We start from the raw sequence: 72,089 nt of genomic DNA, 5'->3' as shown, positions 1-72,089 counted from the left end.
AATAACCATCGGAAACATTTCTATCGGTTTATTGGCCAACTCTCCTGCATTTTCTGGTTCTGTCATGGTTGGCAAACGAGCTACTGAAGCACTTTCGTAGTGCGCATGTTCCTGCAGTGAATAAGACCTATGTTCATAGAGTAATAAAGTGATACTAGCGTTAGTATCCCCTAGAGCAACGTACAGTGTTCCCTTAATGACCCTGGCGCAATAACAGCCTTTGGAATTAGTGTATGGTTAGGCCTCCATGGCTGTAACGTTTATTTCATCGCTTCTAAACCATCTTCGGACTATAATAGAGAAGATATTAGGAGCCGAGATATTTCGCAGGCTTGGATATACGAAGACCCAAAACACAGGATACAGAGTACATTACGCTACTGTAATAGGATGTACACGGCATAAGTGCGGATGTTGCATCATCTGGGCTAACCATACCACTAAGAGGAACATTGCCTTTTGTAAATGGCTAACTGTATTCCGCTCACACGCTATTATGTACGGAAGGAATTTCCCTGCTAACAAAGAGAAGGCAGTCATTAGTATAACTGTAAGGTTTACGATAATATATACGCTAAGGATGAGAGAGATGGAGGAGGATGGTGGTCTTGCGCATTGTGACTCTGAAAATTCTCTTTAAAATTGTTGCCGAGTGTATTTTGGCATTTTGTGCTCTGGGGCATTGTTCGATCCCCTAATGCAAAAGGTCCCATTTTACTGAGGTGTTATGGAACGAATAGAACTATCGATAAATTGTCGTATTTAATGGGTCTGATGTGATAAAAGTAGACCCGCTTAAGCAGAAGACGATTGTGGAAATAAATTATAAAGATCGCTTATTTACAGCTTCGGGTATGAAGCTATTTGGGTGGATTTACTTTATGGAAGAGCACATTCACGGACAAAATGCCTCTTTTATGGAAGAGAAGTGTTTTGTGTGTAAATGTGCTCTTCCCGAAAGTTACTACTTCTTAGTCCACGTTCCATTCAGCTGTGTTGGTCACCTTGCACCCATGATCCGTCCCATTAAGTGGAGAATATCTCCTTTGGCTAATTTTAGTGTGGCTGGTTAGTCACTCTTCTGTCACGCACTGGACACAGTGCACTGACGCCTCATGGTCTTAACTGTCTTTGCGAAAAATTAAGACAGCAAAAACGTTTTTAAGGATGAAGGAAATTCGACCATGGCATTACTAAAGCCCATAAAACACGACTATATACTATTTAAAAACAAATATTAATGGAATATTTCATTTCATATTCTTATAAAGTATTTTTTGTACAAATTCGGTGAATACATTGATAACAGCAGTAATAAAACAACATTCCTTTCTCTGAATCCTCTAAATGAAGGGAATAATGAGAAATATGGAGACTAGAGTAGCTGCTCTAAAGGAGAGAAAAGTCTTTTGTCTCATGATCTTCCGACAAACAGCTACGCGCAACCTAGATATTATACACTCATGCCTCAGTCTTCGGTGCTTCCTCCAGAGCTTTCCAGTAATTTTCCAATAATTTTATGCATTTAAACTGGATAAAGACACATTGGAAACTATTTGGTGTTTCACAGTTGTTTCCATTATATGAAATCTTCAAGAGAAGATAAAATTCAGCCCCAAAACTTTGTCTGTTATGCTTAACCTTACAGGGGAAATTCAACCCACATTGAGACTTAACATTTTGACTCCAGATAATGCAAGATTTTCGTTTCTTTCTTTCCAGAAATGGAAATTTTTCTCCGCATCAACGATGTAGGCCTCTTTGCTTATCTCAAATGTCTCTTCCACCGAAAGTCTGTCAGTAAAGATTTTGCATTCTCGTAATGGTGGATGTTGGAAAGACTACAGAGTACCTATTGGGACGTGATCAGAGAGTGCTGCATCAGGTTTACTTTCTCACAGAAGGCTAAGATTATTGGACCATTTCAAGTCACGTTGACCATCCATATCTGTTTCAAACTTATCAGCAATGGATCCAGTTACAAAATGCCTTTTTAAACGACGCTCTAAAGTTTTAGGGACTCTGATGTCGGAAATAATAAAAACAGAAGTGTTGCTAGGATCAACTTAATTCTACTCAAAACATTTTTTTTGTTTTTCAATACCGTTCTGTAAATTGTCAGTTAAGTACTTATTAGAAAAGGGAGAGCAGTTTAATATTAATTAAAGTTCTCAAACATTTATCAAATTCTCGCTACTCTGTTTGCCACTGGGAACCACTCTTCCCTCGTACATTTTTGCATAATTAACTAACATTAAGATTTCGCACCATACTCTTCACTCTTCCTAAGAGACACAGAACAATCGCCATCAAGAGTGACCTATCTCTCAATGTTCCCTTCATTAATGCCTGTGAAATGAGGTGCTTAATTATGAAATGAAGCAATTTTAGACAGATGAAACCAATTTAACAATCTCAAAACTGATAAGTATTTCTTGTCGGAATATTGTTAAAGCCAGCAGATCCTTCCCAACAACGGTGTTGACACCCTTATTGGGAAGTACTTGGCTATGACTTGCAGTTCTGTCAAAAGAGAAACACAAGTAACGATTTATGCCAAACGTTTTGCAAGAGTAACTGATTTAATATCTTTCTTCTCCAAAAATATTCCAAGCCGAGTTATTTAAAAGCCTTTTAGCCGATATCCTATTTCTCCTTTACGTTTGTTAGCAAGTCTTCGAGCACCATATATTGTACTTCGAGAAATAGCGTTAGTTGGTAAATAGGGTTAAGTTGCGCGAGTTCATTAATTGATATGTTTGGCGTGCAGAATTATTCAAGATATACACTGAAGTGGATGGAGCCAATGACACAACCTTTCAAACTGCAGTAGGGTTGGCGAGAATCTATTTGTGTGGACTCACCGACCTGTATTAGCTTTCCGAGAGCATGACTGCACCTGGTCACACAGATGACATCCTGAATCTCTATGCTAGATGGTAGACAGGCGTAATAGGAGACAGTTCCATCTGACAGGATAATAATGCCACACCATTTTACTAACCTGGGTGACCGCTGTCATTTTCCTTATTTGGCGATCTGCCGACTTCAATTCCACAGAAGGTACTTCAGATGCTCTCTGAGACGTAGTGCTACTATCAATCACACACAAGATCTCTCCTAGTGGCAAATGGAACTTAGAATTGCTCCCTTGGACACGTAGACATCAAAATCTTGAATCCTTGACACCTCCATCTACTGCAGGACTCATATCGAAGCTTGCATCGTCACTATTAATCTTATAGTCAAGGGAAGCTACCTTTATTAAAAAACTGGCATTCCACCATAACCTTGTTCAATGTTTTTCAGTGTCATTTTACCATTAAGGTTGAATATTTCTAGGGATGGGAACCCGTAGAAATATCCGATGTACACTGGTTTCCAGAACTTCCAGAAAAATGCAATATGCTGCATTTGTAAGTGTTGCTTAACTTTTGGAAAGCAGTGTATATTTAATCTAAAATGTATAAGAAATACCTGAATAATCTGATATTTATAATACGTCTTCTGCTGAATCAATTGAGTAGATAAATTAGAAAATAAATAATGCTCGTGTACAGTACAATCATAAAATCATTATTGTAGAATGTGGCAATCATGAATCTGCTAAGAGCGAATGCAGGAAGCAGTAAGAGTGCCTAAAATACGAAATTTCCCGGGGGAAATAGAAGAAAGTTGGAAAGAAACAAGTCTCGAAGTATTCGCATCTGTTAAATTTATCTACCCGTTCATTGTGATGTAAAGCTAATAATGTAAATTCAAATAAACAAAACTGCTACTTCATCTTTTTTACTGACAAAATCCAATTGCCAGCGAAATAAATACACTGCTTTGAAAAAAAAAAAATCAATTTCGATTAAAAACCTGGCACTCCGTGATAAAATTACACCACTTCTTTGATATAATTGTTAGTTTTGTCTCAGACGTTTCCATCATCTCTTGTAAAACTTTTGTGACAGAAATAAACTTCTCGATCTTCAAATATCTAAGAGGCCGGGGGGGTTTGTCTTATCAAGCTCCTGATAAAAACATTTTTTTAACATTTGTTCCATCCGAGATGTCCTACTTTAAGGAAAGAGAGAAGAATTTTTCTTTTATTTTCAGATGATGTGAGATGGCGTGAAAAAGTAGAAAATATGCCAGCATTTATTTTCTTTTCATATAAGGATATGTTAGGGTGTGAATAGTTCACTTCTAAAGTTTTAAACATTAGCCTAGAAAAAAGCATATCATAATTACATTCTAATATTTCAATATTTATAATAATAATAATTTAGTTTAAAACTTCAACCATAGCGTTCTGTGCGCGCGCGCACACACACACACAACCTATTTTATAAAAATTAAAACGTTATTATGTAAATAGGGTACACACCTACATCAAGGTGATAGAGGATATCTTGAAGTTTTAATTAGAAGCGTTCGATACGGACAGATGTCCCATATTCTTTATACCATATTCCTGACAACGGGACCAATTGCTTCATAAATGAGTCATTGAAATTTCGTAATGATTCCTGGCATAGGTGGAACAGACACCTGGTCCTTCACGAACTCCTAGATATTAAAACAAACGAGTCGGGGGGGGCAGCAGAGTCGGGGGGTGGAAGCAAAGTCGTCCTCCTTGCAATCTATTTCCTAGGAAACACTGTGTTCTAATGTGGTGATGTGTGGGAGCTCCATCTTGTTGGAACGTCCCGTTATCATTGTTGTCTTTAAGTTGAGGTATAAAGAAATTTTGTAACATGTCGAGATACACGATTCCTGTGACGGTAGCTATTCCAAAGATGAAATACCCGTACACTTTGTGACAATTCATCGCGCAAAAGGCCAAATTCTGCCATGATTACATTTTTGCCATTATGCTGCTATCTACTGCAGGGCGCACATTTCCACTTGTTGAATAAAAACTTGACGATATCCTCTATCACTTGGAAGTGATTTTAGATTTGTATATGCACACTATAAAATACAACAGTTTTAATTTTTATAAAGGAAGTTTGTGGAGACCCTGTACGTGGTTAACTTAGCATTGGTGTCACTCACCCTGTACGTATTAAGCGCCAAAGCAACTAAGGCTAAGAGGAGTCAGAGTTAGGTTTTTATTACAACCATTCTAATGCTTTATGACATTCAAACATGCAAGCTCTTGACATAGTATCTTCCCCATAAACTTGGCTTAACTCAGTTGCTGTTGTTGTTGTCTTCAGTTTTGTTAAAAATTAAGTTTTTTATTTTGTTCACGGCAAACTGCAAAAACACAAGATAATGAAAACCTCTCTCACTGCAAAGCGAATGAGTGTGTTGGAACGTGACTGGGCACACTACTAGAGAAAGGCTGAAGATCAACTGCTGTGCCTTTGTTTCACAGGTGGCGCTTAGTATGTAGTGGCTGCGCGCGCAGCATTCTTATTTAAGTCACACTTCGGAAGTATTACGATGCAGTGCCGCATCATACTGCTTTTTAGATTAAATCGAGGACGGGGAACAACTTTCCCATTAAGGAAAAAAAGAACTTGATTGGAGACATTTTAAAGTAATAAATCTTAAAATAAAAAGTTTTAAATACACACACACACACACACATCAGTATCTTCTAACGATACTTATTGTTATCCCACGTAGTGTGCAAAGATAGTTATGTTCCCGTGTCCTATTTGTTGTATGACGTCATTGCGAGGAATCTATTATGGAAGCCACTGTCTTGATATGAGTACAGAACTGCCCGTAAATCACACACTAAGTCTTATCTCTTCCGTTGCAGAGGGCCGGGTATCAGCGAAGCAATAAAGCGCAGTGATGTAGCGACATCGTCAACAAATAACCATTGGAGTATTCGCTTATATGGTCATCGTGATGTTCGATACATCGATGAGGACACAAGCACGCATCAAATGATCTTTAATTTCCTCAAAAGCAGCGCCCGCTCCAAAACTGAAAGAAGAGCACCAAAACGAGAAGATGCTATCAAAATGCAATAAATATAAAATAGACTTATTTGCAGATAGAAGGAAGGGGCACAATTTTCATATTCTTTACAAGGAATGCACGAGTCAGACTCCTACGATGTACAAAACCTAACACCTTAAATTCATCCAGTTCGTTCTATCCTCTTCACTCCTTTGTGACATCTGTGGGACTCCAGCTTGTGTTTGTTTACTTTTTCTTACATTTTTATCTGCCTTTTGCTTTCACACCATTCTTTCTGTTTCCACTCTTGTTCTCTCTCTTTCTAAGTTTTCAATTTTGCTTTCTTTATCTCTACTGTTCTCTTCACTTCCTGTAGTGCAGACGATATTGTTCGATATCGCATTTTTTCCCTTTTGATAAAAACTTTCGTTCTCTTTATGCCAGCCTACTGAAAAAAGGAGGAAGAAGAAATCCATCACTGAAACAGAAAGAAGACAACAATCACTGGTGACTCATACAAGAAAATTTTTCCCAGTGTGTACCAAGAAGGTAAATAGGTTAAGTTATTTCAGGAGAAAATATGAAAGTTTTGTATGGTTTGTACTATTTGGTACAGAGTAGTGATTTTTCGGTTAATTTGCATATTTAATCACACTCTTCTATCCAGAATAATGCTAACTTCTTGATAATAATACTTTCTATCAATTTCAGTTTCTCTCTCGTATCCGTTGCGATTTAGTGATACATGCTTATGCCCGCTGACGTGAGACTTCACTTGAGGAAGAGTTCTCCATCTTCCATCAGCAACTTTAAAGATGAACAAAGATTTGCATCTCTCCATCCTCCCATACAAGTTGTTGATCTAATAGCGAGAGATATGGGGGTTGGGGTTGACACACCGGGCTCGTAAGATAAAGGCGGTTGCCATAGAAACGGATGGACTTAAGGCATTGTCATTTGGCACGCGTACTGTTAAGTATTCGCCATCAGGGGCCTTGTTCCTTCCGTCATTTCTTGCCGCGATTAATACGATTTTGTCTCTGGGCGCGAGCCACGAGAAATGCAAAATGTATATACATCTCTCGGTGGAATTACTTATCGCGCAGCTGAGAAGGCAATAAAATGCGAGAGCTTTACGCTCCCTCCCACGTAAGTTAAAGCTGAGAAATGATCTGCGCACGCGTACTACACGCCTCTATCTCCTACTTACTCTCCTGTTCCCCATTTCCACGGGGTAGAAAGTCCGTGATTTACATTCATGTCCTGAGTACCCTGTGGCACGGTCTGGTTACAGAGTGTTTATGAGTGCCGTTATCGGAGGCGGTCCACGCACACCTCCCGCCATTAGCGACGTTCGATCTGGCCATCTGTCTTGGCACTGTCGTCTGCTGTCCTGCGAAGGGAAGTTTTCAGGTGGAGGAACTTCTTCGTTCGTGAAAGGTTAACTGTGCGATGCTAAACATCACAACCCCGTTCGCCGCTCCCCCACACGCTCCCATTTCGCCCTTGCATTCTGTTGTCGGAATGCGTCTTTTCCTTCTTTCATATTTCACTTTGTTTGTCTTATTATCTTATTTATGACATTCCTTTTCCATGTGACTCTCTCCTTTTCTTGTGTAGCCGAAGAATAGTGTTTCCTTCGTACCAAATCGAGGGTTAGAGGTCATAAAAACACAATGGAGAAACAGATTTATGCAGTTTTCCCCTTATATACAACGAAGATAATTAAAAATATTTCCATTCAGCTATATTTTTATAACCAACCAATCTTCTGTTAATTTTCGGTATGGCTGGATGCATCAAGTCAGGCCATTTCGGAGTACGTCATAAACCCTAATGATAATCAAAATAAACAACAATAATTGGGCTGCAAAAATGGTTAATTTTAGAATACATTTTGATTGGAATTATTCCTGCAGAAACAAATGTTGAATTCCAATTCTCGAGCAACATGTAAAGAAAGGTAAACTTGAGCTACTTTTTTTTTTTCCTCGTAATATATCCATGAATTATCTGACTGGTCCAGAATCAAAGTTTCTTCATCTTAGAGATGATTCTCTTTTTCCTTTCCTACTCAGAGCCAATTATTGAAGTTAGATTTTTTGATGCTTATTCCTTAAAATAGTATGTTTATTTTATTAAATCATTGCCAACCAATTCGATTTTATTTTAAAATTTGAAATAAAATCAGTTGAATTTGTCTTATAACCTCATGGATAGTGTTTTTTTTTTTTTGTTTTTTTTTTAATGTTTTGTAGAAAAAATCGTCTCGTCTAGATAGGAATTCAAACCAAGCCTTTTCCACATGGTTTGAAAGAAGGACGAGCTTAATCACTGTGCTAGCCTCGAGGACAACAACAGGATATAACAACATCCGACCTTTCGGCAACAGAAGAGTATTTAGGTAAATCCAAACAGACGGGTAAAACCTTCGGACCCTCCACTTGAAATCACACCCTCCACCTCAAGAGGCGCATTTAACTTTGACACAGAAATTGCTGCGATATTTTATGTTTACTGCCATAATGAACTACGAACGGCCAGTGTGTAGTTAGTGTCCATCCGCTGGACCAAGCGACAGCTTCCAATAATTCTCTGTTGTCGTAAAAAAAGAGCGATCGATGACTGCAGCGGTTTTAATCTTCCGTCAGTCTTTCTAATGATGCTGGCTCAGTGCAACCAAACACACATCTAAGTGGCTTCCGCACAGCCAGTCGTGGTGTGACATTTATGGTTTTTTCTCCCGGGGTATTCAACGGCGACTTGACAGCTCGTCACTGAAGGTGACATCTTGCTTATCAGCTTCTCAGTGAAGTGTGTCATTTATGCCTCAAGTTCCAATAGACTGGTGTGATAGTGTCGCTTTTCGGACCCTCCACTTGTACAATTCTAAGCCTACTTCTGTAAGCTACAGGGAGACTTCATTGCCCGAAGCCTACGCTGTGCTAACTCACTGCTTACCTCCATCGACGCTTTCTGTCACATCTTCTTAAGTCTGCGAAGTGACCATCCGCGTAATGTTTTCTTTTCACTAGCTTTAACAATTTCAGGTTTCTCCTTTTCTCCTCCGTTTGGTCCTCGTAAATGATCTGTGGGGTAAGGCGCTTCATTTTTACGTTGAGTCTTCCTAATGCTCCCCTTAAGTTGATATCTGTACGCAGTACGCACTTGAATAATCCATAGAGGATTTATCTGATCCTCCATAGATAGATTTATCCTCTAAATCCTGGCTATTGTAGTTCATTCTGCAGAACACTTACTCTATTTTGTTTCATTCCTAATGTGTTAGATTCTGGACCAGAAATTTCTGTAATACGAGCCCTACAAGCTCATCATCAGAATAACACAAATAAATAATTCATGTATGCAAATGGGCACATTATTTCGACTTGTTCAGGTGTTTAGCGACTCTCGCAAGTCCTTTTATAAGTTTGTTTGTGTGTATAAAGTTACGCGAGTGTTTTTATGGGTAATGTTCGCATCTGTGAATTTCTAACAGCGAGGATTATCTGACAACACTCTTTGGTTGGATGATATTTTAATGGAACGTTTTCTATGAAGCAGTTGCTTGATTGTTTTCAATGTTATAATCATCATACACTTTGCTGAGCAAAAGCATTTGTTTTCAACTCTGTTCATGTACTGCATGGATGGATAATCAGAAAAGTAGAGGGGAATTCGTTGGACGACTTTCCTTTTAAAGTTAGGTGTTCTGTTTTCATGTGAACTTCCTATTTTTCTACATTCGGGATCTATTCAGATCCAAGCAAATTTCCCATTTCACGGCAATTACATAATCATTTATTCGCCATCACTTCATCTTTTCGCTCTTGGTCCACTGACTTAGAAATAGTTATCCTATTTCTGTAAATGATTTTTCAATTTCATTATTCTCGCGAGAATGTATTCCCGGTTCCTGAAATCGCAGGTAATGCTCTGGCGAGATGAAGTTCAAATGTTTTATTCGATAGTAAGAGCCGGGTGACTCTTCTTATGTACATCAGCATCGATAGGGTGAATCAATGACCCCGATATATGCGATTGTCTTGCGCTTAGGAAAATCTTTTTCAAAAGGGAAGATGGCATTTTTAAACAAGTTAAAAAAACAAGATTCCTACACGAGCACGTCATGATTATACACGTTTCTTTAGCTACCATGGCAACAGTTTTACGTACTTATCCGTTAATTTAACACTCTTCAGTTGTTGCTAAGCAACGTCGATTTTTTCCTCTCTATTTTTACACCACACCATGATTAGCTAAAGTTGCCAGTAACCATAACAACAATATTTTAAACTAAGAAAAGATATTTTGGAAAGTCGAAAGGAGGAGAAAAAAAAAACTTAATGCTTCAACATCTTTTTTCAATTAACAGAAAATTTTGGTAATTAAGATATCGTTATCAAGTCACATCAAGAGCAAATAAGCAAAGACACCATTAAGTCATCTAATTAATCTTTAAGATGACCTGGAAATGCAACTTACTCGGAAGCTGCTATTTGTATTATTGAGATGCAGAAGCTGCATTTCATCCAAACCTTTCTGTATGCTCCATGCGTGGAGCATCAAGGATAAAACTAAATCGGTCTTCTGGAACCTCGTTAATTCGTAGTATGTGCCTTCGACGCCATTGCCAGCCTCCCATGCCCGTTCGCATAAGCATCCCTAGATCGACAGCATCAGAAATCAGGGGCGGCCTCATTCGGGTCAGTTAACGAGCTGGTCAATGCGAGCACGAGATTTGTTCGATGTTTCTCTTTAGTTATTAAGAGCTTTTTTCCTTTATCATCTAGCTCATTAATTATTCCAAGTGTTGTTACCAACGATGGAGGGGTTGATCATCGCCGATGTGCCTATCCTGTGATAATATTAATGACCGCATCACCTCGTCTCTAATTGCTCCTTTCCTTATTTTCTTTCTCTTACTGCTATAATGGATGCAAAGCCGCAAATTTTCCTGTCCATAGCTTCGATGTAATCTAATACTTTTACGTTTTAAATAGTCTTTCCTCATTATATCCACTTAATGTAATATTCCATGGTCCTCTTATTAAGGGCTGCCGAAGATTTCTGATGATTTAAAAAGCGAGAAATTAATACGACCGAAGAAAGCTTAAATGCGCATGCAATTAAAGTTGTCTTAAAGAGAGAAAAATTTCATTTCTACAAACCGTGATACATACACACCATTCCAAAATATTATATTCTGATACTTCAGGAGGATGCACAGATTGTCATAACCAAAATTGGTTTAGTGCGTATAGACGGACATCAACAAAAGAAATCCCTTTAGGCATGGAAATACTTTCGCATCATGATAAATGCACGATGTAGCGCACAAATTCATCAGCTGGACTCGTTGGACCAATCTTCCTGGACGACCCGGTTAAAGCCCACAACTCTTTCACGATCACTTCAAGGTGTGGCGAACGTAGAATAAATATTTCTTCTGTGATGTGGGCAAAACTATACTAGTAGTACGGTGAATGCCATTCTTCATTTTCTGAAGAAAAAATGGTTTGATAGGTTCATCTCTAATAGACATAGTGGGATTTTATTATCTTAAATATTGCATTTGTTGTATCTGGATCCAACGCATTTTCAATTTCGCTTAAATAAAAACTTCCCGTGTGGGTAAGAAGCAAACTCAGCAATGTCAGCGAAATGCCATTAACAATATGAGCACTCAAAACAAAATTGTTGTTCCTTTCTTTGATGTCGTTGTAGGAGCATTTCAACAGACTTCAAATTGAAAATTTAATTAAAATTATACGAGAACATTCTTTTCACATTCAAGTATTGTTTGCATATGTGACTGTAAATAAATACTCATTTTATTGTCAAGAAGAATGTAGGCAAAGCCATCACTGCGTGTGAGTAGGAGAAGAGGGGAAACAAGATTGATACAGAAAATAATTTGGTTGCTGTTTAACATATGAAGTTTTTGAAATGATGATATCAAAGGAAACCCGATTTTATCCCCAGTAGCTTTCATTTAGCAAGCTCACTGATGTTGGCATTATTCCTCTTGCTCGGACTACTCCCATGAGGGACATAAATTCAAATTGAGAAATGATGGCTGCAGGATAGATGTGCGGAGGTTTGTCTTCAGCCGGCGGTTGGGTGAACAAACTATAATAATTTCTATACCCCTGTGGAATCTGACCAGAGAAGTGATTCAGCCATAACGAAATGGCTGAATCAGCTAAAAACAGATTCGGCATCCAAATTTGTAAGACTATCTTCTTATTCCAAACCTTGGTTCAAATCCCATATAAAACCATACTTTAGAATTAAAAAAAAAAAACTTCCAAAGGCAGTGGAAGAAACATGGCACTTCATCAGCACCCATAAAATATAAAAAAGCAGATCAGACCATTATTTCAACTAAAAATTAAGTCATACAGAAAGTATTTAATTTTCAGGATTAAAAACAATAAAAGATCAACTTTCTACAAAAAAGAGCTGCCTTACAGCATGATCAAATTGTAGAATCTATAAAGTGTAATATGGAAACAAGTGTTTCTGTCATCTGTACTGAAAAAGTGAAGCACAGATTTCAAAAATTCGATTCTTACAAACAAACAGATCGCGTGCAACATGAAATGCCTCATAGTCAAGTCCTGCTTATTAACCAACTTACGATCAAGAACACAATACAGCAGATAATTAACCAATCACTTTTTCCTTGATAGTAGTAAAGGCTTTGATGGCATCCCATTAAATTATCTACTGCAAATCATTCCTTCCAAGAAAAGGGAAAATCTTCAGAATTACTCATATTCCTAAACAAGCTAGCAGTAATAATCACACAAGCTATCAACCACTTGCTAATAACATCAGTAATTATTAAAATCATTGATAAAATCATGCAACCATAACTTCACGGTAAAATCTTCGCAACAACAAGTCTAGCTGAACCCATATCATTGTGAGCATTCAAATTGCGTTTTAAGATAATGCACAATGCGATGTCTTATTTAGACAATCAAGACATTCCTTGCTTTAGAGTACCGAGTTCTAAGATGGCTCAATAGCAATTTTTCCCCATATGGCGACAACTTTGTGAAAACTGGAGCATGAAGCCTCCCCCCAGCAGATTACCAACGAGTGTGGAGTCACGATTCTTGAAAATTGACAACTCCTACAAACGATTCGCCAAATATAGCTAAGAGAGAAAATTCAAGCAGCCAACGGTAATTCAAATCTAACCTCTCTCAGACTCGAGCAAATGGACAGGATATTTCAGAATGCACTCCATCTTATAAATCTTCACAACATTGATTGCCAAAGGTTTCTCAACTCTCAAAGCCTACAGGAGTCATATTTTCCAATCAAAAGAAATACAAAAAGCAGCCTGCCTTCAACCAGGTAATTAACACAGTGCATAGCATAAGAATATAATTTATATTCATTGTAATATATATTTGCATGTTGATTATTTACTATTTTATTTCCTCTATACTAATTTACCGACCCCCAGCCATGGCTGCAAAGGACTTCTGTGTAGATTTCGCTATCTTATGAGTAGTTGAAGACAACTACTCATAAGATAGAATGGAAATTGGATTTCGATTTAGTCGTTTTATCTTGGGCCTATCGTCTCAATAGCTTCTGACCTGGCAACGTTAAGATGACCATAATACTAGAATACCATCTGGCCATGGATCACGAATACACCCTCACTTGGAAAATCCCTCAGGGAGGCGTCTTTTCAGCTTTGCTGTTCGCTGATGTTGTTATTGGCGAGATTCACAATGCATATGTTTGGCTTTGGTAGCTGGTTCATCTCTTCAATAATCCTGTCAGGATGTAAACGATTTAGGAAGGTGTTCATAATATGAATACGTACGCGTTTATTATTATTCAATTAACATAGTACAGTTTCTCGAAACCTAAGACTGTTTCTGAAGCAAAAATAACTCAAAACCGAAGTGTTCGGTACACGCGCTCCCTCCTAATTTGTTCTCCATTTTGTGTTTACAACGAAAGTGTCCTCCTCTCTGCCGATGACTCACTTTTCGGATAGTTAATCGCTTTAAGTTTCTTATGCGCTGTGGGATCTCTTAAGAAGCTATCTTTTACGCTTAAGGGCTTTATATGTTATCTTTTAGAGGTTTTATTTGTCCCCAAGTTTACTTATGCTGTTGGGGAAATAATGGCGTGTTGTTAAGAATCGCCAAAATTTTCTGTAAAAGATATGCAACGAGATTGGTTATTGCTGTTGCGCATAAATGCAGAATTTAATTAGAAGAGAACAATTTTGCACTTCCAAGAATTGATCTAATTCAGAGGTAACAATATAATGAGAAATCTTTCTTGTGGAAAGAGAAAAACAGACATACTAGCAATAAGCAGTCATGATAGCATCAAGATTCATGACATCAGCTGACTAGACGCAAATTTAGAACAATATGATTCAATAGAAAAGGAACTGTATCCAAGATTCACTTCTGCATAAACAAATAATTGCAGAAAACTTATTAATAAATCCGAACTCCATTTAAAAAGGTTCAAAATGGAAAAATTATCTGGGCTTTCTAGTTGCAAATTATCTGGGTTTCAACATACGGGTTGGTGCCTCTAAAGCTTATCTTAAATCCATAATTCTAGGCAAAAGAGACAAGTTAAGTAATGACAAATTCAAATAACACACCTGGTTCTATTGCATGACAACTGTAATAAATTTCGCTTTCTTCTCAACTAGTTAGAATATAATTAGTAGCCAACATTCATTTCTCATTCATGTAATGCGAAATTAGAACATATTTTAGCTGAATAAATATAATAAAAGTTATTTTTCGTTTTGGTAAAATTTGTGAGGCGTGACATCTTTGAATAATCGAACATGACAGGCTATGGATAAATTCCATACCTTGCTTATCGTTACTCAAAATCTTAATGAACGAGTCATCGCCGAGGTAATTTTTTCAACCCATTAGAAAACATCTTGTTTCCGCAATCTCACAGCAACCCAGAAAACGCGAGATTTATTCCAGTGGTCTGAACTAAATCTATAAAGCCCTCTATTCTACCATCTGGAGTGTTCTCAGAGGTTAGCAGGCGCGTCTAAAACTCTTCGTCTCGTTTTCTCACGCTTGCTGTCACTTCAAGTAGGGTATTTGGTCCAAGGGAAAGAAGTAAGGTTCGATAGAAATGAGGACCGCTTTCGTTCACCTGGCGACAGCAAATGATTGATGAATATGGTCTTCTAAGTCGCGCAGCAAGTGCTGGATTTTGGTAGCTGCCTGCGCTGGGTGGGAGGAATCTATATTGTTGGTGTTGAGATTTTTTCGGCTTTGCTCAAGCCCACCTTTGTGTGGGACTGCCTTTCTCCTACCGTTATTGTTTTTTCTTCGTGCATTTTTTTGTTCCTGACTACATTTTCTGGGGAGTGTGCGTGATGTGGTTTGCATGCGAATAATAGGAGCATTCAAATGAAAACTATCACACATTTGCAGGCGAGCGAAAGTGAGTGCTTTGTTACACACGCTATCAAAAGCTTCCGCGTGCGATTGGAAAATGCTGGCCAAGCAAATAATGCTGCGGATTTCATTATTGAAAATTCATTATCACTCAAGCTCATTACCATTCATGATGCGAATCAACTGATTCGTATTAGCATCCTTTTATAAAGAAGCAGAACACAGGACAGTTTTATTAAGGGACAGTCAAAATTCACCTTAGTTGGCAAAAGAAAAGTACAGCGAAAATATCTAAATATTCGATGGTTAATTTTTGAAATAAATTAGAAACAACATTTAGCAGAGAGCAAATATTCTCTCCAATTTCCAGATTCATTCCATTCGTTCTTGTTCACCATCGATCTCTCTCTCTCTCTGCATAGAGAGAGTATTTCAGTTTCTAAAGCGGCCTTAAAACGCAAGTACAGTAGATTGGATCAAGGAAATGGAGTTACTACTGCACTCATTCCTAATACCTTGGCAATTCGAATGGCTTTCGAAACATCTCTGGGTGTTTGGTTCCATGTAGGACTTGTTCTGATAACGCTTCCTAAGAAAGCACAATTACAATAATAATAAAGAACAATTTCTAGCGGAAACAAACTGAACTTTTATCCGAACAACCTTTACTTCGATTTGTGCGCCTTTAAGCGGTTAATTCAGTCCGAATGACGCCTGGAGAAAGAGCAATACGCTTTTAGCCCCAATAAACAGTAATGTTATAGGTACCATTAAGTATCTGTGATTGCAGCAAATAGGAATCTTTCCTTTAACAATCCCAGAAAGCTCTGTATGGATGTTAGAGGAATAAAGGAAGTCGGGATGTTTGCTTTCTTAAATGAGCCTCTAATGACCGTGTAGTTCCTAACTGCAAATGAGATTTACTTCAACTTCACTCAAAGGATTCATTTTTCTTTGAAGAAGCACAGTTACGGAGTTGTGGAAAAGAAAATCACCGATACCACTCATTTCTCCTCCTACTTTACATCCCTATTGGCATCATTATTAAGAAACTCATATGCTAACGAAATTATCGAACTGACAAAACAGAAATTCTTGGATAATTACTTTTAGTAAATATTTAAATCTCAAATGTGAATGAAGGTTTAAAATTCTACCTTTTGACTATTAAATATTGTTTGAATTGAATATTGGAGAGGAAACCAAATTTAGGAGATGAAGTGGAGCCTTCTTGAATATTATCTTACAATAAGTCGCGGGTTGGTTTAATGAAGATGAATGTGAGAAAAAAATTGAAAAGAAGGAATAAGATATATACGAGAACCATAGTTCACAACATTTGTGGTTATCTACAAGAATTTCTTAGAAGAAAGATCCACATTGCAGTGACCAGAAGCCGGGAATTATCATGGTGACATCTGTAAAACAAATTCTAGTCACAGAAATATTCGAAACTTCTCCTATAGTCGAATAAATTGCAACCGCATCAACGATTTGAAGACATCTGTTAGTAGCTTTTGTAGATATTTCTAGCACACTACTGCCGGCTGGATGTGCACACCAGACACGAAAGATCTTTATTACCCAAGTAAAACTATCTTCCTTGCCAGTTTGGTGGAATAAAAGAGCCGGATAAAACTTTTGAAACTTTTTATATGTTTTCGGATTAACTTCCATGTTATGGTTTAAACAGGCGTTTGAAGTAAAGAAAGCGTGCAATTTAAACTGGTTAAGAAGTTAAAATTCACTTAGGAAAAAAACCTTGTTTTTTAATCATCGCAGTTAATGATAAATACTGATTTATTTTCATAAGCCAACGAATTGAATGTGAACAGATGAAATCAATTACATAGCAGTATTTCACGCGCTGCCTTTATCTAAAATTATCGTTCATGTTTCAAGATAGGCGAGCATTAGGCTCCCTCTAAGCCACTTCTCGTTGGGACCTCTTAAATTTTCCTTTTGCTGTAAATATCTGTAATTTTCTCCAGATGCTAAACTGCATTTATAAAAGCGCCTATCATCGCTAAGTGGCTTCGATTTGAATCAATTCGTGCAGTAATTTATACGTCAAGATCTATTTTTATAGGAAATCGAGAGACCTATTAGGTAAATTGCGTATTTCGCGATCTCTTCAGTGTTCCGATCATTAAGTCAACTTTCTGTAGCCTTGAAAATGATCGATCTCTGAAAATGGAACAAAGGGATGAGAAAAGAGATAAATTTCCAAATAAATGATATAGCTTAAACTGTTTGATGAGCTTCTCCTTGTTTTCTTGCATTTTTTTCGTTGAAATACATCTGGATGATGCAATTTCGTCTTGATATAAGTAAATCAATCAATCAATATCAAGCAAGTTTTGTGAGTAAATAATCAATTGCAATGGTAAAGAAAAATAAAAGTAATAAAATCGGATAGCAACCTCTTAAACAGCATAACGCAATGCAGATTATAGCAGAGATCAGTTGTAAACACCCAAATTCTTTTAAAATAAACTATTTAAAATTTTAGATTGAAACATTTCTAATCAACTTTGAAGTTAAATTTCAATTAAAACCTTCAAAGCCCATGCAATAACAGACCATGTTTTCACAATATTATCATAACATTCTTTTTGCACGTATATACAGTAGCCATCTATTTCAGTAGTTCCCATTCTTATGCCTCTCCAGATACCCTTAGAATCTAAAGTGTATGTTCTGGATAATCCCTGAAGAATGGATTGTCCAAAACATACTTAAGAACACGTTTGTTTATTGTACCCCTGCAGTACAGAGAATCACTGCAGTAGAACAATCTTCGCAGGGGTAGGCGTGTAGATGTGATATGCACAATATCAGAATTTTTCAAGTATTATTTTTGGATTTATTTAAAAAAAAATATTTCCTACAATGAGATCAGCGATAGTTCAATGGCATCAGCTGTTTCTGATCGTGCTTTATGGATTTAGCCAACATAGTCTATTCCATTTTGCCACTGAAAAGCGCAATTTATATTTTATTCTTCCTATCATTCTTAAAACTAGAGATGCGCAGTGATATAAGGAAGGATAATTTATCTAATATTTCAGAACATGAAGGTAGGCCATCCAAAACTTAAAATTCAATAATTGTCGCTATTCAGCAGCATTGAACCGTCGCTTAATTGGTCTTAGGAGTTTGTTTCTAAGCAATTGTTCCATTTTTTTCCCAAATCACTAATGCATGGAAGTATTCAAATGAGTTTTGTTTTAGATACCGGAGATAGTTATTTACCGCATAATCTCATCCGGAGATATAACGGAGTTGGTGAAAAAGCGCTAGCAGCAGTCTACTTCAAAGCCCAAGCCGCACTTGCAATGCATTAATTTTTCCTGAAAATTTGCATTTGCTGCATATTCATACAGGTTTCTCATTTTTGCTGTTTGTTTTGAGCCACGTTTCATTAAGTCTGTTCAGTAACACTATCTGAGGTTTCCAGATGCCTACGCACTTCATTAGCCCTGGCAGATTTACTCTTATTGAGTTTGGAATTTACACAGGGGAGCATGAGTGGTTGTTTTCTGACGTATCTGACACGTTGATTTAAGGCAGGTATTTTTTTTTTATCTGTTATGATAGAAACATTAAAAATTAGCCAGGGTACAGTTTTAAGAAAGAACCCAATCACTGGGGGATTTTAATAACAATCTCAGTCAGATTATTCAATGAGAGAAATGTGAAATATGCAAGTTTTATTTCTTTTATGAGTATAATGAACAGTTAGAGTGCCATATCTATTGCTGCTAATTATAATTAACGTGACATGTATATTTTTATACCTTGCTAATGCATAGCTCACAAAATAACGCTTTAATGACGTTTAGGCTGCTAATGCGTCAAAAATAACAGTAAAATGCCGGAGAATGTTTAAAAAATTTAATTATGGCTTTTTGGAGGAGAGGAAGCTCACTTGCAAAGTAGTAGAGACTTGGAAGATCTAATGATGATCTTTATAAATAAATACTTTTTAACTAGGTATAAATGGCAATATTTAATAGGCATAAATGTTTGGTGATGTTACATTAAATAATACCCATCACTGCTGAAGCTGCTATGGATTTTAAAAAGGATGACTCGTATATTAGAATACAGTAGATAATATATTAAAGTGGCATGGCCTCAAAATGAACTTGAATACCAGGTTGTGGCTCTATTTATCCATCCTGCAAAGAGTGCTTCTGTGCATAGTATGAATGTCTTTTGGGGATGCCCATACAACTGGGGTTCATATCAAACCAATACGCCTACCCTTGTGAAGAGTACTTCACTGCAGAGATGCTGTGTACAACGTTCTGCATATACTTCAGGGGTACAATTAACAATCGTGTTCTCAAGTTAATTTTATTTATGATAACATTTCCACAAATCGATCGGAATCAATTACCATTTCCATATTTCTTAATTTCATGTCTGCACATACGAATGGTTATCTCCCTCAGCCATGTAAACCGAGCCTAGTAAGGGATAATATAAACCGTGCTGCACGTAATGTTCGTTCCGGCGTCGCCCTGTACCTTCTCCATCAAGTCTCAGCGGTTTCATAATTCCGTTTACGCGGTTTTGGGGGTAGACGCACAATCGGCTAACCTAACGAGACCCGACACAAGCACTGTTCACTATGGATTGTACCGGTGATGAATAACAGATGTGACACTCGGTAGCAGCAACAATCCAGCTACAGCCCGGAGGCTGTTTTTATCGCCGTAAATTCTCCGTCGTTTTATCTACGTTCAGTTATAAAATATCAGAGTTTGAAGGTGACTTTGCAAAATGGTTTCCATTTTCTTTCCCTGTTCTGCATGTTAGATATTAGGAAAATCAATTTCTTTTCTTCTCTCTCTTGGTTTGGTGAGTTGAAATGCCTTGCCATCAGCCCTGTATGCTCACTGCATGCTTGTCCAATGTCGAAGTTTCTTTTTCGTATTTGTTCGTCCCAGATATATGACACACACGTCAACCAAACAGTACAGTGATCTGATGTTGTGTGCTATATTAATCTACTGTGTTCCTTTCTTCTGCGCCCTGGAATTCTGGGTAGAAAATGCCCTATAAAGCATTTTCAGACAATCCCGTATTTCTTTCTCTGGTTTTCCGCTCGTTGTTTACATTACAAAAACACAAAAGAAACTTCAATACTTTGAATTCTCAAGAAATCAATCAAAACTTCGCGTTATGGAGTTTTCTCCGAGGTATAGATTTTACTGGCGTACTTCTGTCTGTATTTTTCGGTATTTTATATTAATAAATACGCTGAAACTTTGATTGATCGATTTGTTTTAGGAATACTTAAACGTATAGATGTTTAGGTTTTTTATTGATCTTCTAGTTGATAGCTGTCTGCAGTTTATCTCTAAGTTACGTCGGCTGATTGGTAAACGTCCTTTTGCCTTTTATACTAACTTTTAAAGCCATTCCATTATTTTTCCTTCAAGAATAGAAAAATATCAAAACTTATAAATCCTCTGAAGATTATACCTTCGTAAATCTTTTTAAATATAAATAGTTATCTTCCAAGCTATCACTATTTGAAGAAACGTTCATCTACACATCAATCACTTCTCTTATTATGTCTAATTTGCCTTCATTAAGCAAATAGGGCATTTCTACTCTAAAGATTATCGTTATTGAAACTTTCTCCCAATAAATGATGCAACATTATTAAACTATATTCTGAAACCCCATTTGTCATTCTGGTAAGTGAAGAGTACTAAACACCCTCTAATATATCCAATAAATTGCAAATGCCACTTAATAAACGGGATTCGGTAAGATCTTGAGAAAACAAGAACCATTATCTCTTAGTCTCTGGCACACAGATACTCTAAGTGCAATAAACAAATCCTGTCCATCCCCTCATATAACATGTATAATATAATAGATTTCAGAAGAAAAATGCTGTATTCCGAGCAATGAAGAATTAGGTTTTCTTTGTTAACATCACAGCTTTGAACTGTGAAGTTCTTTTTTCTATTACTTTTTATAAGTTAGATATTAATAAGAAAAGTAGGTGGTGGTGCAGAGTTTTGAAAAAATACAGTCTGAATAATTTTGCAGCCATCTGTTTAAATTCTCAAGAAAAACGACAAATTCAAATATTAAAATGTTTTCACCATTGACAATGTTTGAAGATCTGGCGTTAATAAGCCTCTAAAATGGAAGTCTCTAATAAAAATAATAACAAAAGGAGCAGTTATACGAGAAGGGCACTTAAGAAAAATCAAATAAAGCGCCAGGGCTTCGTTCATTTGCCATTAAACACGATTGGATTTCTGAAATAAATCTTCGCAGCAAATTCCCTCAAATTATCAGCATCAGCAAACAGAAATTCAAATCCAAAGATTTCCGTTAATAAAACCGCTGCCTATAACACACTCATGATTGTAAAAGTCATCTTTAAAAACGATTTGTTAGACTTTTTATTCCTTAAATCGCATCGCAGTTTAATTTATAAAACTGCAGTTATACAGACGGGATGGTTACAATAACAGATCAGCAGAGTGGCGCCATTCATTATTACGTCTAATAAGCCGGCTAAACGAAATTATTCAACATCTCAGGTTGCATTATCGTGTTGCTAAGAATGTACGAACAACCCTTTGGCCATTACACTCTTATATAATTTATCTGCCTGCAACGATTTGTTTCCTCCTCTGCGTGTATGACTCAAATTAAGGAAGAGAGAGAGCGACCATAAGTTTAACAATTACCTTAATAATTCCAAAACCTGCACGTGGATGCTGTGAACTTCACAAAATCTCATTAAGAACGAATACAGAAGAATATATAGGCTACCGAAACTTGTTTTCAGACACTGAATTTAATTTCGTTTTAAGTGAATGAAAATTCATTTAATTTTGATAGATATCTACACTACTTCAACCGAAGTAAAAGAAAGCCAACTGAGATTTTTACGAGCATTAACCTTTGTGTGTTTCTTACTATTTCTACGATTCTGGGAGTTCAGTCGCTAAGTGCGCCTTCACTAGTTGTTATGGGAGCTTCGGTCTATTAGAATAAATCTGGGAGAAACTCTAGATAAAGACAGATTCCAGTGCGCCTTACAATAATTTGATTTCTCAGCGACACGTTCTCCTAACTTCGTTACTTTCATAATTAATCTTGTTATTCCTTCATGGGTATTCATCTTTGTGTTCTCCCAATCGAGGCAACGGGCAATGAAATTAAATGTGAATCGTAATCTACTTCTTACATCGTTTAGGTGTTTGCTAAATGGCAACTATAACTAATGCGCGCTTTTTTGGCGTGAAATAAGCGATCCATTTCGAAACGAGATGGCACCAGCAACTATTTAATTGCTGGAAGAATAAAGGAAGAAAATCAAGGACTTGATAAAGCAAACAATATTGATTTCTGTATGGAAAAAAAGGGGACAGAGAGGAATTAAAGGGATTAAATCATTGATGTAAACAATTGAGCGCAGGAGATGAATATAGCTAAGGTTCCGATCTTCGGTCTATCAATTTCCTCAACAACGCGAGCAGTCTGATTTCAATTTATCTTTAAACGAAAAACAACAGTAATTTTTAATTTACTTTTTTCTACATGTATACCGAATCTAAACGCTTATTGCCAAGGTCGTTTCCAATAGCAACCCACTTTTGAAACCTGGTAACGAGCATCCAGGACTATCTGGAATTAGGATGAGAATGGTGCAGTTGGAGGAGTTCTCATATAACACCTGTTCTTCGGTAATAACAAGTCCCTCTACTTTAGAGTGCACGCGTGTCAAGTTACCCTAGAACAAGTCGTTAAAATTCCAGCAAAAAAAAAAAAGTTCCTATTTTCATTTCACCCAAGTTCACTATGAAAAAACATTTTTCTCTTTCCTTGTTATCATTATTATGTTTCTTTTTCGAATTTGGGGATATTATTTCAATTTCAGGACGAAAGCTGGCTGTTTATTCTCTTTTTTTATTTTTGATTCGTATTTGTTAACCTTCGACATTTTGCATTTTTTCCAGTACTCCCTGAATCAGACAAAATCTACAATCACGTGACACGCCGTTACCATGGTAGCCCCATAAAATATATAAATCACTTTTCTTAGAAAGAGAATTGCAAAATGCGCTCGTATCAAATTCCTACGCTGAAGAACACCGAATATTTAAAGATGCAAGATCTTATTAAGTCTAAAATTAGATATTCATAAAAGAACCTACCAAAGAACCACTTCAGTGATCCCTGCTGAATGCAGTTGATGGAAAGGAAGTTTAATAATGTCGTTTGGATTATAAATAATATCTGATACTGCGATGCGAAATACATCCGCTCTGTTTCCATCGAGTACGCTGCATTAATACAAGACATTCAATTTGTTCGTCCGCAAGACTAAATAAAGTGGCAGTGATTGACTTATATTAGCATGCACTGCGTTGCAAAGGTTATGGTCTCGTGCCGGTTTTCAGCATTTCACGCAGAATCATAAAAGCTGAAATTTTAATAATAGTTTTTCTCTTTACTCAAACCAATTCTGCCACTTCAGTCAGTATCCACTGAATGTGGAGTATCTGGAGTTATTGAATTCCATAAGACATAAGCCTTCGGAAGAATTAAAGTAATCAACTGGACCATACTTCAAAAAAAGGACTGCGAGATAAAAATCGAAGAGCGCAATAAACGTTGCAAATATCTAACTTGATTCATATGAGAAAAGGAAAAATGTGCTTTTTTTTTCTCTCTCAGAAGTATTTAGAGTAAGATGATTACAAATTTTTATCACTTAAACTGCATCCAACTGCTAACTTCGTTATTAGGTGGTAGGGGGAGCTATGTTCAGGAACGTGATGCCAATTTGTTAACAGAGGACTCGGGTCAGAAGAATTTCAACTAATGATCATCCTCAATTAAAATATAGTCTTAAAATTTTACTTTGATGAAATTTAATACAAGGGTCGAAAAATCCAAAAATTGAAGGGCCTCGCCTGAGCTCCATCATATCAATGGCTGCATTGTTTAACCCGCAGTGGTAGTGCCCTGGGCAGTAATACAGATGGTAGCGCACGACCTGACAGGTCTAAACTTTATCATTTCTGGAAATGTTTCATAGGTGTTTTTGAATTTTTCTTGGAGTCTACCAATAACTAGAAAATAAGATTCACAAATGCAGTTCCAATTTTCATCTTGGACCAAAAAGTACATCCGCCATCTTTAACCTGGCTGATACACTTATTCGGATACAATCAGCATTTCAAGAAAGTGTTCAATGTAATGTTCTTTGTCTAGATATTAAATAATCTCAACGTAAAAGAATCAATGAAACGTCTGAAAAATAAGTTTAAAATAAACACTACAATAGCCAACACTTATCTCATTCAAACCTAGTTCCAAGGATGTCACAGTCATTAACTAGACATTAAATAATCTCAACGTAAAAGAATCAATGAAACGTCTGAAAAATAAGTTTAAAATAAACACTACAATAGCCAACACTTATCTCATTCAAACCTAGTTCCAAGGATGTCACAGTCATTAAATCCTTAGGTATACTTCAAATATGAGACTATACCTGCTGACTTTCAAGGATCATGTCGGCACCCTTACCACAGCCACTAGTTGAAGTCACTCCCCACATGCTGATGATTTAAAAATCTTTAGTATCTCCAAACCTAGTGATAATATATAAAAATGTAACCGGGATGCCAATATATTAGTGCAACCTTGGTCCAGTACCTCAAAACCCTGAACTTAACGATAAACCTGCCAAAATTGCCTACACTTTCCAAAAGATAAGCCAATGGATATTCTCATTCAATTCACTCCAATACTAAAAGTGAACATTTCTCACAGATCTGGACGAAGTATTTGACACTAATCTTTTTCCTATCACTATGCACATATGGAGAAAAAAAAAAGATCAGAGAGCTTAATGGTTGATCAACCAAGAAAAAATTACAATACGCAACATGGCAACCATCACCAAACATGTAAAGCGATGCATCTACCCCATCCTCCTCACATACAGAGAAGGAATGTGGTGGAGCCTCACCAGCCACATACAGAAAATTCCCCTCACTTGAATACTGAGATGGGTAAACCAAATTTAGGATTTCCATTTACAACATTCAGAGAGTAAATGTACCAGAATCCATCCTAGAGCCTCTTGCATCTCATAAAACAACCAAATATACAAATTATTCTCATAAGTAGCAATTTCAGCCGCCACCACACAGCGCCATCTTGTCAGAACACACGCAATAAGCAACTCCATCTCTAAACTGAACAGGCTCCAATGAATTGACAGTCTATTCCCCAACTGTACACTTCAGCTAATTAATCAACACAGAATCGGCTGTCAATTTTATCCGTAGCAAATCCTACGGAAATGAAATAACCAATCTGATTCAAAACAGCTGAAGGCTTCATCACTTCAAAATCTGCCTCAAAATTAATCGTAAAGTTTCAGCTCTGACCAACAACTATTAACATGACTTTTCATTTGTTAATGAGCATTTGCAAAGTCACTCAACTATATCAAATATTAGCTTTATATAATAATGAAGATCTATAGGTACCAAGGATCGTTCCTTCTTATAGATCAACACTGCTGTTTTTAAAAAACATGGGCAAATTGTTAATTCCTGCCCCTAGCTGCAAAGCCGTGATGGACTTTACTTGTATTTTTAGCAATAAATGGTTATTTATTTATTTATTTATTGAAGCATTCGAGGCTCGCAACAGTGCTTGAATAAATAATCGATATCAGTACCATTTGACTGACGTTTGGAGGTTGGTTTACACGAACGTGGATTGAAAAACCACGAGGTTGCAGAGAGATCAGAACTGCACGCTTTTCAAAAAGAATGGGAGGGAGGGAGTCGTGCCTTATATAGGAACCTGAATTGAGAGTGAACAATCTACGAATTGCTATTTGTTGATAATTCTGATTAAATTGCTTTCAGCTAATTGCGTTTGACTAGTAGACATATTTTAGTACTGGAGAGAAGATTAAGTTTATAAATATATACTGGTAATATCTGTATGAATTATATGGCAATAAAAGCACGTTTTTTCTTTTGTCTACTCTGTACTCTACCTTATCTTCGGTTAATGCAAGTGTTGACTGAATTGTATCGTGCCCTAGACAGCCGAAATGAGCGAACAAACTGCAATAACCCGCGGATATTGTGTTTAGTCCAAGACGAACCTACGAGGCCGCAAGCCATCCATGAAAATTTAATTAATGCGAGAACAGTCCGGCTCCAGTTCTATAATCTATACGCCGTTGTAATGATTCATTATGTCAAAATCATCTCTAAAGCCAAGGCTGCCGTTGTGCAAAATCCTACGCGACTACAGATAATTGTCTCTATCATTATCAGCAGTAAAGTGAATTGATTTGGATTACGGACAAGTTTATCTGATAAGCATTATTCCAAAATGATATTAATTGCAATAACTACTCGCCACTGCTTTTAAGTAGCTAAAAACTATTCTGGAATTTACTTAAAAACAAATCATTTTAATATTAATACTCAATGAGATGTTTATTCGTCATCAAAACATTTCTAGAATTCAAATTTTAAAAGCGTTTTAAGGCAAAACATTTCTCAACTTAAAAGTATATGAAAATACACCACCTAATCAAAAAAGCCACATTATTGAAATATTTAAAACCGTAAACTCTTTCGAATTTAAAATGTTATCGTAATTAGATAATTTATTCATAAAATTGAGCAAAATAACCCAGAGATTCCAAAATATTTTATATCAAATAACGGATCATTATTTCGGGTTTTGCAAACTCTTCGATATGGCGGAAAGTATCTTCCAAGTTGGCTACCTATGACGAACACCATCTCGTTAAATATTAACCATTCAGGAATAGAACTAATACGCTCCATCTTATCAATTATTTATAAGAAAAACTCAGCACACCTCTGTATTAAAATTTAACCATATTTTCAGCGTGCACGTGACTTTTCATTTGACGTGTGTCATTTCGGGATGATGTTTTATTTGATAGAAGTATTATAATTTCGTAATTTCCTTGGAGGGATGACTGACAGCGAAGAGTGAGCGCCATTATTAAAGGATAATTCGGAACTTTCATAATTCAGAAGAACTGAATTCGCATCAAGAAAAAACATCCCAGAAAGTCGTATATTCAACTTTTCTACTTATACCAAAGAAAACTTGTTTGATTCATTAACAAAAAACATGATTCTGATTTAAAGACTCCTAAATGAGGTCTTAGGTATTTAATATAATACTTTAGTTGGAACGGATTTGTTTTGCTTAGCACTAACGCAACTGAAATCAATGTGCAGTAAACTTTGTGAGTTCTATAGATGGTTTGTCTGGTTAATAAATGAAAAACCGGAAAAAATTTAAAGAAAACTCCATATCCCTTCCGCCTAATTCAGGTACTTACAAGTGACCTGTATCGACCTTTGGGGATCGATGGCACAACGAAAGAGATCAATGAAGAACTGGCTGTCGATATGAGGCCTAAAAGGACCTAGAGGTGAAACAGAAGTTTGAGGTATAGGACAAAGTAATTTAAAATTGGAGAACTGGAGAATTAAAATCTTAGGGGATTTTATATTTCCGAGATTGTATATTCCAACAGAAGGTTGGATCTCATGACGTTGGCGTACATGCAGCGGGTTGTCGAACATTAGAATTAATTGCCTCACACCGTTGTGGAAACAGTGAGGGAATGGGAATATTAAACCCCAATAACAGTTCTTCACGGATGGTTATGGACATACTTCACAGAAGCCCAACTCTTAGAAGAATCTAATAGCAGATAGCAGACATCTCACCACACAGTGAGACATTTTTAAATAAGAAACATTTTCAGTCAAAGGCCCACTAATGTTTGAGGTGGTTTTGTGTCCTTTGGACCTTCTTGGTTCCGTTTCCTCAATTTTTTCATTATTTATTAATATTTCCATTTTGCTGTTTCCAATTAAATTATTAACCCTAAATAACCCTTTCCAAAGGCATTGTTATGTTACCCAATTACCCCAACTTACCCAATTTCTTATTTTATTGCATTTTCAATACACAGTAATGATTTGGTCCTCTCCCCTGGTAAACTACGTATAACAAAATGAATTGAACAGCAAACTTTGTTGCTCGAAAACGACACAATCATTTTTAGAAGTAAGTTTTCTCTGGTTGCAATATCCGTGGATAACAGGCCCATTTGATGCATTTTTCATAGGATAGATAAAATAAACTCCATATTTGCCACTGGAATATTCCCTGGATGCATTTGGCTTGGATTGGGGCTATTCTCTTCATTGATCCCTATTACTATGTTGGAACTCGTCAACCAACTTTTCTCCTGAGTTATCACAAATTATTTGCTCATACTCCTGTTATTTTGTTGTTTAAAATTAGGATAATTTTTGTTATGCTCTAAGTTTAATGTATTCGATCTTCGAATGGAAGTTTTATTGGCAGACTTTGAGAGCTGCGTCAGTTATGCTATTTCTGGTTTTAAAACGATCGATTATTAGAAAAGTGGTCAACAATAATTTCTGGGGTTCTTGATGGTTAATGTGGGCGAATTCACATTTTGTACCAGAAATTATCTTTTGTTGCAAAGAAACAATCAAAATTAGATCTACACTAACTTCAAATCTATGGCCTCGAAAATATTCTCTATCAAAAGGGCCATAAAAGGCAGAAGACCCACCAGTCCTGGAGTCACAGAATAAGGCACAGTTGAATTCTACAATTTCAAAAGATTGAGTGAATGTAAAAAAGAAGCAACAGTTAGTAGAATGAAATCTGAATTGCTGATGACGTCAGCAAAGGTACATTCTTTTGTATACTGGCTTTATTAACCGGGTTCAGGTTTCGCCCCCCCCCCAAAAAAAGAAAAACGGATAAGTATCCCCCCCCCAAGTAATATTTAAAAATGACGCAATATACCCAGCTTTCTTATCATAGGGAATAACTTAAATAACCTTTCTTCTCTTTGCGTGATTAGGAATGTCACAAACTTTAATAATTTCCACTCTTTCCTGGTGAAGCCTGATAATGACATCGAGCAAACCGCCTATTAAGGGCACTGACGAATAATCAAGGTGTACTTTCTAGTTCCAATTATCGTAACGAAATTACCATTCGATAAATATTGATACTGTGGTTGAAGGAGCTATTATCTACTTTCCGCATCCAAGGTAAACAAAAAGCGACAGAAAAGAGGTGGGCAAATAAAGTATCGGTAAAATAAAAACTTAATTAATATTAACAAAAAAAACAACGTTGCAGTTGGTAACAAAGTGGCAGCTCGTTAAGGTATGACGTTGCGTTGAATAAAGCCCTAATCCAATTATGTGAGCTCAATTACTGTGATGAGCACAACCGCCCATTCAGCGAGATTAATATTAATACCCCGCATGGCTACTTGGAGTGGGATTTCCTTTTTAAAATCACCCCGTGGCATTCATAAGGAGGTGTTGGATAGGTGGAGTCAGTCCTCGTGCAGTGGAGAAATATTAAAATGCCGCTTTGTATAGAGGGATTGTTATGGGCCCTCCCACTGTTTGATGATTTCCAGCTATGTTTATACCCGGAATAAATCTCTTTACTGCAACATTACATAAATAAGGAAAAAGGCACATAAAAGATGCAACATGCCGTGAACGTTTAGAAGACGGGTTTTACAAAAAGATGGAAAATGAATAAGGGTTGCAAACTATGTACACAGTTCCCTGATATGGGGGCATATCATTTGATAGCCGAGTCGGCAGTAAGTTTATAATGGTCTATTAATCTCACAGATTTTCAGTTTTTGCTGCATGCGTTTTCTACGCATACTTCCAAGGGCACTGCTATTTTAAATTGACATCTCTAATTCCCCCTCCCGAACATGTTCTGCAACCAATCAGCAACCATTTACTGTTCATCTCCAAACTTGGGAAAGAAATCTGCCAACAATTGACGCAGAGTGCGCAGATGCATAGAACCAAATCTTGTTTTCATGAAAGTCTCGTCTGATTCACCAAATTCTTTGCAACAATCCTTTCATCACTTCAAATACGATTGTTGCAAAGAACCCGACAGACGAGACTATCATGAAAACAAGAAATGTTTCCGTGCACCTGCGCACTCCGTGTTTGTTCAAGAAAAGAAATTAAAACGAAACGATTTCATATCATTCAAAATAATATGACCGACTTTCCAAAGAGAACTATGGAGGAATTTCAAACATGTTTTCAATGATTGAAAGAGAAGTACAAGTTTATGGTGTTCCGTGAGGTCTAATGATTTATGACAAATTCTTTTTCTGAGCATTTGCTTTTTTTTTAATTTATTGTCTAATTCTTTTCATAAACAGTATATGTATTCTTATTATTGCGCTTTACACTTGGGTGGATGCTTTATTTGTTATAACACGGGGTTAAAATATGACCTCTTCTATTGGGTTGTGCTCTGATTTGAATTCTGCATCTTTTGCAAGTACATAACATCGTTGCAGTTGGAGAAGTCCGTTCGTAGCATCGCATTTTATCTAGAATGAACTGTATACAATACATTTGTAAGAGCTGTCATGCCTAATTTTGAAGTGGATCGAGAGTAGTTTAAAATGCTGACTTATACTGTCCCAAAATTATCAGGTTCAAATGCTGTTGTCAATAGTGTTTTCTCGTTGGGACCATTCTGAAGGAAATTATAGATGCACCTGTAAATGACATTCCTTTTCTGTGCAGCTGACAGATTTTTTGGGGAGCTGTCAATTGTGGTCATCTCGATAGCACACTTTTCTTGTTAAGGTCTGTGAGCTTGATATTTTGATGGCTTTCAGAGAATTCTTCACAGTCGTTCGAGGGCTAAAGGCTTCAATTTCAATATTGAAGAATGTGCTGAAATTGATTCCGAGTATTTCTCAGTTCTCTCTTTTTCGTCCTCTGGGAATAAATATCAAGCCTTCTTCCCAAGCTATCACAAAACTCAACAGATCCCCATGGAAACTTTCGTTTTGGTGACTTTGGAACGCTAGTATTCACCATCCATCATATATAAACGTCGTGGAGAGGCACCTGTCCACTCAACGCCTGGCTATGGATTGCGAAAGAGTACAAGCGAGTTTGGCACGTACACTAAGTTTCACGATAGGAAAACTACACGCGACTGTCATAAGCTACATGTGCACTTACTATAACCCACTTAAGAAGAAACAATGTAAACTGGAGGTTCAGTATAAAATTAACTTCTTAATTACAAATTGTGAAAGTTATTCAGGGATTACTCCAATTTTGGAAGTGGATTATTGTCAGAATTCTAAAGAAACAGAGCTGTTTACCATTTAAAATTGGAGGAGAGGGATTTCTGCGAACTATAAACCACACAACATAAATTCCCAGTAATCAAAGACCAATTAAACTATTTTATCGAGTAAATTATTACTTATTAAACGCTATTTTGTATTTTCCACTGAATGCTAGTAAATATTGAATGTCTTAATTGCGTATTTTAAATTGCACGTTCTAACTGTGTAGAACGCTGGTACTGAACATTGCCCACGTTAATAGTTCATTAGTATTTGATTTTGTAGATTGAAAACATCGTTGGAAGATCTTTCTGGTTTCTGAATAATGAATCGATAATCTCGTTTCTGCAATCCACTTAAATATTTATCGAGTGGAGTACGGGAGTTTGGTCCAATCAGAAGCGTATGAATTATTCGAGAAGAGTGAGGAGAGTCGGAATTTCACAAGGGAAGTGTTTTTGTTCCTTGTTTCGCCAAGACAGGTTAAAAGTCATAGCCACGAACATTTACTTTGATCAGCGACTGAGATCTCAGAAAGTTGCAGTGAAGAGTTTTAAGATGGTGCTCAGTAAAACGAGAGTCGACGACACCACTTAAAATTGTTGCACAAATTTGGTCCTTGAAAAGAAGCATCTCCTTTGAAGAATAGCCTTAGGGATTGGAAACAGAACCGCACGAACAAGAAGATGGGGTACGAGAACAGGCGATCTAAAATTAACTCTCCAAATATTTGTTGTTGGATGTTTTGTGCTGTTACCTGTTTAAAAAATGATTTTATATAAGTGGGCTTTTTTTGATGAAACACTTAACAGTGCATTTAATAGCGAATGGTATTTCTAGATGTCGATCCCCAGAGTGCGGTTTAAAACTCTTAAGCACTAACGGAGATTGTGTTCAGTGGGAAGAAATTGCAAAGAAAAAGAAGAGACGTTGGATTTTAATGGAAAGACATCCCAGTTGATGCACTGGATGGAGTTTTACGATTAAATGTTTGCAAGAAATAAGCCGTTCAAACCTCGGAGGACAACATAACGATTCTGTAATTAATTTTAAGTAAATGAAATGTATTCAGTTTTTGGATACATTTATGTTTACGAAACGTTTGATTCGCTTTACTTCCAGGCTTATTCTTTGTTTGCTGTTTCTGAGAACTTTTTTTGTAATTTAAAGACGAAATTCTTAGCTCAATGTATCCTTTTAATTCGAGTGTTAACTACACTGTTTGCAGATTTTACTAAATTTTCGTGCAAATAGTATAATCAACAGCAAAGCACGGCAATGAGGCTGTGAATTCAGCTTTATTGCCGAGTTAAGCCTATTTCTTTGAATTAAGTGGAACTTGTGCACTTTGTAACCTTCCCCACAAAATACATATCCTCGATATGGGTTCGAAAAATTGCGCAAAACTCGCCAAATACTTAGAACTATATATCCGAAAATTCTTTACAGACAAACAAACCTTTAAAGAATTATAATCCGATTAACTGGTGCAGAGTATTTTGTGTTTGCTTCAAATGAGATGACAATGCACGCGGAAGAATACGTAACAAGCAAAGAAAAGTTAGTTGCAGAAATACAAAAGAAGAAAAATCCAATTTAGAGAGAGAAAGAGAACTTCGTTTTCTATTTCCATAAAATAAATATTTGTCTACACCCGAGATTTAAGTTAAGAGAATATCTGGACAATATTTGTTTTAATATTAGTTACCAGGCGCTTTATTTAGAAGTAATGGACGTTATTGTATTTTTATGCCTCCTTTGCGATTCACATCATTGATGATTGTGACATTATGCTAAATTAATGCCCCGGTAGTTCCATGAGAACCGAAGTAATGTCTCGAGATGCGATCTCATGGACTGCGCTAAGCCTACTTATGGGAATGAAACCAAATGTTTGGATTTATTTTTTGCTCAGTTGTTGTGGTTCGTCAATCAGCTTACCGAAAGACTCGCATGATATCAAAGACAGGCGATTCAATTCACTCCAGTCAAAGAACAAGAAAAAGTTTGTTTTTTTGATGATTTTAATTAAAATATAAATAAAATATAATTAGATTGTTTAAAATTATTTTAATCTCGGCTAAAGATTACTTAATATTACCTTTTCGAAAATTTTCTTAAGATACCATTAATTATTAAGTATAGGCATTTGTTTGGCTATAGAATTGATACTATTGGATTGACTTGTACTTACGTACAAGTACATCCAATAGTATCACTTGAAGTCAATCCAAAGTCACAAGTCAGTGCAATATTACGTTTTACTATAGAAGTGATGCTATTGGACTGACTTGTACGGAAGTACAGGATTAATGTAAAGTGCAATATTGCATTGACTTGTACTTCCGTACAAGTCAGTCCAATAGCATCACTTCTATAGTAAAATGTAATATTGTACTTACGTACAAGTCAGTGCAATTTTACATTAATCGATTCTGCAATTATCAGACTTTTATTTCGTAAAAAAGAAACAAATCCAATGATCTATTTATTCTTTATACCTGAAGCTAATTTAAGAGATTTTTTGGCTGTAGTAGGCACTGGTATCGCAGATTAGACGTCTTGAAATTTCCCATCGTTCCCCTTGAATCCCTTATCTAACAGCCCCCTTATCGGTAGCTGCTTTTTCTCTCCGTGTATGTGTACCTTATAGAAACCACCTGTCTCTCCCTACGGATGTAGAGGGATGGGGAAAATAAACCTCCCTAAGGCATAAAATGATGAGGTTCATTAACTCGAACTAGCAGCCGCAAATGGAGCACGTGCAGGGGAAGGATGAGATCGAGGGAAGAGGAAGCGAGGGGGGAAGGGGATGGAAGGAAGGGACTGACGTATTTGAAGTAGAAATCGTTGAGGGAGATGGAGGAAGTGGGTCGATCGTGTCCTTGCGATCTCTGCCTCTTACTACTATCGCAGCGCTTAGTGCGCGCGATAGGAACTCGAACGAAATTTTTAATTTCTAAGGAATATTCTCGCGCTCCCTTAAGGTCAGGGATTTATGTCAAAGATTACTGTGCCGATATCTGGCACGTGCATGTCACTCGCTGCATCAGCGTCTGGAGTGACACCATCAGTTTAACGGGTGGACTGTCTTATCGAGACCATCGCCACTTCCGCTTCAACGTAGATGCTTTTTCGGCTAATGTGCCGGCATTGAGGGTAATGAACAGAGATTTGGGTTGGCAGCGCAAAATGAAGGGGGGACAGCAACAGCACGAGCTCTCTTAAGTGACTAGCTTAGCGTTTGATGATGTAACTCATGCTGGTAGGAGAGCTGAACTGTAGGGGGGCTAATACCGGGTGGGGAATACGGTGAGGGTAATGAGGGTAACGTTCTTCGACTCCTCCTGATAGCAGTGTGTAAGAACAAAAACTAAGATAAAGCAACGGTTCACAGAGTTGCTTTCTTGGAAGAAAGCTATCTTCCCTCCCCCAACTCCTCATTCTTTAAAGTCAAGGAAACAACTAGGATTCCTCATTGTTCACTGACGGAAAGATAGCTAAACGAAAACGATGCATTTTCTTAAATTGATAAAACCTTACCTTCAGTGGGGATCTGTTTCTAACATTACAGACGTTCGGAAACTATCTATATGCCACCAAAGGAATTGATATCAAAATCATTCGTCATGGATTAAGCACACTACAGTACAGCAATGGCAGGATTTACAGTAGATGTAGGCATTTACTATGTCAGAGCGGATGGAAAATATGAATGCTCTATTGTTCCACTTCTCATCAACACCGGAAAGGTTCAGTTTCTTTGTAATGGGTTAAACTGACTATCTGAATGATTATGCACTTCCAGGTTGTGCTGCCACGCAGTAGCTAGGCTCCAAAATTAGTTTCATGGAGTGAATTTTTATTTTATATAAAGGAAATTATCATTGATAGTTTCTTTTGAACAGTATCGTTCTTACTTTATTTTTATGGAATTATTTATGTCATCAAAAGAAAACAGACAGGCCCAAATTCCAAGTTATTTTTCCTCAATTATTTTGTATCTATATTCGGTATCAATTGAAGCACAACACAGCATTCTAATAGAGGAATTATAACCCCCTGTGGCTTCTCCCAAATTAACTTGTAATGATTACATAAAGTAAGTACGTGGCTATCAAAGGGCATTGCTCTTCTTGGATTAATATTATTAATGGAGTCCCCCAAGGTTCAATGTTGGGCCCATTTTTGTTTTTAGTATTTAACGATAATATTGATAAAGACATATGATGCTTAGTATAGTGTACCAAAACAGCAACGTGAGCATGTCGGATTGCTGCAGGTTTTTTTTTACACAGCTGGACAGACATGAACAGACCTATTTATTTGTCAGAGAAACGAATGAAGGCCGTTATTGCATTAGAGATGAATACGACACCCGTCACGTGTCCTTTAATTTAATAAATGGCCGAACACAGCGGGTAAACGACAATGGAGAACATTCTGTGACATCGCCAAGTCGGTTCCATTACCGGTCAAAGCAGGTGCAGTTCCGCACATTGAATGGCGTTCTTCCCTACCTTACGGGTTTCGAAAATATTGCTTTTCCTTAGAAATTTGTGTCCGAGACAACCCACACTCCACCGCATTTGAGCTGCAATTCGGAGTTTTAGAGGAGTTACTCTTTTGGCGCACTTGCGAAACATGAACCGGCTGCGTGGAGAGCCACCGATTCTGCAGTACACTCGTGCATGCAGCGCAACCCGATGTTTTTTATCTTCTCCTGTGACGAGCCAAAAGAAAAGAAATCGGCAATATGTATGCTTCCGGTAGCTGTGATCATTTTACGTAAGAAATGGAGGTAGTGCAGTCTCCCGGTGCAGTGCAGATGCCTAAAAGGTGCCGACGTCGTCCTGTTAACACGAATACTCGATGCGTGCTGTAATCACTCTGCATCGGGGAATGGGAGAGGCGCACGATGGAAGTGCACAAAAGCAGCACGCGTTTCGACATTTGATCCTCGTAAAGAACGTCGTCACTATACGGAGGTAGCGCGTTTGTTTCCTAACATCCTTTTATTTAATAATGAGTTTCCTTTTCTACTCATTTTTTTCACTCTTCCCCTTTGAGCGTGTGTCCGTTCCCTTTTTCTTTCTTTCCCCATTCTCTTTATTCTTGTACATCTTTGCTTTTTCTTTCGTTGTTTATCATATTTTTAAAAATAATAATTTCTATCCATTCCTTTCCTGCTGTCCAGTTTTCCTTTTTACCATTTGTTCGGTATCGCATTCACCTCTTTATCATCCTTGTCTCCGTCGCCCGCCTCTCTTACATAGGCATGGTATGCTCCCACAAAATAGGCAAATCTATCAACGAATACACGCAATTTCGCATAATACCCTGACTCCGCATAGCCTTAGTTTCCTCAGCGCATCAAAAGAACCAAACGAAAAACAACTGTTTTTTTTTTTTTCATCATGTTTATGTGCATATCTTCTCCTTTTAAATATTAAAATTACACTCCGATATTTATTATTTGTTTATTTACTTTTATTTTAAAGACCCCTTTAAGGGAACAGGCTTTTCTGGCTTCTGTTGTGAAGAGGCGGGATTTTTGAATTAATTTTTCAATTTTCTTTTTTATTTTATTTTTTGTATTATTTCCCTACTACTCCGTAACAATATTATGCTCTTTTTTCCTCTTCCCCCTCTTGTTTTTCTGGCCCTTAGCTAGAGATGGGATTCCGCTGGTGTCTGGAATCTGATTACGGGATCGATGGCATCCACTGGCTTTGAACCCCACCGGTGGATGGATGCGGGATTTATATACTTTTTTTGAACGACCCCAAACTGCACTGGGCATTCAGCACGAGATGGCGTGGTCCGCCGCAGTTCATGTTTAATTGTGGCCCACCTCCTTGTGGCGTACACGGGCTCTGGCAGCCTTTCCTTGTGATAGCCTTCCAAAAAAAAAAAAATTGTCCACACACTTCACAAACACGACATTAAATACATTCCAACCGTTTTATAGAGTTATATCATCACCGTGTACCACGGCGAGGTTTAACTAATCTTCTGTGGAAGGTGCTATAGAAGACAAGACTATACTTGTCTTTACTATATATCTTTACTCGGATATAAACTAAATTTACTGTACATGTAAGGGCAGATGAGGGACATCATGAAATAGCTACTTTTACTAGAATTCGTCATATTTTCAAGACGGCAACCGTTGGAATTATAAGCCCCAATAATTAACCAACGTGTTACCCTCTTCTCCAGATATTTCTGTTTTCATTCGCCATCATGAAGCAACATTGTTTACCATGTTGAAAGACGTGGACAGTACGCTGAGTTAGTTCTTTAGATTGGCACAGAAACATTTTTTTTTTTTCCTTTTCAAAAATATAAAATTTCTTTTCAATGAGATTAGAATGCTGCGTAACACACTTAACTCTATAACTCAGATTTTTATAGAAAGCATTTATTGGAACTCTGATTTTTATGGGAAATGCTCTGATTAAAAAAGAAGTACGGGAGAAATTTCAGAGATAGAACAGTCTTCAGATCGAGCAGTTAGAAAGATTGGAAATGCTGCAGAATTACTTTATTCCTGAAATAATACGTTTAGGACTTATAGGTGATAGTGTTTCAGCAAGATGGGGCACCTTGTCACTTTGCTCTCAGTGTTAGGCAGTTCCTGAATGAAACCTTTCCATGGATTTTATCATGTATAGGACGGAAATTATAACGGACGAGTCTTCCTCCCCATCCCCCCTGCCTTCAACATCCTCAAATAATGATTGCTCATTTGCTTCCCTGGAACAAATGCTGAGGAAACAATTTAGAGAAAGTGATGATATTAAACAGCATCTTTTTCGAATAGAAGATCAGCAATGTAAATTCTATCACTTGCTTCTCGAACTAAAAGTCGAAAGATCTCCAATGCCTCGTCCTTCTGTTCATCAGGCTGCTGCAGTTCCAGCCCTCAGTCCGGATGTCGAAGAATTTTTGTTCCAGAAAAAACACCAGCGCGATCCCTAAAATCCAGCTCTCTCTTTCTCTCCGAGAACACAATCTTGCTTCAACCCAACGTGTTGTTGACACAGGCAACAAACTGATACCCACCACAATTAGCAATCAACAGAAAGCGAGCAGTTCTACATGCACTGTCAAAATGATCCCTCTGAGCATTAATCTGAAGTGCCTTCCTATACTACCTTGCCTACAAACTCCAAGTTTTAAGCTTCCCCGCAGAAACAGATATGCAAGCATAATAAGAACAAGAAATATGCAGTCTTCAATTAAATTTAGAAACAGAAATAGTTCGACAATTAGAAGTAGTAACATTCTTGTTAGCAGGTAAGACCCCAATACTACCTCCCAGCAGATGGATCAGCTACTATTACAGCTAGAAATTCCAAGCAGAGCTTTCAAAATAAAATCCAACATCGCACATATGCATCCTTCAGAATTTAGATATTGTTCTGACCTACAACACTCATAAATCCTGATATCTGGCCAAATGGTCTTCGAACGGATCCCCCAATATCTCCACAAAAAGACCTGTCTTTTTGTGGAGCTATTGGAGGATCTGCCAACAACTGTAATGAAAAGTTGCCATCTAATTCTCAATCTGCGAACTCTCGGTATAGCTAGAGAATACCATAGCTGGTTCGCATCCTAGTGCATCTTTTAAAACGTGCGCATCCCAGTATTTTTTCTTCAAAATGTAAGACGAATAAGAAATAAACTGTCCCCGCTTATTTCATTATTGGTTGAAGAATTCCATGACATCATATGTTTAGTTGAAACGTGGAAGCAGGAATCTCTACAAGATGTTTTCCTACTGCCGAAGAATCTCAGCTATACGCCATACATGACATCGAGAATTAACTGTAGAGGTGGTAGGACAGCAATAATTTTGAAATCCAATATTAAAAAGTTTTGAACACGTACAAGTCTAGTACCTTCAACTTTGAAATAGTTTCTCTACTGATCTAAGTTAAAGATTGTTTCAAATTTATATTCAACCTGGACCTACTTATGCCATCATTAATGAAGTAATAACCTGGATCACTACTGTTCTTAAGCCTCAAACTAACATCGTTATAATGGGCGACTTCAACCTTCCCCTGCCCAAATATAATTTACAAGTGAAGCTGCTGTCCAACTCATTTTTCGTCCTAGGAGCTAAAAACATCAACGTCCCTGTTACAAGAGGTAATCAAGCGCTTGATCTTTTATACTCAACTTTCCACTGCATGAAAAACTTAGCAGCAACATTACATTTAAATCTGACCACAAAAGTATAGAACTGCAAGCAACAATTTGCTGCGGGTATCTTCGCCGCCCTCTGGAAATCACTAAAAATATTTTCTCGTTGACACAATGATTATTTCCTATCTTCAATACAGCCTAAATCGCAGATTTCTCTTCTTCCCCACCAATACTGACAATATTCTCCTCACAACCTCAACAGGAGCCATTCTCTCCAGTACGATTTTTTTCAGCATCTCTTCAACCACTTCTACAACAAAATTCAAATCTTGCCTTTATAATATCCAAAGCCAGTGATGATCTTCGCAAAGTTATCAATGATGCGAATTCACAGATTTGTGAAATCAAGTATCTGAAAGATCTCAATCTGACTATAAATGCAAGCAAATCCGCTCAAATTACTTATTCCCTTCAGAAACAACCCAACCACAGACATAAAAATTGCAGATGTCCCAATTGTTTAAGCTCACAAAGACCTTGGAGTTGTTTTTGATAAAAATCTCGCCTTTAATGCCCACTATTTATATGTTGTTCAAAAAATTCAAAAAGAAAAATGGTTAAGCAAACAAGAAACAGCAGTGATTCAAGACAGAAAAACAGTCATTAAGCATGTTCAAAGATGCATCTTTCCCATTCTGTCCTATGCTTCCGAAATCTGGTCTGGTGCTTCTCAAGTAACCGTCAAGAAATTCCTTGCCCTAGAATATTGGGTTCTTAGATGGCTCAATAGTATGCTTCGTTTTCCCCATACAATATCCAGGCAACAGCTTTATGAAAACCTAAAAACAAAGCCTCTGCAACAGATGATCAACGAGTCTGGAGTCATGCTTCTTGCAAAGTTAATCACCTCTGCATGCGACTCACCAAACTTAGCCAATATAATAGCTGCTCCCAAAAGAGAAAATTCAAGAAACCAACAATTCAAATTCAACCTCTCCAGGCTCAAACAAATGGACAGAATGTTCCCCAATGCATCTCTTCACCTCATAAATCCTCAAAACATTGATTGCAACAGATTTCTCAACTCTGAAGCCTTCAGGAGTCAGATTTCCGAGCAAATGAAGAGAAATAAAAACAGCCTGCCTGCAACCCAGTAACCGCAACCTTTATCAGAATACTCTAAGAGAGGAATTACCGCTATCTCAGTGTTCCATTTTGCCTCTGCAGTACACATTGGACTGTCGATCTTTGACTTATATCTAAACAGCAGCTGGATGGACAGGTTCTGCGAATAATCTATGATTCAGAATTGTATTCCAAGGCTATGTGAGATGTGACTTGTAGTTGGCTACGCAGACATGTCTGAAACTGTAAATAGTTGGTGGGGATGCCAGAAAGCTGGCTGAGACCGCTTGGTTTAATAAATAAAGTCGAATAGCTTGTGCAGTCTTTATACTCAACAAGGCAACACCTCATCACCCCACAACAGTTTTCTTTGCATCTATTCCATTTCTTTTGTCTGTGGCCGTCTTATAAAAAGGTCTTTTTTTTTTGGCTAGTGTATGTACTTATAACGTATGCCGATTACTTCCTAATTAAAATGTGAGGATTTTATACAGGTCAGCCACCTTTTCTTTACGTTCTGTCTGTACACGTCCTTTCAGTCTAAATTTAGGAAATTAATATTTCAATGATGTTACATGAATTGTGAAGACGTCGCGTTGGTCAGTCTGCATCACAGTTGTATTGGAAAGACTCCATAACTAGACATACGTTGAGAGGATTGTGCCAATGCGGTGATGTTCCTTAATAGCACTGTCTCCACGTCAGCATACAGGAGACGCATTGCATTTTGGTTTATGCTTCCAAGCGAACCTTTGGCATCGCCGGCATCTATCGTAGAGATCACTTAATAAGACAGGGCAGCAACAGAGCATCATCTATAATCAAAAACCTGGGATCAGTCGCCAAGTTAGCATAATGATTAACCTTTTGGAAATGTTAAAAAACAAATGGATACAGCTCAATGAGCCACCATTCAGGATTACTCGCTAAGGCAGCATAATAAGCCACCTCCACAGTCTCCAGATAAACCTGGAAACAGTGAAAGGTCCCCCTGATAACTCTATTGAGCTACCTCAGGATCCAATATTTTAGGCCGTTTCACTTATTTAAGTGAGAAAGTGGGTCTCGAGGTCAAATCATAGAAAGATATAACATTACAGGCAATAATCAACACCTGTCATTAATTCCAGGTCTTTGTTGGGGGTTTTTACAACTTTGAAAACCTCGCCTTACTTGAGGGGCACTTTCACATCACTGTTTTTTTCTTATTAGTGAAGGTCATCTGCTCACTCACGCCATAGTTTGCCTCTAAACCAATCTAATGAAGATGTTTCCAAGAGGTGCATCTGTTGATTTGCGTCATTTTTCTGACTCAATAAACAAAAAACCAATCATCAGCGCACAGCACAAGCGACAAACCCACGGTGGGAGTAGAGAAGTGGCTCTACTTCCGCTGCACAAAGGGTCAGAGAGAGAGGACTTCCCTTGCAGCAATCCTCTCACTACGATGAAATCCATTTCATATAAGTCGAATGGGAATTGCAAGAACTGCTCTTGCTATCTCCCATAGTACAAAATGTGGTGGTGTTGCTATTGTACACCCTACCTCTTGCGCAATTTTAACACAATATGTCGATTGTGATCAAAAATAAGCGGACCATACGCTCTCTAGGATGAGATCGAAGAACGTTACAGTAACTTCTCAGGGAAAACTTAAAGCTGTCGAGAGCATTTTATAAGATTCAACTTTTAATAGAAAATACAATTACAATTGAAGAGATCGTGAATATACTTATGGAAAGAAATTACCATTTTGAATGTAAATAAAAACTTCAACAAATGAAGGTGCAAAACAAAAGTTTGGCAAATAAACCTTGACACATTTATTTGAAATATTTTACGGGTCAAACTGTATTTATAACTTCGTTTTATTTCTCTTTCTCTCCATGTTTCCTTCTTTGTTTGGAACTGACATCTATATCTCCCCTCATTTTTCTTCTTTCTTTCGGCAGGACTGGTCTAATTTCAAGGGCCACACGAGAGTTGCCGCATTTTATTTAAAAGTCTATGGCAGATGTACGGAGGACGTGGCTGTGACACGAGACTTTAAAGGTGGACAGACACGGGGGAAGAGACGGGGGGAGAATGCCTCACGGGGAGGTGATTTAACCCGGATTCCATGAGCAGTAGCAAGAAGGGAGCAATAAAGCGTGCCGTGCGAGAATCGACCAATTCGGTTGCTTCCTTTGTTCGTGCACGAGGTGGAGACGTCCTTCGTCAAGGGATTGCCAGTGATGGACACACGCGAGAAAGAACGCTGTTGGCGATGATTTTTCCTAATGTCAACCTTCGGAAAACCTGGTCGATTGGCAAGTCATCCGAATCAGGTGACGGAAGAGAATTAGAAAATTTCACGAGTCGCCAGAGATGGCGTGTTTCGCTTCTCTGTTACGACAGGAAGACGCTTGCAATGAAGGAAGTAGGGAAGAAAAGCAGGCTGCTGAAAGAAATGAGACTTAAAGATTGACAAGTAAGCTAAAAATGAAGAGCTGAGATTCGTTTAAGGGATTTTAGCAAAAAATCTCTTCTCCATTCTCATCGAATGCCCTTTAGTTAATTGTTTGGTGAGGTGACATCCGCTTCCAGCTGACTTTTTTATGGATTCTCGGTGTTTTTAATGATTGACGCAGACCTACATTAAAGGCATATTTTATTTCCAAAACAAATAGACTTTTATTGGATAGCGAGTAAGTTTTGTTAAATAATAAAATCTGGAATATAATTAATTTTCTGTTTGACCAAATACTCGCATTTTAGCGTAAAACTAAGCCACATGGTTAATAGGGTTTCAACTAATTTCTATTGGCACTGTTTTGCAATTATGGTTCTGAGCGTTGAAAAATAGAGGGGGTGTTTTAATATATTTGCATTCAGTAATTATTAAAATTAATAAAACAAGAGTCATATTCCAATATTCACAATAACTTTAGGAGTCCCAACTTTAAATAAAAACCATCACATAATGAAAGGGATAAAGTGAACCCATGTGCGAGCCAATGATGGATAAACCCCAGAAAGAATGCTGCTGACAGTGATTAACCGTCATTGGTGTACATCACTATTGATTGCTAAACTGTCTTATTTAAGATAAACGCCAAGGCAGCTAAGGCCATCAGATGTTACTATGGTGTCTCTTTCAAAAATAGGTTTTCCGTTCGTGGGATGAAAATCAATCGTGCAATCCCAACGCTCTTTAACGAGAAAATACAAGACGTTATTGCTAAAAAATCTCAAAAACAAGACGTTAATGCGATTGATGCTTTTATATATAAAAGTACAAATACTTTTATATACCAAATATGCGACTACCAAAGAGGTGTTTAATACCTAGAGGTGCCTACCAATGTCGAACACCTATTTTAATGCAATATAATGAAGCAGCCCATCTAGCTGGAATATTTTACAAAATACTTTTAAATTAATCATCTGTGGAAAGCTTTAAGAAAATATTATTCCTCATTTATTTCACACAAGAGTTAAATTTCTCCGAAAGAGTTATCAACAATTTGAAATTCAATGCTTTTATTCAGTTTATTAGAGCCACATTTACTTGAAATTATTTTTGACAGATTGCACCGATTCCCTTCTTCAGAAAGCTAGAAAAAGATTATAGAAAATATCGTAAATTTTCCAACGGACGCATAAAAATAGAAAGAATATCAAAGCGAATATTTATTTTATCCTGCGCATGCGTCGTTAGTTTTGCAAAGCGAGGTAAATATTTTGTGTTGTCTTAACAATTCACACGCAATTCTCAGAACGCAGCTTTGTTTTACACATTTACCAATTATGTAAATGCAATTATGTTAAATTAGTTTTCTTTTAGAGGAGCGATATTATCAAGTGGCAAGGTGGTAATGAACACCGAAGTTTTTGCGCATTTAGCTTTCCAATGTGTTTGGTTAGGAACAAAAACGCCCGAATCACTCTTTTCTTAATATTATTAAACATCAGTGTGAACTGTAATCTCATTTCTGGCATTCTAGGAAGAGATATTCACAAATAACCGCGACGAATTTCTTTCTCTATTCATAATAAGCGAAAATCCAGACTAATTATGGCTTTAATTATTTGCTGGATTCACATTTTATACAAGATGCACTTTTTTCGTTGTTTTATGAGCCTCGTTTCTCTTTCTAGGGCACTGTAAAATATAATAATAAAATAAAATGAAATACAAAACACATTAGAATTCGATCGGCAAACTCAGGGATTTGCACAGACTCCTAATATTATCTGGAAGAGGGAGATTTTTATATTTTGTAGCTTTTTTTTTTAAATTCTTATCGAGTTATTCTATCTGACAGTGTTCGTGAGATCTTTCCTTTGAAGTTCCCTCGTTTTCTTCAAAATAAACCTCCATTTCTTAGATATTTTATACAATCTAAAGATCCACAAATACAACACGGTTAGAATAAAGTCCACAGATCATCTGTGGTTTCCATAAGAAAGGACATTAGCTCCTGAGACATGATTCCTTTCTTTGTGGTAGCAGAAACCCTCGTGGTCTGACAATGAATCGCCCGAAGGAAGAAGAAAAGATAAAATCTCGTTTTATTTCTGAGAGGATCTGGTGGGATGGGTAAATTTTTAAAGGGTTGGCTAAGAATGACATACAGCACTGTTTTGTGATGGATTTGATAAGATGAGATTTCTTTTATAAGACTTCGTAAAGCGAAATAAAGATTTATCTGCAAACTTTGTGAAGTTTGAAAGTTAAATTCTAATGTTCTCTACATTTTATTGAGTAGAGTGCTTTCGCGTCTTTATACAAAGTGGGATTTGAATAAAATAGCTTTCTTAATCTGAGTTCCAGAATTTATGAACGTTTATAATTAAATTGACTATATTTGTAAGAGACATTTTTATTTAAGAAATTTAATACTCGCATGAAATATTAATACGCAATTAAAAAGAATTAATTAATAAACACCAATGAAAAGCAATTTCAGAGTCCAAAACAGCAATGGACAAGATTTTAATGCACATAGAGCCCATTAAAACACCATGAAAAATAGACGTTTCTGAACTGTGGTTTGACCACTCGTCACCCCAATAATCCATTCCTACAACGGAATAATTACTTATTTAATTATAATTAAATGATTAATTGTGTTTATTCATTTATTATATACTTTTATAGCAAATAAGCCAGGAAAGTACATAAAATTAATAATTTTACACCATATTTTATGTGATATCGTTCAGACTGTGGAAGAAAACACCTTTCAAACTCATGCCCAATATTCAACTTCGTTTTATTAATGGAAAAATTAAGACAAGCTATAAAAGAGCTTGCAAAGAAAGCAGGTTTGTACAGTTATTTATTTTTCTATTTATCTTCTTAAAATTCTTGCAAATGCAACATCTATAAATTATCAGTAGTGCAACCAATTCTTTGTCTTCGCGGATTTAAAAATATCATTACTCTTACTATTTTTACAGATCGTAGAGAGTTTCCATAATTAACTTTGTGAATGAGAATTAACAGAGCTCTCTATGAGAAAAAGTTTGCAACCTTAAAAAAAGCCATTTGTTTCTCAGTATAACGTTTTTCTGCATTTCAACATCGTTTTTTTCCTTTTAAACATCATTTTTGAATTACTTGTTTATATTTTATCCAATTAAATACGTGTAACTGCTTCTAGTATTATCTCTTGGAATAAAGAAGAACATTTAATTCTTTACCAGTTACATCTTTTACATTGTACTAAGTTTTTTCTTCCCTCTATCATCTGCATTTTTTATTGTTCGTCACATCTGTCATTGATTTCTTCTACAAAGTTGTGGCTAGGCGAATGTCGTATGCATGCCTTGCGCTTTCATGCTCTCTTAAACTTGCAAAGATGCGCCGAGTATCCGACACAACGGTCCCCAATTAGTTCTTACCATTAGCTTGTTAGCTGAGGTTACCTTGGTGATTGTTGCCTTGGTAACAAGGCCGCACAATGATCTTACTAAGAGATGTGATAATGTCCATCACCGATGTATACTTGGGGAAATGTTTCGCTCGATTTTCAAAAGGAATTCGACCCGTTCTTCTGTTATTTTTCTGTGAATATGATGTGTACATCGGATGTTCACACCTATTTCAACTTTATTTCCTACAGAGCATGAAAATAGGATTTTGAATGTCGTTTTTCAAACGTGTTTTTGTTTTGCTTCTCCGAGCTACACATCTGCGAGGATTCGTGTTTTATTCATAAAGAGTTTATTTCTCAAGGAAATCCGCAGAAAAGGCTTAAAAGATACACCACTTGGAGTTTACGCTGATGGCATTTCGATTATTAAGTTTCTGCGTGCCCTGACTGCTAGAAAATTATAATGATAATTGAAAAGAGTGAGGGGTTAACTTGTTTTTTATTATCCTGTAATTCATCCCCTGCCTAAGATTTATAAATAACAAGACAATATGAACATATCATAAACATTTTCTTTGAGAAGCAAAAAGTGCGTTCTAACATTAATAATTAATCAATCCTTCTTAATTTCCCTTGAGATAAACTTTAAAAAAAAAAAAAAAAGGCTTATTTTTCAATTATTTTTATGGTGTTCTTTACAATGCTTCGCGTTTCTTAGTAGGGTGTGTTTGGCATCTTAATTCTCCGGCAGACAATAGAGGTCTTTGCTTATGAGAGAACAAGAAACTTTTAAGCAAAAAAAAAAAAAGTGCTAAAAACCTGATAAGGGAAAGAAGATTAAGAAAAAAAGTCTCTTGTGAATTTTTCAGTACTTAAGATGCTGAATAAGGTAACTTAAGTCAATCAATTCACTAATGTCCATATGGAAGGATGCCATAAGTAAGAGGATCTACATGTTAACCCTTTTATTTATAGATTATATTCGCTAAAATTGACTTAAATCGAATTTTTAATAAAAAGAAACTTAAGAAACGTATTCCTAACGAGTTGTTACTACACTTACGGCTGTTGCGAAAAGTGTTGCCGTCCCTATACATCCTTAGAAAGTAGCCTTGGCGCAGCAAAGTACAGCAGCACACGCGTTTCAGTTTATATGGTTCAAGTCCGTATAATCACTAAATACGGTTCTCTTGTATTATTCAAACTGTCACGGAGGATTTTCGTAAATAAATAAATTTCCTGTTTGTTCAAACACGATATTTTGGAACTGAAGTTTGCTGATACTAGACAGTCCATTTAGACACTTTATACGAGAATATACCGTATTTTTAGATGACAGCTTGAGTGATATTTTCGTGTAGTCTTAATATTCATATACTAAATATTGATAAAAGCTACTTATCTGCTAAGTGGTTTCGGCTTAAAATAATCCTAAAATAAAATAAAATAAAATATACCCATTTTTGTCGCAGTCGGCAATTAGCCAGAAAAGTTCATACTTGTTTCTGTGACAGTTGATAAACGTATGACCCCCATTTTGGGTCACGCGTTTTTGGACAACTACAATACAGAATAGGAATATATTTGGATGAAATAAAAAAATATATTTTTAATTTCTGGTGGCATTTTTGTCGAACAATTAAAACGAGTCTTCCACTTCCCTTCAAGACTTGTTCTGAAATTCACTTGGGGAAGAAAATGCATTCTGGAAACCACCTTCAATAATGGGGGGGGGGGATCCCCTTCAGACGGTAACAGGCAGGACAATTTTAGGAGCCTTCCTTTTCCAGAAAAAAAAGTGTGCCCAATTATAAAAAAAATGGAGGCAATAAAAAAAAAACAATATTCTCGATCTCAGCATTTGAATCGTATGCTGTTACTAAGTCTACTTAATCTTTTTTGTGACTTACATGGGCAACTTCTCTAGTTTATATTAGCCACACATAATAAATATATAGCTGTTAGATTTATTAAAATTGGCGGTCGCAGCCAACTTTCCTGGAAACCCCACCAACTAAATAAAAATAACCATACAAAGATTTATGAAATATGTATAACATAATACATACTGCTACAAGTTGATGTCGATTAAAATCCCTAGCACATGGAGCAGGACCACAGATCTGCTATCTGCCTATTGATAATACCCAAAATGAAATAGTGTTCATGTTCTGCTATGTACATTTCTGATAAGTCCACTGGTTCCAGTTTAGTCGTTTCATCAGAAGGGGATGCTTTGAGATCAATAGTTGGCATTATAGAAGAAGGAAAGAACTGTCCAGGATGAACCACTGAATCACGAGTACATTTTGTAGATCACATGTTGCTATATGAAGAAAGAATGAGTGAACCAGTCCACATCACTGTAGAATGATCACTATGATGGTTGCGCCAGGGCAACGTAAAGAAAATATTCACGGGAATCATTGCAACACAAGGAGATACAAAAGAGAGCGGTGCACTTCTTATGGAACACAGCAGAAATCCCCGTTCTTCACGTTGTTTGTTCCACAGCACCCTCAACGAGGCTGTGACACCAGCTAATGCACAGTGCGGAGAAGGGTGGCACACGACTTCGCCAACCGTAAACTCACAAGGAACGCTTATTAGATTCATATTACAGAACCATTCATCAGGGAGAAAAATCATTAATGATCAGTGATTCAAAGAGTCATTTTGAAAGTTGATTTTACCAGTTGAGTAGCCAGTTGTGTCTCAAGGAAGGCCTACAGATATAAATGAATGAATAAATGAGAAAACTGAATAGAAGGAAGGTATCCTGCCTATATATTTTAGGTGATAAAGGCTGCGTTTTGCAAGTTATGTAGCTAAATGAATGCCTGATCCTGGTACTGTACACTGCAGTCACCAAATAGGATTACAAGAGTTGCCTTGACACCAATCACAAATGACAAGTTTCTCTTTCCTTGGCAGAATTGGAAACAGTAACCGGACACGAATTCACCTGCAGCCCACAGAAGGGGTAAATGCAAGTGCACGAGGTTGACATCCACAGAAGATTTTGCTGCAGAGAAATCTATAACAGTCCTTCCAGTCGCAGTCCTCTTTAAAAACCCCTTTGATAAAGTAAGAGTTTCTATACGTAAAGTCGGGTGCATCATACGTTCTTTCCGACTACTTCTAGCGATGCTTTATAAGGCAGAGAGACTCAAAGGAGGAGCTTAACGTTACCGTTCAATTTAATCCCTTTCTTTTCGTGCAATAGTTGATTTGGTCTCATCCCTTAGTCCTTGCTTTGTGATCCCTTTCGATTTATCCAGAAATAACTTTCCACGGCATCATTATTCACGCTGAAAAAGTGCTAGAAATCGTATATTAATATTAGAAAAAAGCGGGAAACACGTACGTCTCTCTCACATCTATTGACACGTGGGTGAGCCCGTAATATGACACTTGTGCAGTTTGTTTCAAAATTCCTTTTGTCATTTTCCTAGCAAGCACTCCGGTGACACCTTTGTTCAAAAGTGGTTAGAACAAATAGTGGCTGTTTGCTTGTGTAGTTCAGCTTTCATATCGATCCCCTGCGGGCCTGCGACGTGCCGCCGAAGATCAAGCACAAACAAGCGTTGTATGACAAGAATACAGATCATTCCGCGTTGACAAGATTTTAGCAGGGGTTTCACAATAAACTAAGGTAAATATCGCATATTACAAGGCTTTGTCTCTTACATCCTAAGCCTTACGTATGCACATATATAAATGATGACAAAGTGTTGAGGAAAATCTCCTCTGGGAAGATGCAAAGTTACGTATTTCGCCCGCGGCTTGACATCGTTCTAGGTTTACAATAAATATAAAATGAAGCCGCGCGGAAACGTTCATCTCGACGGAAACTAGGCACCTCTAAGGAGATCTAAAAGGAGGAGGCGATATTTGCGCCCACCACTAGGATGTACAAAGTGGCAGAGAAGCTACTTGTATATGCGCGTTGTCGACGTCTTAGTGCGTCGACTTGTGCATAGTGAGATGCAAGAAGTCACCTTTCGCTCTTTCCATCCCTCAGAATGTCTATTTTAGCGATCGTGGATTTGTTGACAGCATATGCCCGTTCTAAGTACAGAAGGGCACACGTGAAAATCTTATTTGTTTATTCTGATTATGTCTTTTGACATGCGCTTGTAGCAATTTAGTAAGAGAGAGAATCTTAAGCTTAAGAGAGAAAGCTACTAACACATCACAAAACTACAATACGGACCAAGAATCACATATTTGGTAGCAGTTTGTAATATATAAACAACTAATTTTAAATAATACGTATATGAAATATTGATATTAAGAAAATATAATTTTATTAAAATGGAAAGAATAGTAAACACCATTATAATAATATTATACAGAATATATAAGAACTTATGAATAGAGTATACGAAGTTTAAGAAGCAGAAGTTTCGAATAACGAGTTGATTCTAAATCAAAACAAAATCGGTATTACGCAGAATCAAAATAAATGGAACCGTTTATTAACAGTTTGCAAAAATGTACTGAATCCGCTTGCACTTTTGCTTTGATGTTTATTTTATAACCAAAACAAAGATGAAACAAAATACAGCAATATTTAGACCGTTTTCCAAGAAACCTCCAATGTGGATAGCTAATCCCGCAAGATGCCTTGTAGCCATGAGATACACGAAAACGGTTTTAGATAACAATAGTTCCAGCAACGCTTTTGAAAAGCGTTTTTCAAAGAGGTAAACATTTGTTAGTACTTAACACTTTTGTCAGTGGGAACACTTCGGCTCTCCCTCTTCTCAATGCGGATGCTGCAACACAAAGTAGCTACTTTGTAAATCCTGCCTGTCATCATTATTGCGCGATCTGGGAGCAGCTGGGCTCGTGCAAACGCACGAAAACGAGACTCACGGGTATTACCCCGTAACATCGCTTAAGCCACCGCTTTAAGATTATGGTTCGACTCTCTCTCTGTCAGCAATGAAGGCTCTTACAAATCCGTTCGAATCTGATTGAACACAAAACTTCTCGAGTTGTAGAAAAGTTGGAAGAATAACTTCGGGTATATTGGTGTGTGAATCTAACGCTGCATCCAATACTTCTCGGTCTAGCGACGGCAATGAATAGCACTCGAGGGCCCATTCTAAATCCCAAACTGGAAGAAATAAAGTGGAATGATCGACTTCCTTAGAGAGACGCTGCTAAAATTTGTTTCAATCCAATTCTTTCTTTTTCCACCACCGTGATGTAATTTATACGCTAAACTTCCCTTCTGGTTACGATATGGGAGTGAATTAGATCAACAGTGTCGATTTGTTCGATGTTTATTGTCGTTTATCTTTATTTTATTTCTTCTCTCAGACGGTCTCACTTAGCAGTTTTAAAGTGGAGAAAACTCCCGAGGTGTTATATAAGAAAAATGAAGTAAATCCGATGCATTTTAACCCTACGTGTTGATTTTCATGTCGTTTCTCTTTCATAATAAAAAGAAAAATCCCGTTCTCAGTATTTACCAGAATTACAAGATTTATGTATAAGATATTCGGCCTGAAGGCAGGTTCCTTAACCCTCTGTGTTTTTTACAGGTTATTGCGGTGGTGTTTTCATTGCTTTTTGTTCCTGTGTTCAGTGCCGATTTGCTGAACAACACAGGAACGACAAGAGTGACATTGCAGTCAAAAATTCGTTCGAACTACTTTTCCAGTCACTAAAACTGCCACTAAGGTCTCCAGATATTTATCTATCATCAAATTACTCAATAAACAAACGAAATCATAGTTAAACTGTGCGTAAGTTTAATAAATTATTATAATACTAATAGAAAAATTAAAAATGCAAAGATATTGGCCAAACACCAGACAAATAAGTATATGAGTAAAATATATAATAGCACAAAAACATTCTTTTAAGAATATAAAATGTACAAAGTACTGTTTATAAACAAATTTTCAGATAATCCATTATAGGCGTTCAAATGAACACGTGACAGCTACGCACAAGTCTAGAAATTTTGAATTCTAAAACGTTATAACGTGCATTCATAATTCTAAAACGTTATAACGTGCATTCATCTTAGCATTTAAATACGCTGATAAACAGATTTTACAATTCTTGTATTAAAATGAACTAATATATATATATATATATAATAAATATATATATATAATCCACAGAACAATAACATTTGGTAATAACAGATTCATTTAATACGAAAAAAATCTTGCTTTAATTACTCAAAAGACACGAAATGTATACCCCTCAGGTCTCACTATAACTCAATTGTAATGATCTTTCCCTTTATGGGGGCTTTTCGCACACTCAGATTTATATTCAATAAAATTCACTGTTTTTTTTTTTTTATTGCAGTTCATCTGTTTGAATTTAGCCAATAAAAGCAATACAGTATGTTACTGAGACATTGTGTCACAGTAAGCAACAGTTCTGAATGCCCCATTCTTCAATTGATCAGAAAGAAAAAAAATCAATAGGAATGGTACTTAAAAGCTATATCGATCCACGAATCGGTTTTATGATCTTACTTCCCCATCAAATCCTTTCTACAAAAGTGATCTTATCACCTTACGTTTAAACGGAGCTTTGCTGGCAAGGTCAAAGAAGGCATTTCTTAAAGCAATTACACATTCTGGCTCTCATCTTAATCTCACAATCTACACTTTTTCTCGATAACAATGGATTCCGTTGGCTATGCGCATAATTTGGAGAACCTTACCAATATCTAAAGTATCGATAATCCAACTTTTCGTTTATAAAACTAAAAACAGGGTGTTGTTCTTAGTTAGATGATGCATCAGATCTCAGTCCATAACGCGCTGTGTTGTATTCACGAAATGGTTTGCGTGCTGTGCGAGACGAAAAACATTGAATAATTAAAGGGGTAGAACCTTACTCTCTCTGCCTGATATCGGCTAAATACGAGTACAATTAAAAATTCATTTAAAAATTCTTCCAGTCTCCGATAGGATTCTAGAATCAGATCAGCAAAATCAGATAGGCAAAATCACATCACCCAATCAAACTGGCACACGAATTTCTCTCTAGAAATCAGTCATGTACGAAACAGTCCGTGAGTCAACCTACATCGACGAAGTTAACCGGGTTCGCGAAAACTTGATTCCTGCACTTAAAGTTCAACATCCTGAGGCAGCTGAAGAAGCACCTATTCGATGTCCGGAAAAAGCTCTTAAATGCATGTATTGAATTTTCCATCCCACTATTCTCTATGTAGAGTAAGCTTTGGCTTCTGCAGACAAAGAAAGTATCTGAAGAGTTTTCGTGGACGAATACAGGCAACTCAAGTGGATAAATTAATTTGGATTGCACTGGCTCGTGCATTCCAAATTTCAGAAATCATCAATAAATCGGGTGCGAATAATCACGCTAAAATCGGAATCAGGACTGCTTATTGTAATAATTGCAAAGTTCACAGAAGACTTTAAACCCACTTGACCTCCAGGCACTCTATGAGTTGAGAATCTCCACCACCAAAAACACTTCTTTTTGTGTTGCAAGATAACAAGAGGCTTTATATGAAACAGTTCCACCCAAATGCTTTCTGTGAGACATGGACGCATATTATATCCCCGCTACCACAAGAATTTCGAGGAATCTCGATTACCAAAACACTTCAGCATCACTTTGGTTCAATCACTAATTCCGTTGGCAGCTGACTGTAAATTCGTAAAACTTCCAATGTCAATCAGCTGCACTCTTTCAGCACATCATATCGATCCCTCAGCCACTTCCTCTATACTTAATGCGACACTCTAAGAGGATAAGCGTCTTATCAGAGCATATAATCAAAACTGTCCTTTGCTGCTATGAATCCGCGGACCGCGGCATGGAATCTTGTCCTACACTCTCTCTGGCTTTTTTGTTCGCAAATAAATTCTCCAATTGATAAAAATATTGCCAGGAATCAACACGGGAATAGACTGATCTGTGTGAACCTTTCCTGTTGGTTGATGTATTACAGCCTCAATAGCCGATACTGAAGTGAAATCAACTTCTGTGGCTATTCTGTCTATTGATGAAGGATCTACTTAAGACTGATCAGTACCCAAACCCCTGTTCTTGAACTAAAAGTTATATATGCACTATAACCTTGGAAGCTACTAGAATTTCATACCAACTAAGAAATATTGTTCAAAATTTAGACCGAAACGAATGCCAGATGAACTAGTAAGACTTGTGGCAGAGAAGAAAAATACATGGGAAAGATATAAACTAACAGGCGACACAGACGGTGTCGTAGCTATACGCTGGTCTGTAATCATGATACAAAGGAGGTTAGGCAGGCAAAGGCAGATTACGAGAAATCTTTGGGAAAAACAGCAAAGAATTCTTTACTTATGTAAACTCTAAAAGGAAGGGGATGAATCAGATTGGTCCACTTGATATCGACTTTTCAACTCCTGATGATTCTGCTCAGGTAGCTAACAAACAATGATTATTTTGCATCTACATTTACACATGAGGAGTTATTCAGGGAGGGGAATGCCAGAGGTGTGTTAAACTCTGGCATTGAGCTAAATGATTTTGTAATAACTGACAACAAATTGGAGGAGAAATTGTTGAAGATAGACATAAAGAAAGGCACCTGGGGTGGACGGGGTCTATCCAGTTATATTAAAGGAGGCAGCAAAGGAAGTAAGCAAACCCTTAGCCATAATAAGTGAGAGCTTCCTTGGACTCAGAGGAGGTCCCATGGGCTGGAGATGTGCTAATGTGACCCCAATTCACAAAAGAGTATGAAAGGGTGACGCAAGTAATTACAGACCTGTTAGTTTAACTTGTGTTCCGGGGAAATTAATGGAGGCACTGGTTACAGAAGCATTGCAGGATCATCTAGACAAGACTTCAGTTATAGCTCGGACACAGCATGGGTTTGTTAAGGGGAAGTGTTATCTGACCAATTTGATTGGATACTATGATGCAGTCACAAAGGAACTGGATGTAAAGAATAATTTTGATATCATCTATTTGGATCTTAGGACTGGTACTGTTGGTACTTAGTACTATTGCACAAGGAAGACTGCTGCACAACTTGGAGTAGTGTGGCATTGGAGGAAAATTTCTGCTATGGATAAAGGGATGGTTCAGTGGGAGAAGACAATGGTAATCAAGGGGCACTGCTCTTCATGGACTAATGTTATTAGTGGACTTGCCCAGAGTTCAGTGTTAGGCCATTGCCGTTTATTGTATTTATTAATGATATTGATGAAGGTATATCAGGCTTAATGTCTAAGTTTGCAGACGATACGAAGGTTGGCAGGGTTGTTAATGACACTAATAACAGTATGCTGCTGCTGCAACAAGATCTAGAAAAGTTGAGCAGATGGGTGGAGAGGTGGCAACTGAAGTTTAACATTGACAAATGTAAAGTACCGCATATGGGAAGCAGTAACCCCAGTGTAATGTATCAACTGTGTGGTACTACGCTGACAGTGGTAGAGAATGAAAAGGACCTGGGGGTAATTGTGCAGTCAGATATGAAGATTTCTGAACAGTGCAGATGGTCTGCAAGGGTAGCTCATGGTGTCTTGTCAATGATATACAGGAATTTTTCTAGCAGGGATAAGGAGACGATTATCCCCGTGTACAATAAAATAGTCAGACCACACCTTGAGTACTGCATACAGGTCTGGAGGGCTCGTTTTAGGAAGGATGTAGAGCCACTGGAACAAGTACAGAGAAGAGTAACAAGATTAGTAAATGGAACAAAGGGTTGCTCTTACGAAGAAAGGCTTAAGGTTTGCAAATTAGTATCTTGAGACTAGGCAACTGAGAGGTGATCTGATTGAGGCGTATAAGGCCTTGAATGATTTAAGCAAGCTCAATGCTGATGGTATTCTTCCTCTTGTCCAGGTTAATCGCCTGAGGGGACAAATTCAAATTGAGGAAAAACAGTTGTAGAATAAATGTGCGGAAATTTTCCTTTAGCTAGCGGGTGGTTGATTGCTCGAACAAACCTCCATCTGCCGTTGTAGAAGCTGACAGCTTAAAAGATTTAAGGCAGAACTAGACAAACATTTTCAGCGAATGGATGGGTGAAATTGGGAAGGTTTTTTTGTTTTTTTTTTTGGCTGCTGCTGTAGAAGCTTGCTTTCTTGCATCATATGACTTTACCATTACTAATGCTATTCTATAACGATTAATTCCATATTGTATGATTTCATATACCGTATTCATATGTGAAAATATACAACAGTACGACTAACTTAATCTCAATAAACTTTGTTCATAGTGAGGAACTAGAAAAACGTCAAGAAAAATTATTCATTTTAATATAAAAAATGCTAGGGTGCTAGGAGGGGATGCTAAACCTCTCACTAAACATCATAGCACTGATAATGTTAACTTTTCCACAACTCATTGACCTTTAAATGACTGAAGAGGGGAAGGAGGGGGGTGGTATAGCAGCTAGCGGTATTTCCAAAGTATTCGTTACTTGTTTTGTTTTTTAAATCACCTAAAATTATCCAAGTGCTAAAAGAAATTAATTTTGATAGTATATAGGTTTATCTTCAGGGAAAAATTTGGCAGTTTTTACTTCATACACCGATATATTTTAATCGCGTATTAACATAAATGTTAAATAAATTTCTTCTCACCAGCTGGAACCGCGAGGGCAAGTTATAGACCCTTCATGTTGGAGAGGACTTTTAAATGTTGTGGCCAAGTTAGTCTGTCTATGGAGAAGATTGTGCTGTTTTCTTTTCCGGATTCTCAGGTTTTCCAGAAAGAAAAAATTGAAAGACTGATAACTGAACAGAGACATCATAAATCGACGCCTTATAGCCTTAGTAGCTTGACACAAAAATCAAAATGATAAACACGGAACAAAAATCTCGAAATGGATCTGAAACTGATTTAAGTTTCAAAGTAATTGAAATAAAAAATATTATGCAAGTGTCATTCTGTCTGTGAAGTAATGATACAATAAAATATTTTATGATCACTTATCGGCTACCGCTCAAAGGAATGGGGGAGGATTTGGGATGGAAGGCGAGGAATGAGAATGTATTGCATTTGCATGCCTCATTTTCTCTCACTCGTGTCTAAGTTATTCCATGAAAACTCTCCCATCTAATGTTTGACATTAGAAATCGATGAAATGCACCAGACCTTTAATCAAATATATCTTAGTTCCTTTTGGAGGAGGTTTATGAGACAATTTTTATTTTTTTTAAAGTAAACACTGGTGGTGTGGATTAGGAGGATTTCAACCTTAAACGTACTTTCTCTGGGTGCCATTTCTTTTAAGGTTAAATTAATTTTACTAACATAAAATCGCTCCCTTTGAATTATTGATAAGTTTATCGTATAGTGTTTAATTCCTTGTCTGGAATGATATTATTGATTCAATAATATCTGGATTGACACGACGTTTTGAATCCTTGCACATAATCTGTAACTTATTTGGAATCGTATGGACCTTTCAGGATTTAACAGATGAACAAATAAAAGCCTCAACACAAATTGTAACAGAAATATGCGAAGAATTAATTAAAATGATCAAAACTATCGTAATGATAATTTCTGCATACAAAATAAACCCTAAACATAATGAATACTACCTATAATTTACATATCTGTGAAATATTACGGTGTTCGAACATTACATGTTTGGTAATTAATCATTTTAATGGAAATAATTGCAACGCTGTGTTGCCATCATTCATAAAAATTAAGTTCTTAATTAAAATGTAATTTTTAAAAAGTTATTCTTAAAATCGCTTCATTTGTACAATGTTTTAATTTAAAACAAATTCTTTCTACTTTAATATTTCGAAAGATATAAATCTACTAGAAAAACTTCACTAGTAAAAGCTTTATAACAATTATTATAATAATGCTTAACTATTATTAGTGAGCTACAATTAAATAAAACAATTCAACGAAATAAAATATAACAGAATTATTGGTGAGTCATAAAAAAACACCGTTTGTAGTTTTTACTCGCCTGTATATAAGTTTATATATTTATTTTATTAAACTGTATTTGCTTCTGGTTATTATCAATTTATTAAAACCACTCTGAGAAAGAAAAATGTATTAAGTCATTGGAAAACGTTGCATTAACTTGAAAAGGATGGCCTAATTAATGATAAGACCCGAAATATCAATGAAGAGCAGAATTTAAGAGGGAAAATTCCTTCTTTGATCCATGGGATTTCTTTTGATTACCTGCGTCGTATATTCCTCTGAAGTGTACAAAAACAAGACGTTGCTTTCACTAGATTTTTCATTAAATGAGACGAGTAAGTGTCAGCAGGAAGCTTTTTCGGACTTGCTTCTCTATCTGGAGTGAGCATTTTTTCCCCTTTCACTCTACACGTGTTAAGGACCTTAATTCCAGACGCCGAATCACAGCGCGGAAATTCCAACTGCCACAAGGCGAGTTACACTATTTGCTACTATCCTCAGAGGAAAGGAAAAGGCGGATGTACTTTAGTAGACTCCAAGGTGCTTTCCGGAGGTTTCAACTTGATATCTTGCAGTCCTGCCAATCGTGCCTCTGTTCTGCGCACACCCTAACTGTTATGTAACCCCGTGGGAATTTACTGTCTTTCTTGTTTTTGTCCTCCCGCAGCATCCCCTCACCAACACCGTGACTGCGTCATTGTCAAGGTGTGCCAGCGTAATTCTTTTCTTCCGCCAATTTAGGAGAAGACCATGGACAATGTACAGAAGCGCGTGTTTTTTTAACTTCGTCATGAAGCGGAAAAGAAAATAAGATGAGAGAAAGTGCGGAAAATGTCAGTCATGATATTTTCGCTTTATCAAAGTGTCACCGTAAGGAGATTCCAATTTAAGTAAAGGTCATCCTGTTCTTGGTTGATCCAAGAAAATTCTTTATGTTTAGAGAGATTGAATTGCAGTTCGTTCTTTATATAGTCTGTCGTATTTTCCAGTTAATAAAAAAGATAGTCACCCGTTTAATTTTATAGTTGGAGTTGATTAAAAACTTTGCTTCTCTCAAAAACTGCCTCCCTTATTTTTGTGCTGACTTGATAAAATCAAAGTTTATGATAAATGCGATCGATGAGGTTTCAACAAGGTGAGCTTTCTTTTTAAAAAAAGTCTTGTGAAGGCAGACATTGTAATTAGTTTTAAAAGCTCCGAAACTGATTTAAAAACTACAAAAAAGAGTGTTTTACTCCAGCGCAACCCAATAATTCAGATGAGTTTACAATTTGCCATTTAATTTCGTTAACTGTATTTAGCGGTCGCGTGGACTCGAACCACGGTCGTAGTTTTTCATGTTTCATATCAAGAGGCACCGGGGTTTCCCCCAATTCTGCGTAGTAACTTTGAGACTACAAAACAGAGGTCAAATAGTGTGGGGTTGATGAGTTATGTCAAGTTATATTGCTCATCTGGCCTCTTAGCCTAGGGAACATCAGTCCCCTGGTTGCAGTCCATCACCGGAGAGGACCATTGTGTCTATTATATCAATGGTTTGGGTCTGTTACATCAGATTGTGATATATCCTGATTTTACAGAAGTCTTTTTTTACGATTACAGAAAAAATAAAAACTCATAAAAGCTCTTTGAGTTATTGAAGGAATTCGAACCTGTGGCTTTTTCACCTGGTTTGCGGAAACGCTGATTATAATCAATGTTACCTGCGAAGACTCCATGCAAGTCTATGGACTACCATGCAAATACAGTTTAACAGCCAAGAACGTATGAGATAGACAATGCCACTATTTAAAGAATACAGGAAGTGAAAAGCTATATGCTATAAGGTGAAAATAACTGGTTTATACGATTTATTTTCACTATTCTTGAAAGATGTAGCGACAGTTTCCTTCGCCCTATCCGATTTTACAGAAAAGAAGTTTTGCGGCCTTGTTTGCTTTCTGTCAATAAATCTTTGTTGTATCAGTTCTATAAATCTTTGTAGCTGCATCAAACGGACAGGATCGATATCGTGTTGTCTGAAGCCAGCGTAGCTCAGTTTCCAGTGAAGCTATGGACTCCGATATAACTGTGGTGGAATGGGTTCTCCATTGGTTTCCTTCTTGGACTTCGTCATCTAAATGTGTCTGTGCAACAGTTACGTTTTACTAGGATTTCTGCGTCACACGTGTAGTCGAATGTGGGACACGCGTAATCGATATTCGCCCAGTCCATAAAAATCACCTTGTGTTGCAAACCTTTCTTCAAAAATCTTCAGCTTTTTGTGCTTCTTCTTGGGTGAAGCCTTGAAATGTAGTATATTATCGTCAGCGTCTTCACATGAATTCGTTTTAGAAGTAGGGAAAGCTTCAGCAAGTCCTTTTAAACAAACCAAGCTGATGTGAGGTGCTGTTGCAGCTAAAATGACCATCTTTAATGCTTAGTTTCCTTGAGCTTTCAATCAAGAATATGGCGTAATTGACATTTTTTAAAACTAAGGTTTCCAGTAATTCATTTTGAAAATTGATATGATACCCTGTCCTTTGGTAGATAAAAGATGCGAAACTTCTTATCTTTCCTAATGAATGAATCTTAAAAAAAGAGCGTGCACGGCAGGTTGCATAAGCAGAATACCTTTTGGATCGAGCTATTTCTTCAAATTACAGGAACAAATTCTTCGCGAAACCAATCCTCAATTTGCTCAAGTTTCCAAGCATTATTTCTATGCATATAGTATAAAGGCAGATCATCGTGGTTGACGGGACGGAAACTTCTTGGATTTGCGAACTTCTCAGTGCAGAGTGGTTTTAATTTGCGATCAGTTTTATTAACACAAAACAGCACGATGACTCTTTCCTTGATCTTGGGTTTTATTAGCCAACGGGCCATTCTCATCGCAGTTATAAACTCCTGATGGAGGATTACCTTAGTTTTCAATTATGTCCTTCAGCTCTTTTGGGAAGAATTATCAGCGGCTTTTACTTCAATAGTTATGGTAAGTTAAGTAATGCCAAACTGTTTTATAAAAGTTTCGTAGCTAGCCATTTGAAGCTTTATCAATTGCAGTGATGTCTTTGAGATTTTTTTCTTCTTCGGCCAGAAATAGACAAATCTTCGGAACGAGCTTGAATAAACCACAGGTTTAAGGCTGATTGGTTAGTAAGACTAAGGCGCTTTCGTTTAATCCATCTTGTTATTCAAACTGTACCACAACATTTCTCAGTTCTTCCTTTTGTTCCATCCTCTGACGGTAGATTCGTTTATGCTAAGATTCTTAGTCCCTTCTGTACGACTTACACCAGATTTTGCTTTTTAGATTGGCTTACTTTCAATGCAGAAATCTTTTCCAGTTGTGTAAACGGATTTCTCCTCCCCATTTCAAAATATAAAATTGTGGGTAAGTAGAATAAATTAAAACTAACCTTAACCTACCACTCTACCCTGCGTAAATGTTTGTTGTTCAACGTAAACAGAAAAATTTGCGCACTCTTAAAGCAAAGAGCTTCGTTTAAATTAAGTTAGCGTTGACCAGACATCGTGTAACAGCAGGTTGTTACACGATATAAATATTAAATTCGTCCTTTTTAAAAAGATAAAGACATCAGAAACATTATGTAAAATCTGCGTGAGGCTCACCAGATATTCAAAAGTGATAAAAAATGCACAGCGGGCACTGATAAAATGAGAACAATCAATAGGTAAATGCTGAATGGCTAAAAGGGTTCTATAGTAACACATGAAGGGGAATCAACAAACCTTCAAGAAAAAGGTGTGCGAGTTGACTGCCTAATACGAAATTGGACCAGAATGACCACTTCTTTACTTATCTTGCATTGACTAGAAAACCAAGAGAACCGCGATTTCAAGTTTAATTTGATATAATTTCTTTCTTTCTTTGTTTGTTTGTTTGTTTTGTATGCTGGAATGCTTGCCATTGTGCGCTGAAAGACTACGTATGAGCGGAATACAGTCAGCATAAAGGACTCAAATACTCTGGCTTTGTTCACTCAGGGGACTGGCTGCCTCGTCGGCCATATTATTTCCCTTGATTCTAGTATGACTCGCAATCCAGCAAAAGGGAATACCCATCCCGATCCCAAAAGGAAGCGGAGCATTTTGCGAACCCCACACAGCACTGAATGTCGGTTTATACAAGGCATTCACGGAGTCAGTGGATACCACACTTAGAATACAGCTCCGTTTGAATACCAGTTAAGGCAAGTTCTATAACTAAGGCTAACTTAGACTTATTAAAATAGCTCATGAAAAACGTCCCCCTTGATTTATAACAAATAATTAATAATAAATATTACATCACGAGAAATGTAAGTGCTGGTAGAGTGTTACACGTAAATCTAGTGTAAATTAAACGTGTCTAATCAAAGTCTTTCTCCTTAACCTCCTAAAAGACAATGGATGGCCTTCAGTTTTTCAAGAGCGGCACAGCTAAGAAGCAGATAGTAAAACAGGTGGTTAATCACCAGACAGAGTTTATATACAGTCGTATTAATTTAGAAGGCGAGATGATGGTAGTGTATTCGCGTGAGGGGAGTAGAAAATACCAGAGAAACTTGATAGACGTAAAAATAAAAAAAATAGATTAATTACAGTCAGGATTTGAAATATTTCTGATTTGATTTATACTAAAAGTAGCGGTCTTATATTAAAATTAGCTGTCCACCCGTTTATCATCCTCTTTCTCACATACACATAATACCATACTGGAAACATTTGTAATTCAGATAATTGAAGGAAAAGAGAGAAAATAACCCACTCATCAGCTCTACGTACATTTTTATTTCAATAAGAATAAATTGAGCGACTCTCTAATGCCAACTTCACAACTATGCCAATTACATAAAATGTAGGTCACTATACGATTAGTTGCTTCAACCTTTTTTGTTTGGGTTTATTTTTTGCTGGGGGGGGGGACTCACGAGGAATAATTCCTTTTTTGAACACTTCTCATCATCTTCTTGACAAAAACATAATTAGATACCTTACCACTCGGAACTATCAATAATAATTAGGCCACGTTCATTCCAATTCTTTCCTACTGGGTATTGGACACGACACAAGCGCCCTCTAATATTACTTAAACTTAGCTTCAGAGAGTAAAAAAAGCGAATTTAATGTAAAAAGTCAAATTTTTCATAATTAAATTAAATATAAACTGGGACAGAAAACAACTGAGTCCTCGAATAATTTTTTAGTTGCTTCGAGTACCTCACAATTCTTAATCAGCTTAAGAACTAACTGCTTGTAATTAATGAGTTTCTTTATACACCTTTAATCTTCCCTTATCGAACTACATAAATAAACGTATAAATTTAAAATGGCTTCCCGATGGCTTGGTCTTCTGTATTGGTTCTTGACGCTGCTGTCAAACCAAGTGGAGGAAATCTCGATTCTAATCATTTTTAGTGTTTCTAATGTTTACTATCTGCTTGCAAAAGACAGTAATGATTCCAGTCTAGTTGTTTGTTCTACTGATTAATTCTTTTAAAAAAAAAGGAGAAGAAAAAGAAAATGGGGAAAAAATAGTGTTCTACGAAATGTACGATGTTGCTATTAATGTCATGGTAATTAAGGCATTGGCATCTTACGGTACTCTGCATAGTTAAATCGTTTGTAAGCAAAAGACATCTTTCTTTTTCAAGAACACGCGCACAATTAGACAAAAAGGGGTCGAGCGAAACGCCCTCTATCATAAACTTAATGAATGTTTTTGAAATACGGGGGGGAAGGCAAACTTGTCAAGAATTTTATGGCGATTAAGGAAATTGTAGTTTAATTTTGAAAATTAGGTTTGGATACGAAATAATATTTGTGAGCGTGATTGAGATATCGCCAAATTGGCAAGTTTTTTTCTGAAAGATCGATTTTAATTGAAAACCGTCATTTTCCTGTTGGTGGCTTCGTGAATGAGAGAGAGAGAGAGAGAGAGAGAGAGACGACCTCCATAATTATCATTACAGTAATGGTCTCGAACCAGCATGCTTAATACAAAAAAGGACAGGGGCAAATTTGAATTACAAATCTTTTCTCGCAAATACGTTTTCCAATAGTTCTCCCCCTCTTAATAGGTTTATAAATCTGTTCTGGAAAGCCAGTGAATTAAGTTTTAATTTTACGAATCTCGGTGAATATTAACTATCATTAAATTCCCTGGTAAATTACTCGAAATGGTGTGCCATTAATTTATCTTCTATTTAAAAACAGCATATGGTACAAATCTCCACCAGCAGGAGACTCTTTAATGTGACATTCTTCATCCAATGGCATCCCTACATATATTCCTTCACCTCGAAAGTTCTTTGTTAAACAGAAATGGGCAAGTCAAAAGGCGATTTTCTGAAATATAGGAACGTTAGCTTTGAAATCTCGTCTTTCTAGAGTAATGCACATCGAGAACTATTCTGCAGTACTCAAACGTGTATTTTTAATTAAAAAAAAATCTCTCAACAATTTCCTTTTTATTAAACAGTAAAGTTCCACACAGTGATCAAAATAAGAATATTTTCAACATCCCAGATACGTGTTTTAATGGAAAGGTGAATTTTTCGACCACCTTTCAAGCCTTTTCGTCGAAGTGGGTCCGGAAGTAAAAAATCTGAACCCGCAGTGTAAATTTGAGATGAGTCAAATTCAGATTCGAAATCCTCAATGTCCATTATTATTTTCTGCGCTGACATCGGAGATTTATGGTCGACTAGTCTTCCAGGGGGGAGGGGAAGGAAATTTTTCGCTATTATTCTGAGTGTTGCAAGAAATAAGATGGATTAAAGGCATATTCCAAACCCTTAGTTACCCATATGCTATTTACAACACTCACATCTACAAACAAAGTGGTTTTCCTTTTATTGTAGGGGTACTGGTGACCAATCAAAAACTATCAGCAGAATGCCGCTGTGATCAATTTAAATTACCCATGTCACTTTTAACATCTTGGCTAAGACATTGATGCATCATCCTGTAGTCCCGCTTCAGCAAAAAATATTAACGTCAGACGAACAGAGAGAGAGAGACAGAGAGAGGTGATTTATTGCTACATTACTTCTCAGTGAAGTAATAAATAAAAGCGAATGTAATTTCTCCAGAATGAGCTAAAAAGGCAGTCTTGAACGACTCAAAATTGATTCTTATAAGGACAGTTGAACAGAGGCTGAACATCCAAAAAAACAACCAGTTCTTACCAAACTTCCCTTTCAAAAACAATAGGACACCCAGGATGCAAATTGAAACCTGTAAAGCAGTCGAACTGATAGCAAATACAAATCTTTATATGTTGTTCCTTGAAATCATCCCAATGAAATGAAGCTGATTGTTACTCAGTAGAAATAGGATGCAATTTGAACCGTTATAGAAATGCGAAAGTTTAATTGAAAGTGACTGCTCTTCAGACTAATGTGGAATTGGAATCCAAATTTTGAAGTGCAGCTATTTTGTGTAAACACTCGTGCGCTTGAAAATTATATTTTTTTTATCTCGGCAGTATATGAGTGGTTCTTATATAAATGTTAGAGAAAATAAAACTGTAATCCGTTTATTTAATTTGTGATAGATGATCGAAGGACAACAGTCAACGTGTTTTGTCATATTCATCACTAAGTCAGCATCGTGTTTGACTTCTACAAGTCACAATGATTCAACTAAACGTGCTTAGTACGGTTTCTCAAAACTATTTTATCAAAAATATGCTTTTTATTTTAATAATTTTCATTATTTATTCTATGTGTCAAAAATTAAAATGATGAAAATTGATGAAATTAGAAAAATCTTTATACACCCGTTTGTCAAGATTTAAGATTTATCAGCTCTATTCTTTTTAAAGGTGTATTTATAATTAACCATGTGTGTATCAGAGTTTTGAGCAGAAGAGTTAGAAGAAACCACTTTCAGAAAGTTATTTATAGTTTGAATATCAAAATAATTATAAAATTTATAATTAATTAATACGAAAAAAGCTAAAGCTATCCTGTAGTTATAATCCTGGAATGATGTTGGCTGAGAAGCTGATGCCAGATGGCAGTTTTATTTCTGGATCGTTATCACAGGAGAAATGGCAGATTCTCATTTTGGTCGGGGGCCAGTATTCCAAAGCATAATACTATATGAAGTTGGCTGGGCTTGAAAGGGCGTCATTTTACAGAATTATTTTAAAATAAAACTCTCATTTGTTTTTCTCTTCCAGTTTTGATCTGTTTTTCTCCTCTCTCTCTTTATCTGTACCTTTTCCTCTCTATCTTTTCCTATCTCTATTTGTCTTTTCTCGGCTTACTATCTGTCTCTTTCCGTAGTCTGCGGATGCCATAAGAAGGGTGGGAGGCGGGGAGGTCACGCTGTGAAGCAATCCTCTATATCACAACCCTAGCTGACTTTCTGAGTCAAGGTAGAGGACGATGAAACTGCTCAAGTGCTGCCATTACAGTAAGCGACGTCTTCAAGTGGCAAGGGTGAATGAAAGGCGTTCAATGCAATAGTTCCGGCTGACTTACCAAAAGTTTCAGGTAACGCTCTGCTTCAGCTAGGGATTGGCGGGGCAGGATGAAAGTAGACAGCGGATGCTATCTTGCTTGATGAGAGACATTTCAGCCTCGCAAAACCAGGCATCCAGAATACGTTAAAACGGTCCGGCGAGGTCGTGTGTTATTTGCTGCACTACATCAGGTACTAAGTTGAGGGTAAGAAAAAGGAAAGCCTTTAAATAGTTCTTGGAAAGAGATTGAAGAAATACGCTTAATGAGAATTTATTTTTCGCAAAACCCTGTTGCTCAAAGTGCCACATTTAGGACAAAAAATAATCATATCGCAGTCTCTGAAATGATTACGCAGTTCAATCGATTTTAATTGACCAAATTCGATTTAAGTTTTAAAACAAGCGCATTTTTTGTGACTTAGGAATCATAATTATTTTTATAAATTAAATTTAAAAACGCGTGTAATTTTATATTAATTTTACTATAGATTAGCGTATTATACATAATTAGAAAGAGAAGACAACTCCCATTTGTTTTTAAACTGACAATTTAAACAATCCGTGGGCTCAATCCGTTCCCTGTCGCAGTTCCTGAAATGTAGAATATGACCCAACCATCTTCATGGAACCACAAGAACTCAAGTTTCTCTTGTTTGTTGTAGGCGCATCAGCGACTAAGGCTATAATTGTGTTTTGTTCTGTGGTCGATCTTCTGTTTGCTGGACTTAAAAACCGAGCTAATTTTAACTTTGATCTTACTCTTGTGCTAATAAGAACCATATGCAAACAGAATATTACAAATTTAAGGGGCCTACAGCAAATTTCTGATGGACTCATGTTTTTTGCGTTTCGGTTCAGTCTACACTACAAGAACTTTGAAGATGGTAGTGAATTTACTGACTATTAAGGGCACCGTGCATAAATCTTTTACCTTAGTGATGAACTACGCGATACCTTCATTATCCTACCAAAGGTTTTGGAGCACCACTCCGATTGCAAGAAATTGTGTGCGAGTACGAAATATTCAAATATTTTGGCTTCTGCACGTGATCAGCTGTTAGTGTAAAATTGATTTCAAACGCCAAAAGAAAGGCAGTTTCGAATGGAAACAATATTGGATGTTGTCATGTGAGGAAAATGTCTGTGCTATTGCTCAAGAATTAAACAGAGAATATACGATGCTTTGAAGTTATCATTGCTAAAGGCGGACCAACACACTTTAATTTCTTTTATTAAATAATCTTTTACATGTTTTGTTCATAACTACGCGTGCCGATGATGTTTGGTAGGATTGAAAAAACTATTCTGCGTCAGCTGCCGGCTACCGCCAGAAATGCCCGATATCATGTATAGTGCAGAGATATGGGCGTCAGCTGCACCAACAACAGTCAGAAAGGTTTGTCACCAGAGATTACTGACTTCTCAAATGGGCCTTATGGAAACTTCGCCCTCCCTGGCACAACAGCCCACTTAAATGACAACGAGGACTCTCGATACCAATGTTGAACACTTTCCTGGCTGTGATTTTATAATTCTTAGTATAAACTCATATCGAGAATACTGTACAGCAGTCTGTGTACATTATAATTTGTGTTCATTATATCAGTTATTCTGAGTGTTATATTATATTCAAGATACCTGTGTGCTGTGTTTTCATATATATCTTCTGCACACCCCTGGAATCTCGCTGTATCATGTACTACATTCTGTATTTACCTTAAGTGCATAATAAAGACCATTCATAATCAGCTTCTAAGACTTAAAGAAGCCCCAATCTGTCACTTCCAGAGAGAAACTGTTTCTGGGAGTAATATGAAATCTAATCGTTGTAATGCACTACTCTGTGATACGTTAATATAGAAATAATACTTAACAGTGCCGAAGTGCAATGCCAGTTTTCACGCGCCACTGCTAATTACGCAATAATTACTACGAAAAGTAAAAATAGCAATGAAATTACTTATTGAAAATCGAATGTCTGGCCTTTTTGTCCTTGTCATTAAAAAGCATTTTATTGGCATATAACATAAAAGTGCATTCTACATGAAAAAGGTAAAGCGAAAAACCGCAGATGCTAGGAAAAATTGGAAGATTGCTGTTGAGGAATAAACTAATCCACGACGCTGGTTGTTTTAAGTACTGCGACAAACCACTGTATCCAAAAGGTCAATCAAGGACAGTCCCGTAACTTAAAGTCATACTTTCGAGTTACTGTAGTCAGACAGCTTCTGAGTCAGTGGAATTGTTTGGTTCGAACATTTCAACGAATTTTGATACGATTAGAAGAATTCATATTAAAAGATTTAAATACAAAATTAGTAGATGTGGAATAATTAATGAATCAGTGCATATTACCATGCCGAGTAATGTTAGTAGGAGTTTGTTAAACCCTTTCATAAAGAAAATATGGTATCTTCCAAGAAACAAATAATTATAACTTGAATTTCGAAAGTAAATCTTGAATTCCATGCCCACGACGACAAACCGCATCAGCGAAGTTTCTGCTGAAACCGTGTCCAACGGAAAATAGCCACTGGTAAACATTTCGGAAGGCAAAATGACGTTATGTTTTCATCCATTCGTTTGAAAGCACATACTTTTTATTGCACGAAGGAAATTCCCAAGCGGATTCACTGGAAATTTCAAAGGCTTTAAAGAAAATGAACGACTGAGAAAAACTTTTAAATTTCAGCAGTGGAGCATTTCAACGAATTCGTTATTTGGTTTGGTTTTCTCTAAACGTAAACACGCTCGGGCTTTTTATTAAACGAGATGACATCGTCATTTGGAAAAGGAAAATACCGCCAGGACATTAAACAGTATCCAGCTGAGAGAAGATCAATTTATTATTTAGACAAAACTCGAGTCGATTTCATCATACAAAAAACAAGTATGCCACGAGTCATCTGTCATCGAGAGAATAGAAAACGTTTTGCGAGGACTATCCATTGCCCATAGCTCTATCCACGCTAATCGACGTAAAATTGAAAGAGAATTCAGTAAATGGTCAATTTTCTGCATACCATAAGGAATCAGGACCGTTATTGATCTCTTTATCGTTGTACCATTCAGAAATCAACTATTTACCATGGTTAGGATAGATATCTCGCTGATACACTGGAAAATGTTAGGGCAGACAACAGTTTACGTTATGTTCAGCACGTTCAAAAGTTGTGCCAATCTGATAGAATGGCTGACGGTACGAAAAAACCACGTTATATATTGTTTCGATGGTGATGAATCGTACTACCATCATAAAGTGAAATTGAAGAATTCGTTCAAACATGTTTATATAGACAAGCTTCTTCCAATTTCCAGATTAAAGATATCCAGTATACAGAGAAATTTCCTTGAGAATTGTTTTCAACAACAATATTTTTCCCCTATATATATCATAAGGATGGTTGCATATGTCGAGAGACCCCGCATAGTCAGAACGCAACTGAGCACGTTACACAATCGCTAAAAATATTTGTTCATACACCCTTTGAATTCTATGGTAGGTTAACCTGTTTCAGGACAAAAAATAAAGAAATAAAAACTTTTTCCGGTGGACAACCGTATTGTGTCCCTCTTTCTTGGTCATATATATCATATGAGAATCATAAAATAAAATAATGAATTAATTTTTTGTATTAGATGTATGTTGTTGTTATTTGGTTTTTAGGAGCATTAGCAACTAAGGCCATATTGCTCCGGGATATGCGGTGGTCATTCCCTGACCTTTCCGCATCCTCCGTATTTGGTGGTGACGGGCTCGAACCCCGGTCTAATCAAGAAGCGTGTGCTACGCACTGCTGCTCCTTCCCACCTGGCTACGGAGGCGCCTGTATTAGATGTAACTAGACAACATCTTGGCGAAGGTCAAAAAGACATTCTTATCAAGAGAGACTTGATAGTCGCACGATTTTGAAACCAGACATACCTTTGAGCTGTTTAAGGATTTAAAAAAGGGTTGAGTAAGCTAAACTCCGGGGGTAACTTCACTGCTTCTCAGACGATACACACACAAGGGGATGAAAATTTATATTGAGGGGAGAATTGTAAAATAAATATCGAAAATTTTCTTTTGGTCAAAGATAAATTAACTGTTGGAATAAACCCTTACCTGGCCTGGTGGATGTCGCAAGTTATCCAAGTTTAAAAAGGGATTGCGCAAATACTTAGATAATAATTAAATCTGAGTGACGTTGATATGGACTACGTTTAATACAGCTATACTCCAGATTATGGGTACACCCCTGGAGGAAGTAGTTTCTTTTGCTTGAATCCGTCCCGAATTTTTCAACGCGATGATATGGTGTATCCATAATCTGGAGTTCAGCCTAGAAATCTACTCTATTTAAATAGGTTCTACTATCCAGACTGAGTATCCAGAATCCCAATGTCCACAAAAACAACGTGCCTTTGCACAAACACAGGAATAGCTATCGCGGTGGTCCACAGTTATATTGAAACTGACTACGCTTGTTTGTAGTAATTACCTTACTTTACTAGTATGATACAAATCTCAATCACGCAGGTAAAACCATGAGCTGTTGATCAAGATTAAACGTTACGCGAATTGAACATTTATGCAATTTTTAGTGGAACATGTACCACTACAAATGTTGATAAGTTAAAATTCCTCTGGAGCATGAAGGAAGCACCAGCTTTGAGCTCTGGTTATGGAGAGGTATATTGTATTTCCAGAGTTAAGAAATTCGTTGGATAATTAACTGCGTCACTGATGCTTGCTATCGCGAGAAAGAATTATCCTCTTATCAAGACCAGTAGACTCGTGATCAACTTCCAACTATTTTACTCAGTTTCCATTTAAATTTTTCCATCTTGATTAGTAGATTCGGTCTATCCGTTTTCCAGTTTGAGTTTCTGCAAACTCCCCATCATATGCATCACCAATTAGATGCATTGGCATGTTAGGCTGGTTGCTGAATATTCTTCCAAATGTGTATCACTTAGGC

The sequence above is a fragment of the Mastigoproctus giganteus genome, chromosome 10 (genome assembly GCF_048544385.1).
Source record: "Mastigoproctus giganteus isolate SK-2022 chromosome 10, ASM4854438v1, whole genome shotgun sequence".
NCBI lineage: Eukaryota > Metazoa > Arthropoda > Arachnida > Uropygi > Thelyphonidae > Mastigoproctus > Mastigoproctus giganteus.
This window is presented reverse-complemented; position numbering follows the sequence as displayed.